This window comes from Myotis daubentonii, chromosome 7 (assembly GCF_963259705.1).
Source record: "Myotis daubentonii chromosome 7, mMyoDau2.1, whole genome shotgun sequence".
In the NCBI taxonomy this organism is placed as follows: domain Eukaryota; kingdom Metazoa; phylum Chordata; class Mammalia; order Chiroptera; family Vespertilionidae; genus Myotis; species Myotis daubentonii.
Window position 1 is genome coordinate 52,398,209 of NC_081846.1, and position 72,089 is coordinate 52,470,297.

Sequence of the window (72,089 nt, forward strand, 5' to 3'; positions counted from 1 at the left end):
AAAGGAGTCAGCCTACCCACGTTGGTGGGGGGGGCGGGGAGCACACACCCGAAAGGATGCTTAACCAAATACCTGGTGTCTTAGTTTGGGCTGTTGTAACAGAATACCATAGACTATGAAAGTCAAGCAACAACATTTATTTCTCAGAGTTCAGAAGACAGGAAGTCTGATATAAGTGCACCAGCATAGTTAGGTTCTTTTCTTTTTTTATTATTGAGAGAGAGAGAGAGAGAGAGAGAGAGAGAGAGAGAGAGAGATAAGAGAGAAACAGCAATCAGTTGCCTCTCATACTTGCCCTGACCAGGAATCCAACCCACGACCCTTTGGTGCATGGGACAATGCTCCAACCAACTGAGCCACACCATCCAGGACCATGTTCGGTTCTTGAAAGGCCCACTTTCTGTTTTTGTCCTCACATGGCCTTTCTTGGTGGGTACATGCAAATAGAGATACAGACGCTGCATCTCCTGGTCTTTTTATAATTGCATCATGGTGAGGACCCTACCCTCATGATGTAATCTATCCCTAATTACCGCCAAAGGCTCTGACTCTATAATATCATTACATTGGTGGTGGTAGGGGTGGTGGTGGTTAGGGTTTCAACATAATGTTTTGGGGGGAAACACCATATTCAGTATCTGGGCACCCTGTGGTCCCATCAAATTGACACATAGTATTAATTATTATAGGAACCATCACAAGAAAATGACCATATTCTCACCACTGTCATTTCTATGAGTAATAATCATTCTTGTCCAACCCAGGACTCTTGTGTCTATTGGGTATTATCCATGAAACTGTGGCAAGCTATTGCTTTAGCTTGTAGGTTAAAGTAAAATCTCAAAATCTTTATAAATCTGACAGGCTATAGCTAGGAACCTGGGCCATTGTCCATGTTGACAGAGGGATAGGTAGAGTTTATGGGAATGGATACAGATGGGTGACAGTGATGGATTCAGTATTCTCAATGAAATTGGAAGCAAAGTCATTAGAACATAGGATGGAAGAGAAAGTGATGATGTTTGAAAAGATAAAAAGTTGTGAAACAATTGTTTAGCAGAGTAAGAGTGTGAACAGACCAGGGAAATAGAATCTTGAGGGTATTAAGGGCTATTTGCTCATAAATTTAAACTGAGATTAGATAAAATGGCTGTGACTAGTTTAGCTGAAGTTATGTTTCAATTCAGTTGTAGGTTTAGATGTAGAGGGTGGAAGTCCAGTCAAGAAAGCCAAGGAGAGGCAAGAGAGCTAAGGATCTATGCAAGAGAATGGTTGTAATGAGGGCATCAGTGGTTGGAGGGCTGTCAGTGAAGGTAGTGTAGGATTCATGGGATGTAGATCTCATTCTAAGAACACTCAAAAGAATTTAGACCTGTGGAAGGAGAGGAAGTGCTGGAAAAATTATCCTGGTAATCAGTTATTTTAGCTATTCCCCCTAGTGTGTGTCATCTAAATTCTATTATTTTATTCACATCCTGATTTTTTTCTAAGTGCTTAGCTCAAATCAAGATAGAAGTATTTACTCCATTCTCCTAATGTCAGAGTGACATTATTATAAAGATTAATTAAGTCAGTTGTGTAGTTATTTTTATAAAAGTCATCTTGCTTTCTAGTGATTATTACATGCTTTTCATTATATTTGTATTTCTTTTCAAATGTTCAAAAAATATATCTCCCAGAATGTTTCTGATTATAGATATTAGCCTCACAGATCTATTATTTATAGAATTTACTAGAGGCCTGGTGCATGAAAATCATGCACTTGGGGACGGGGGAATCCCTCAGCCCAGTCTGCGCCCTCTCACAGTGCAGAAGCCCTCAGGGGATGTCTGACTGCTGGCTTAGGCCGTCAGTTAGACATCTGTAGCACTGCCATGGAGGTGGGAGAGGCTCCTGCCACCACCACTGTGCTTGCCAGCCATGTGCCCGGCTCAGGGCTTCTGGATGAGCGGTGCTCCTCCTATGGGAGTGCACTGGCCACCAGGGGGTAGCTCCTGCATTGAGCGTCTGCTCCCTGGTGGTCAGTGTGCATTATAGCAACCAGTCATTCTGCCATTCAGAACGATTTGCATATTAGCCTTTTATTATATAGGCTGTCCTCCACTTCAATGATTTCCAAATGTTTTTGATAGTGTGCCCCTTACAGTGAAATATTTTTATGAATTTGAATCCCAATATGTTTAAGTATAAATTATGTTCTTTATTGAAATATAAATGTAATCAAATACAAATATGATGAATATATCATAAAACTTGTCCAATTATAGGAATTGAAAAAGAATGACATTGAATGAAACATCATTTACTTACTAGCGGCCCAGTGCACAAATTCGTGCACATTGAAAGGGAATTAATTAGAAGAAATATTTTAATATTGCTATTCACCCTTTCTCTATAATAGAAGTGTCAGAGATTAAAAAAATAGTAAGATGTATAAGAAAATGATATATAAATTTATTAATAAATAAACAATAAAAACATGATATAACAACAACAAAGATATGATAAAAAAACAACAAAAACATCATATAAAAATGACAAAAACATGATATAAAAAAAACAAAAATATGCTGTCATGGTCCGGGGTGCGGGTGAACGGGATTTGGGGCTGTCAAGTGCGGACAGGAAGCTGACCAATGGCCAATTCCATGAGGAATGGGACTCCTGCCTCCCTGCTGTCAGAGTCCATGGTGCAGGTGAATGGGAATCTGGGCTGTCAGGGCGCAGATAGCAAGGTCTGGGTCAGTGCTCGTCATAGCTACAGGCTGTCATCTGGTCGTTGGTCGTTCTGGTCGTTACACCATAGTGGTCACTGGGCTTTTATTATATAGGATTTTTTAGTGTGAAACTTTTTTCTCATTAAAGTTTAATAGCTATATTATAGTTGATATTAATACTATTAATAATTTTAATATTTCAGTGATAGTTAATGATTCTATGAAATCTGATGAGATTATCATTAATTTTTAACTCATTGATAGCTGATAAGAAATTTGCCTGAGGGGGAAGGGAGACTTTGCACTGCCATTTTTAATTGTTCAGTTGTTCTTTTGTTACTAGAATTACCTTTGATCTATGGTTCCTTTACAGGAGTCTTCTGGAATTTTTTGTTCGTTTTTTTCAGGGTGAATTTTATTAAAACTGCAGAATATAATCTGAAAATCTGCTTAATTGGTCTACATTAATTGCTATAGTTCAAATATGAATAAAGGCCACCTGTGTGTTTTTTATTCTTTATTGATTGAGGTATTACATATATCTCTTTTTACCCTCCTTTAGTCTCCCCCCAGCACATGCCCTCACTCTCCCCCTCCTCCCTCATCCAGTATCTGTGTCCATTGGTTATGCTTATATGCATGCATACAAGCCCTTTGGTTGATCTCTACCCACCCTCCCCACTCCACCCCCAGCCTCTCCTGCCTACTCTCTGAGGTCTGATGGTCTGTTCGATGCTTCTCTATCTCTGGATCTATTTTTGTTCATCTGTTTACGTTGCTCATTATATTCCACAAATGAGTGAGATCACGTGAGATTTATCTTTCTCTGACTGAATTGTCTTATTTTCTCCCTACCATGAGATTACTGTATTATTCTGTCAAATCCTAGAGAGAATAAAATGCTTCACTTTCACTGTTCAACTTGCCACATCTATCATAGGAACTAATATATATTATATGCTCAATAACTATTTGGTGAATGAATAAACCCATGAACTCACTGTAGTTTAAAAATTAAACTTTTTTCAATGCTTCATTTTTTCAAGTATTTGCTACATCTTTGCATTTTATAATTTCTTATATATTTTTCCACAGTGCTTATAAAATGCTTAGCCTTATCTTGAAATACAGTATAGTTAAATCTCAATCTATACAGGATTTATTTGAAAATGTATGGTTATTCCCCCCGCCCCTTATTTTTTTAATTAATCCTTACCCAAGGATATTTTTTCCATTGATTTTCCGAAAGAGTGTAAGGGAAGGAGAGAGGGAGGAAGAGAGAGGGAGAGAGAGAGAAGAGAGACATTCGTATTGGTTGCCTTCTGCATGCACCTGGGCCAGGATTGAACCTGGAACCCAGGTACATGCCCTTGACTAGAATGGAACCTGCAACCCTTCAGTACATAGGCTGATGTTCTAACCAATGAGAAACACTGGCCAGGGCTCAAACCCTAATTTTAAATGGTATCCTACTATGCTCAGTAGCTGGTTACCCATCTATAATTTTTCTTTTCCCCATATTATTCTAACAACTATTTCTTGTAATGTTTTTAAATGTTTTAATTTAACATAACATGTTATAACAATCAAGTTCCATAGCTATATGTCCGTGTCAGTTTGCCCATAATGATGTCCAGGAACAAGGTTAGGTACCTTCTTTTTTTTTTTTTTTTTGCTGACACCCAATCCCAACCCCAACTCTGAGAAACTAGAGTGATCTGAAAAATGGGCAGCCTCAAGCTGACATCCTTCTCACTGGCACTATTTTTCCATCAAAGGAAAGAATTTCACATAAAGAATATGAGGTGAGTACTTATTCAGTGAATGGTATATGGATGTTGAATTTCCTCTTGACTCTGAAACTCCGTTCTTTAGAATAGTCCCTCACTTTATTCATATTTACGATAGAGGTGAGGATTCTCTTGCTACACCTTCCTTACTGGCTTTACTGTGGTTCTCACCTCCGCTCCTTCAATGTGTACAGACATCTTTGGAGTCTTTTTTTATTTTTTTTATTTTTAACTGAATGTGTTTCTTGACTTAGACAACTGTGATACCTGTTCCTTGATTTTTAAAGTTTCAATATAGAAGAAAGGAAATAAAACTGATGATACTGTTAGGTGATACCAGCTTTTTCTTTTTCATCATACTCTTGTGTTTTTCTCCCTGACTTTTTCTTCTGTTAAGAAAATGACGTCGCAACTCCCTCCTTCTTCCTTCGCAATCACTGTTCAGACACTTTCAAAGCACTTTCTCTGTCATATAATGTCCCATGTTGCCCATTGATGACAGCTTGAGACTTGTCTGTCAGCACACACAGGGCAAATGCAGTAGTATCTTTCTCTTGCACTTTCATTATGTTTAGAGAAAAAATAAATTGCTCATTAATTGGTCAGAAACTTGGGAGCTATTTTAATCGAGAAAAATACAACTTAGATTTCAGAGGGGGTTTGTATTTCAACACTGCATATCATCTGACATTTCTTCTTTGCATTCAATAGTTAAGTGATGAGGGAGAACTTTGAGGGGAATTTTTTGAACAGATTCATTTGAGAATTCCTGAAGATCGTGGCCACATATGATCACTCAGCCACTGGAAGTTTGGTTCATTTACAATGTCCATAGCTAGTTCTCTACTACCAAGAACGTATAATTAACAGATTGTGACATATAAACACTGAGAATATTCAAAAAAAGAATGCTAGGGACGATTTTATAAAATGTGTGTTTTCATTTTGATTTATTATGGTGTCAGGATCGCCAAGGCCAAATCCAACAGAATTAGTAGTAGGACAGAATGTTGGTCTGGTTTCTTTTAAAAATAAAATTTAGCATTTTGTTTCTGATTACAAAAATAATGTATATTGCCCCCTCGCTGTGGTTGAGCTTTGACCCATGAACCAGGAGGTCACATTTTCATTAGAGCCAGGGCACATGCCTGGGTTTTGGACTCGATCCCCAGTGTGGGCATGCAGGAGACAGCTGATAGAAGATTTTCTCTCATCATTGATATTTGTATCTTACTCTCCCTCCACCTTCCTCTCTCTGAAATCAATAAAAACATATTTAAAGAAATAATGTATGCTGACTGTATTTGGGAAATATATACAAGAAGAGGAAAATCATCACTGATTATAAGATAGCCCTGATGAAATTTTTCTATGTTCTTGGAAATTTTTTATAGCATGAGAAAGTTGAGAGTTTAATTTTTGACACCTTTTTCCTAATTTTTTTAGGGGTTAATAGTTTATTCAGGTTTTCTGTTTTGGATAGATTTTAGTAGTTTTAAAAATCTTTTTAAGAACACATCTTTTGTATTGAAAATTTCATATTTTCATTTAATGTTAAAACTGTAGTTAATTTTCTGATTTTTATTTGAAATTTAAAAATATTTTCATAAACCTAGCCATTTTGGTTCAGTGGATAGAGTGTAAGCCTTTGGACTGAAGGGTCCTGGGTTCAATTCCCTTCAAGAGCATGTACCTTGGTTGCAAACTTGATCCCCGGATCAGGACACGTGCGGGAGGCAACCAGTAGATGTGTCTCGCTCACATCTATGTTTCTCTCTCGCTGTCTCTCCCCCTCCCTTCCACTCTCTAAAAATCAGTGTAAAAAATATCCTTAGGTGAGGATTATCAACAACAAAAATAATTTGCATATTTATTTGTGCGTGCAAGATCTTTGATGTCAAGTTTTCATTTTCAAATGAATTTACTTCTCTTTATTTTATTACTTTCACTCATTTATTGTTAAATGAAGTTTATTTTATTACTCAATCTCCCACCCCAACTTATGAAATGCTGAGTTAATTGAATTTTATTCTTTTTTATTAAATAACTAGAGGCCTGGTGCACAAAATTTTGTGCACTCGGGTAGGGGGGGGTCCCTCAGCCCGGCCTGTGCCCTCTCACATTCTGGGACCCCTCAGGAGATGATCACCTGCTGGCTTAGGCCTGCTCCCCGGGGGATTGGGCCTAAGCTTGCAATCAGACATCCCTCAGGCAGCCCGGCAGCCCTCGGGGGATGTCCACTTGCCAGCGGGGAGCAGACCTAAGCTGCAGTCAGACATCCTTAGCCCTGCTGAGGAGGCAGGAGAGGCTCCCACCACCACCGCTGTACTGGCAGCCATCAGCCTGGCTTGTGGCTGAGCAGAGCTCCCCCATGTGGGAGCACACTGACCACCAGAGGGCAGCTCCTACATTGAGCGTCTGCCCCCTGGTGGTCAGTGTGTGTCATAGTGACCAGTCATTCCCAGTCTTTCTGCTGTTAGGGTCAGTTTGCATATTACCCTTTTACTATATAGGATAGAGGCCTGGTGCACGAGTAGAGGCTGGCTAGTTTGCCCTGAAGGGTGTTCCAGATCCGGGTGGGGGTCCCGCTTGGGTGCCTGGCCAGCCTGGGTGAGGGGCTGATGGCTGTTTGCAGCTGGCCACACCCCCTTTAGGGTGGGGGTCCCCACTGGGGTGCCTGGCCAGTCTGGGTGAGGGGCTGAGGACCGTTTTCAGGCTGGCCTGTGACTGAAGCTCCCAGCCTCTCCCTTTTTTCTTTTTAATTCTGGGATTTATTTACCTTCTATTATTGAAACTCTGTTGCCTTCACTGGTGCTCCCAGCTCTGAGGCCATGGCTGGCTGAAAGCAGGATCTGGGATTTGTTTAGCTTCTATAATTGAAACTTTGTTGCTTTTGGAGCTGTTGTTTTCGGAGCTCAGAGCTGGGCCGCGGCAGGCGGAGAACCTTGGCTTCCTCCATCACTGGAGCAAGCAAACCTCCTGCTCGCTTCAGCTGCGTGGCTGCCAGCCGCCATCTTTGTTGGCAGTTAATGTGCATATCTCACTGATTAACCAATGGGAAGCGTAGCGGAGGTACGGTTAATTAGCCTTTTTGTCTTTTATTAGATAGGATGAGAACATTTTAGGGGTATTAATTCCCTCTAACCACACATTTGACTGAATTCTTTGAGTTTTGTAATGTAGCTTTTTTCCTATTATTATGTATTTCCTTCTGTTAATAAGGAGGCTGGCGTGGGCAGCACTCCCCAATCACTAAGGTGCCTATTCTCTGAATCTATTATACTGTTGAATGAAGTAGTCAGAATTGCTGGACTATCTCTTTATAAGACAGTTATTCTCATGTTTCCTCACATCATGGCACAAACAGGCAATAATAATATGTGTATTTACTCAATCAGGTAAACCGTTGAGGCTACTTCCAGCGGGAATGCCTACTTTAGAAGTTTTGGGGCCCAGGACCTACTCTGTTGCCCTCAGAACTAAGAGACCATTATCCTTGGTATCACTATAATCTATTCTTGACGTACCAGCTGGGACTTTCTACTTTGAGAGACTTTCAGGATCAGTCATGATGCTTCATGTAGTTGCTCACCTCAGTCAATGTCAGAGGTCCAAGCCTCCATAGTTAACTGCTACCAACTAATTTCTAAAAAATATTATTGAAGTTTAATTTACATACAATAACATTCTTCCTTTTGTGTATACAATATTAGGCCAAGACCTACACAATCAAGATATAGAATTATTGTATGACTCCAATAAATTTCCTGTGCCCTTTTTAGTCTACTTCTCTCTCACCCCTAGACCTTAAGCAATTAGTAGTCTGTTTTCTGTACCCTACAGTTTTGCGTTTCTGAAATATCATATAAATGGAGTCAGACATTAAGCATGCTTCTTTCACTTAGCAAAATGCACTTGAGATTCATCCATGTTGCCACATTACTAGTATCAGTATGTACTTTGCTCCTTTCTCTTGAGTAGTATTCCATGGTATGGATGTATCTCATTGAATGACTAGCAGAAGAATATTCATGTTGTTCCCAAGTTTTATTAATTAGGTATAAAGCTACTATAATGATTTGTGTACATCTTTTTGAGGGATCATATTTTTCATTTCTTTTGGATAAATGTAGAGAAGCTAGTGCTGCTACCTAATTAACAGATGGTGTAGAGCCATGAATAGTGTATGGATACAAATTCATTCTTAAATGGACTTTCATTATAGCACTGGAACACTACTATGATGTTCTAGCTGCTTACTTACCAATTCTCTGAGCCTCTTAACTTTCTAAGACTAAATCTCAGATGAAGAACTTCTTCATTCTTCATTGAAAAAATAACACTCTACAGATGTAAAAATCTCTCATCTTCCCACCACAATCTAAAACCCTTTGTACATCTGAACCCATTTCCTCCTCTTCCCGCCTGTAAAAGAGAAATAGTTTCCTTTGTCTGTATTCCCAAAAGAGTTTATTATAAGGCTGTTTTTATTTTTCAAATACTTATTTACACCCCGCCCCTACTGAAATTTGGTTTCTACTCTCACTATCCAATTGAAATTACTTTCAGCCAAACCACCAATGTCCTTCATGTTGCTAAATTCAATAAATTTTTATTCTGTCTTCATCTGACTCTAACCTCTTGTGTATCATTATTGATTACCATCTTCTTTTGTTCTATTTTAGCCTTTTTGTTACTAAAGCTGGAATATTTAATAGATTGATTTAAATTTAATTATTTTGAGACATTTGAAGCAGTCCTAAAATATAAGGCTGTGTTTTTCTATTCTCAGTTTCCATTAGACTCTATTATCTTCTTCCCCAAACTTTTTATTTTTTAACTTTTAAACATCCATAAAATGTTAAGAATAGTGAAAAAAAATCCATATAACCTTCACTTTGATTCTTCAATGGTTAACATTTTGCTAAATTTGATTTATTTACCTCTCAATCTATACCAGTCTATATTTCTATATACACTTAAACATAATACTTTTTCTGCATTATTCTATATTTTATTAATTTAAGCTTGTATGGTTAGGTCTATGACCAACTATAAGTTAATTATTGTTTGAGGTGTGAAGCAAGCATTAAGATTCTTTTTTTTTTTTTTAAATCTCACTAAGGTTTTTCTTTATTTTTTAAAAAAATAGACTTTTTAAAGAGCAATTTTAAGCTCAGAGCAAAATTTTAAGGAAGGTGCAGAGATTTCTCATATACCCTCAGCCCCCACACATGCACACCCTCCCTTATTATCAATAACCCACAACAGAGTGGTGCATTTGTTATAATTGATCAAACTACACTGACATATTATCACCCCAAGACCATAGTTTACATTGGATTCATTTTGGGTATTATACCTTTTATAGATTTGGACAAATGTATAATACAAATATCTGCAATTATAATATCATACAGAGTATTTTCACTGCCTTAAATATCCTCTGTCCATTTCCTATTCACCTCCCTCCCCTCTAACCTCTGGCAATCACTGATCTTTTTTCTGTCTTCATTTTGCCTATCCCAAAACATCAAATATTTTAAATCATAGGGTATGTGGTCTTTTCAGTTTTTTCCCCTTTAGTAATATGCATTTAAATTTTCTCCATGTCTTTTCATGGCTTGATAGCTCATTTCTTTTTAGTGCTGAATTATATTCAATTGTCTGAATGACCCAGGTGTGGGTCCAGGACCAATGTTCTTCAGGGGGGACTGCTGTAGCCAACACTTTCCTCCCAGTGTTTTAACTGCCTCATGTGGGTGAGGAGCTGACTCCTTCCCTATCACTATGGATGTGGCTTCTCCTTATATCATTGGTTATTAAACTTCTATTCAGCTACACTTCAGGTGATTATCAATGATGGTTGTTCTGTAGTTTAGTTGTAATTTTGATGTGGTCATGGGAATAGACAACTAGAGTGTTTGCCTGCTTTGACATCTTGACAGGAATCAAGCCATGATTGTCTGTAGAAACTTTAAAATCAGTTTGTTGTAGCGTTTCTCATACATATCATATATATATATATATATATATATATATATATATATATATATATATAGTTAGATTTATACCTAAATACTTCTTATTTGTTAGTAAAAATATTATTGTACTGTAATACAAAAATAGTATTGTGATTGTAATTTTAAATTTTACTTGCTCATTGCTGTTATATAAGAAAGTGACTGACTTTTGTATGTTATGTGATATTCTGCACACTTGTTAAAATAACTTTCAGTTCCAGGGTTTTCTTTGTCAGTTCTTCTGGATTTTCCACATAGATGATCATGTCACCTGTGAACAAAGACAGTTTTATTTTTATTCTTTACAATCTATATATTTTTAAATTTTATTTTGTTGTTATTGCATTAGCTAGAACTTTTAGTACATTGTTGAAAAGGAGTGATGAGAAGAGACATTCTTGCCTGATCCTGATCCTAGTGGGAAAGCTTTGAGTTTCTCACCAATAAGTATGATGTGCCTGTAGGTTTCTTGAAGATAGTCTTTATTAAGTTGAGAATGTTCCCCTCTATTTCTAGATTCCTGGGAGTTCTTATCATGAATTGGTGTTGGATTTTGTCCATTGCATGTTTTTTTTTATTTTTTTTATTTTTCTCCATTGATTTCCTATTTTCAACATTTTAGATTTTTTATTTTATTTTTATTATGTCTTTCCTTCTGTTTAATTTGGATTTACTTTGTTCTTTTATTTTCAGATTCCTAAGATGAAAGTTTAACTTATTGATTATTGATATTTCTGTGTTTCTAATGTATGCATTCAGTGTGATAAAACTGCCTCTAAGCACTGCTTTCATTGCAGTCCACAAATTTTGATGAGTTATGTTATTTTCATTTAGTTAAAACTATGTTAAAATGTATTTGATTTCTTCTTTGACACATATTTGATATCCATATTTGTGCATGTGGATACACAGTTTTTCCATTATCATTTGTTTGAAAGACTATCTTTTCTCATTGAATCACCTTATCACCTTTGTAGAAAATTTCTTAATCATGTTATTGTGAGTATATTTCTGGACTCTCTATTTTGTTCCATTTTTCTATGTGTCTGTTTTTTTGTTTTTTAAATATATTTTATTGATTTTTTACAGAGAGGAAGGGAGAGAGATAGAGAGTTAGAAACATCGATGAGAGAGAAACATTGATCAGCTGCCTCCTGCACATCTCCTACTGAGGATATGCCCGCAACCCAGGTACATGCCCTTGACCGGAATCGAACCTGGGACCTTTCAGTCCACAGGCCGACGCTCTATCCACTGAGCCAAACCGGTTTCGGCTCTATGTGTCTGTTTTAATGCCAATGTTAATATAGTTTTATAGTCTACATTAACCTCAATATGTGTATTGAGATTTTATCCAACATTGCTCTTTTTCTGAAATAAACCTTTTACTTCAAAACAGTTTTACATTTACAGAGAAGATAGTAGAGAGAGTCTCTATATATTTCATACTGTTTCTTTCATTATCAACATCTGGTATTAGTATGGCATTTTGCAACAATTAATGAGATAATATTGATACATATTGTTTATACTTTATTCAGACACTTTTTGTTTTCCCTGATGACTTCCTTCCTGTTTTATGATCTTATCCAAGATATCACATTATATTTAGCAGTCCTGTCTCCTTAGGCTTTTCTTAGCTGTAACAGTTTCTCAGTTTCCCTTTTCTGATGACCTTAACAGTTTTGAAGATTTCTAGTCATGTTTTTTGTAGGGTATGCTTTGATTGGGAATTTTCTGATTTTTTATCATGATTATATTCAGCTAATGTGTTTTTAGGAGAAACGCACAATGGCAAAGTGCCACTTTAATCACATAAAGGGCATGTGATGCGTACATGCTATACATACCATACACATGTCAGGGGTGTGCACTATCAATATGACTTCTCATTGCTGATGTGAGGTTTGATCATCTGGCTTGAATTATGTTCCCCATTCTTCAGAGCAGAGTATTTACATACATATTTGAAACTTTTCTACACAGGAGATTCTCATTTATTTATTTATGAAATCATTTATTTATATCAGTATGGACTCATGAATATTTATTTTTTACTTTGGATAATAATCAAATATTAACCCATCTTTACTGTTGCTCAAATTGTTCCAGCTTCAGGCATTTTGAACTCTTTCAGTTGGCTCTATACCCTTTGACATATCCCATATTGTAGAACTTTTTTGGAGCATGTCCTTACCTTTTTATTATTTCTTTTTAAAATGAATGTCTTATTAAAGTATTGTGGCAGAGTACATTATACTAGTTTCAGGTGTGCCACGTAGTGATTTCACATTTATATACCTTATGAGGTGATCACCAACAAAACCTAGTAACCACCTGTCATTGTGTGAAGTTATCACGATAGTTCTTACACTGCAAGGTGCTCCAGGCTCATCTTCTTTATTTTCTGCCCTATCCTAAAATCAGCTATTTCTCTAAGGAGCCCAGTTCCTTTTTATTGGTGAATGGTATTAGAAATCAAGATCTGAGTGCTTAGTGTGTTCACTGTCATGGTGACAGGGCAAGAAGATACTGTGTATTTACACATATCTATAAATATTTCTGTATGAATATCCTATGTATTTTAATAAGATAAACATAAGTTATATAATAATATCTTCAACTCTAAACCATTGCCACAGAGTTGTTTCTAGTCTCCTCCTCTTGCTATCTCTAATCTCTTACACCAACAGTGAGAAACCTGATGACCGTTGTCTGCTGTTCATTTGTTTAATTTAATGCATAGTAGTTTTAGAATTGTAACCTGTACCCCTAGGGAAACAACTTTTCCAGCTATAGGACAGTGCTTATATACAGTTGCTTTTGCATTTAGTCTTACAGACTCCACTCATTTCTAAAGTTACTGAGGTCAGCACCTTTCTCTCTCATCCTGTTCAATGAGGTTGTTTCACACACGTGTCACAGTCTGCATTCCATCCTGGAGTCCTTAAACTTCCGACATTATTTTTTAAATTTGCATATGTTAAGCTTCACTCTTTGTGTTATAAAGCTCTATTGATTGTGATAATTGCATTGTGTGATGTATTCATCATTATGGTATGGTACAGAATAGGTTCATTATCCTTAAAAAAGAATCCCCAGGTTTCAACTCTCCCTCATCATTCTCTGGTAAACTGATTATTTTTTTTTTTGTCTCTATAGTTTTATCATATATTTGTTCTCATATAGTAGATAGCTTTTTCAGTCTTGCAACTTGTATTTAGCAATATATGCTTAAGATTCATCCATGTCTTTGTGTGGCTTGGGAGATCATTCTTTTTATTACTGGATAGTATTCCATTGTATGAATGTATCATACTCATTTAAGCATTTACCTGTTGAAGGCCATCTTGGTTGTTTCCAGCTTGGGGTTATTATAATAAATCTGGTATAAATGTTTACATGTATGCTTTTGTGTGGACACCAGTTTTCATATCAGTCAGGTAAATATCTAGGAGTGTGCTTGCTAGATCCTATGGTAAGACTATGTTTAGCATTGTAAGAAACTGCCAAACTCTTTTCAATAGAGCTGTACTATTTTGCATTCCCATCAGCAATAAATAAGAGTTTGTATTTGCTGCATCTTAACCAGCAAATAGTATTTTCAGATTTTTTATTTTTAGCCATTGTAATAGGCATGTTGTGGTATTTACATTTTCTTAAAGATAAATCATGTTGAGCATATTTTCATATGCATACTTGCCCCTTGTATATCTTTTTTGGTAAGGTATCTGTGCATATTTCTTGTTCATTACTTAATTGGGTTGCTTGTTTTCTTATTGTTGAATTTTAAGAGTTCTTTAAGTATTTAAGATACAATTTTCTTATCAGATATATGTTTTGCAAATGTTTTCTTCTAGTCTGCAGCAGTGTCTTTATCAGAAGTTTTAACTGTATTGAAGTCTAATTTACCACCTTTTAATTTTATGGCTCATAATTTTAGTGTTGTGTTTACGAACTCACAATAAAACCCAGGGTACACAAATTGTCCTTTATGTTTTCTTACAATAGTTTGTGTTATTGCTGGTGTGTTGTTTTTAGGCTTTATTTTACACTTAAGTCTATAATCTATTTTGATTTAATTTTAGTGTAAGCTATAAGATCTGTGTTCACATTATTCTTTAATTTATTTTTTGTTAATCCTCACCTGAGGACATTTTTCTATTTCTAGAGAGAGTGGAAGGGAGGGGGAGAGATAGAGAGAGAGAAACATCCATGTGAGAGAGACACCTCAATTCGTTGCCTCCCACATGCATCTGAATGGGGCCAGGATTGAGCCTGCAACTGAGATACATGCCCTTGATTGGAATTGAAGTCAGGACCCTTCGGTTTTCAGGCTGATGTTCTATCCACTGAGGCAAACAGGCTAGGGCCACATTAATTTTATTTGCATATAGCAGTCTAATTCTTTTAGTGCTATTTGTTAAAACTGTCTATAATTTCTTCATTCAATTGCCTTTGAGCTAGTGTCTATATATATATAAAAGCCTAATGTGCAAATTGTCCCCTCGGGAGCTCGACCAGGAGTTTGATCGCTCGCTATGATGTGCACTGACCACAAGGGGGTGGTGTGGAATGAAGGAAGGACCCTGCTGGCAGCCAGCAGCTGGGGGAGGGAGGCCCTGGATGGCAGCTGGAAGGCCCCAATTGCCCCTGATTGCCAGCCAGGCCTAGGGACCCTACTCATGCACAAATTTTATGCACCAGGCCTCTAGTAAAATATAAATTAACTATATTTATGAGCATCTATTTCTAGGTCTTATATCCTAATATTATTGTATAAATTAATTATTTTGCCAATACCGTGCTATGTTAATTGCTTTATCTTTATAGTAAATCTTTAAAAAGATTTCTGTTATTATTTTTCTTCTTTAGTATTATATTGCCTATTCTAGGTTTTTTCCTTCCCATGTCACATTTAAAATCAGTTAATTGATAATTAAAGCTTCTTGGGACTTTGATGAGGATTTCATTGAACTTATAGACCAAGTTAGGAAGAATTGACATCTTAACAATATTGAGTCTTTTAATATTTAATTTCTTTTATTAATGTTTTGTAGTTCTTCACATATAAACTCTATACATACTTTTTAATTTGTATCTAAGTATGATATTATTTGATACTATTATAAATGGATTGTTTTATAACTTCTAATTTTAATTGTTCATTGTTGATATACAGGTATCCTATCTAATAAAAGAGAAACATGGTAATTAGCCATACATCCACTATCCTTCCCATTGGCTAATCAGGGCAATATGCAAATTAACTGCCAGCCAAGATGGCGGCCGGCAGCAGGCAGCTTGAAGCTAACATGAAGCTTGCTTGCTTCAGTGACGGAGGACTCCAACGTTCCCCACCTGCCTTGCCGGCCTCTGAGCTTGCAGTTTGAAACATTGTTACAAATATAGAAGCTAAACAAAACCCCAGAAACCTCCTTTCAGCCAGCCAAGATCTCAGTGCTGGAGTTGATACAGTGTTTTGATTATAGAACTCAAACAAACCAGATACCTGCTTTCAGCAACAGAGGCCTCAGAGCGGGAGCCAGAGCTAAAGCTGGCCCAGAATAAAAAAAGAAAAAGAAAAAAAGGAGCAGTTGGGAGCTTCAGTCACCCGCCAGCCTGAAAACAGCCCTCAGCCCCTCACCCAGACTGGCCAGGCACCCCAGTGGGGACCCCCACCCTGAAGGGTGTGTGACCAGCTGCAAACAGCCATCATCCCCTCACCCAGGCTGGCCAGGCACCCCAGTGTTGACCCCCACCCTGATCCAGGACACACTTCAGGGAAAACCAGCCGGCCCCCACCCATGCACCAGGCCTCTATCCTATATAGTAAAAGGGTAATATGCCTCCCAGCATTGGGATCAGTGGAGCCGCGAGGCCTCCCGGCACCGGGATCAGCATGACAGGGGGCAGCGCCCAAACCCCGTGATCGCCCTGCAGCTCTGTGTGTGACAGGGGGTGGGGCCACAACCTCCCTATCCACCCTGCTCTGTTTGTGACAGGGGAAGGCGCCCCAACCTCCTGATCAGCCCTGCTCTGTGCCTGATAGGGGTGAGCTCCCCAACCCCCTGATCGCCCTGCGGCTCTGTGTGTGACAGGGTGCGGCGCCCCAACCCTCCCACCCCCCATGGGCCCTGCTCTGTGTGTGACGGGGTAGAGCCATAACCTCCCCATCGGCCCTGCCCTGAGTGTGACAGGGTGCAGCGCCCCAACCCCCTGATCCCCCCTGCTCTGTGTGTGACAGGGGGCAGGGCCCCAACTCCCCTATAGGTCCTACTCTGTGAGTGACAGGGGGGAGCTCCTCACCCCCCTGATTGGCTCTGCTCTGTGCATGACAGGGAGCAGTGCCCCAACCCCCTGATTGACCCTGCTCTGTGCATGACAGGGGATGGCACCGCAACGACCCTGCCTTGAGTATGACAGGGTGCGGTGCCCCAACCCCCCAATCGGCCCTATTCTGAGCGTGACTGAGGGTGGCATCGCAACCTCCCGATCTGCCCTGCTCTGTGCATGACAGGGGGCGGTGCCCCAACTTCCCAATCAGCCCTGCTCTGAGCCCGACCTGGGGCTGCACCTAGGGATTGGGCCTGCCCTCTGCCACCCAGGTGCAGGCCTAAGCCAGCAGTTTGTTATCTCCCGAGGGGTCCCAGACTGCGAGAGGGCACAGGCCGGGCTGAGGGATGCCCTCTCCCCCTCAAGTGCAGAAATTTTTGTGCACTGGGCCTCTAGTAATAATATAATTGCTTTATATATTGATCTTATATTCTATGAACTTGCTGTATTTGCTTATTAGTTCCAATATTTTTTGAAGGTTCTTAGGGATTTTTCACAAAAATTATGTGTTTATTTCTTCCTTCCCAGCCTATATGCCTTTTATTTATTTTTCTTGTCTTATTGCACTAGTAAAAATTTTCAGTATAATATAAAGTATAAGTGGTAAGATAGGACATTGTTGCTTTGTTTCCAATCTTAGGGAGAAAATGTCTTTTGCCATTAAGTGTGATGCTGTTTTGTAAATATTCTTTATTGAGTTAAAAAAATTTACTGAGTTGAAATAGGTATAGCTCACTTTGCTCAATTATATCAGTTAAAGAAATAATATAACTCACTTTTTTTAAAGAGAAGAATGAATGGCTAACGTTATTAGAAGAATTTCAAAAAATATGCAGCCATCTTTAATTCAGCATAGTCTACCCTGAATCACAAATTGTTTCTTACAAGTTGAAATAAACTTACTTCTTATAAATTCCACGAATTCTTCTCCTATTTCAATATTATCTCAAAGTCCAAGATCCTATTTTTGTAAATCAAGTTCAGGTTTATATTAGGCTCCTTGTGTTCAGTTTTTTATGTACTGTTTCTCTTCATCTTACCCTATGGATGAGATATGAGTTATGTGTTTCTAACATCCAACATACAATGATGAGAGAAGTATAGGATAATAACAATAGACATTCTTGTTTAAAAAAGTGGGAAAACAGAGTCATATGGCAATCTCTGATCCATAGCAATTCTGAAATCCAGTCAGGCATGTGTTACCATTATAAAAAAAAAAATTAAAGTACAATACTGCTTCATAGAAATGATTTTTTGTGCCTATTAACTTCTTCCTCTCTTGGTTTGACATTGATTTCACCTTCTTTCTATAAGAAATAGTTTATGTTTATAGTTGAGTAGTTTTCTTAGCCTTTTTTTTTTTCCTTTTTCTTTTTTTTGCCTGTAGGAAGTTCGAGGTCTGAATTTTTTTCATTTTGTAGTATGGCTATCTTTTTCAGATCAAGTGGTATAATTCGTTTAAAATCTTTCTAGACTTCATGTGTATCAATTTACAGTCTACCCCAACAAACAACATACCATCTCATAAATGTTTTCAAAATAGGCTCTTCTATACCTTGGGCACTCTGTGAGGCTGAGACCATGTCCTCAAGATCCTCAGAAGCCCAATATTTAAAACGGAAGGGTCTATAGGGCTTGCCTAAGAAGGCTTTTTGTCCTTAGAAGTCATTTTGTCTGGCTTAGAGGGTCTATGAAACACCATTTTAAGTCTCTCTAAGGTTTTTAAAAAGGTTTTACACTTTAACCCTTGACTTCCTTTTTACTTTCAGACCATGCTTTACTTAACAGGGACTTGAATTTGATCTTTTCTCTGAGGCTATTTCTTTCTTTTAACAGTTTTATTTAGGCTTGGAAAGACTGTCCTGAACTCTTAGTATTTCTTCCAATTATGCTAGAAAACTTAAGGATTTCTTTTTTAGTTTATCTCTCTTATCTTTCATTTTGTCATAGGTGACTAGAAGAATTTGTGCCTGTAAATCTCCTTAGCAAAACTTCTGAGATCATTAGGTTGTTTTTGTATTTACCATATTGCCACGGGCAACAGTTTTACTAAATGTTCTGTCTGTGTATAAATCAGCTGCCCTTTTCACTGGCCTCCAATAGCAGCATTGTCCTTATTGTCCTTAAAGCACTAATAGTTTCCCTAAGGCCATTCAAGGTTTCATCCAACAGTTCCTTCCAGCTTCCAGCCAATGCTACATACTTCATTATTTTTGTGTGTTGCCTTTTGTTACCACAACATTTCATATTGGGGTACCAAATTCTGTCCCAGTTATCTATTGCTTCCTAACAAATTATCTTAAAACTTGGAAGTTTAAAGCAAGAAATTATTTTATCTCATGAGTGAGTCAGTAATTTGGGCGGGCTCAGCTGGCTCATACTTCTATAAAATGTTCAATAATGCCATTTGGTATTGTTCAACCTGTGGGTGAGAGGATCAGAGGGTAGAATGCTTCACACCGATTTCTGGTGCCTAATCAGGGGTGGCTTGATATCTCAACTTATCTGGGTATTTTGAACACAGAGCCTATCTCTGGCCTCTTTAGCATGGAGGTCTTAGGGTAGCTAGACTGTTTGCATAGCAGCAACTCAAGGCTCACAGAGATAGAATGTTTCAAAAGACAAAAAGTTTAAGGCACAGTATTTTAAGGCTGTGGAAACTGACTTGGGTGTTTTTCCACTATATGCTTTTAGTCAAAGAAGTCACAGAGCTCCTTAGGTTCTAAGTCAGTGATCATGGAGTCAATTCTCTATGGGAATAGTCTCAAAGAATTTTTGGTCATCTCTAAACTGCCTCACCACCTGTTTCTCTTTTCAATGAACTGTCACAAACTGAGATTCTTGAGGTTTGGACAAATTATTATTGTAACAAATGTTTGGAAAATTTGGTCTTAAAACTTGAATATCAATTAGTAGTCATTTTTAGGAAATTTACAAGCTATGCAACAATATTTGGGGGGAAAAACACCTCTTTTTAAGAATTAAACTATATCTTAAAAAATGATCCAGCTCTGTTTAGATTATGCCTTTATCATGCCTTTAAAATCCAAGGTTTCCAGTGAAATATCAGTTTTATTATTTATTTTATAATCCCAGTGAGCATCTTGATTGTAAAATGGTGTGTGTGTGTGTGTGTGTGTGTGTTATACCCATATAAAATGATCTAAACTGGGGCAATTTTGGAAATGCTATAAATGAAGTGGCCCTATGTTCTTAATAAAAAGCTAAAACTGAGGCTATTTTGGGTAAATGATGACCCATTTGCCTTTCTAGGTTTTTGTGATGATCAAACAAAACTATAACAATGAACATCCAAACGGCCCAAGTGCCCATCAGTAGATGAGTGGTTAAATGGTACATTTATACCATGGAATACTAGGCAGTATTAAAAAAGAAGGATCTCTTGCCTTTTGAGACAGCATGGAGGGACCTGGAGAGTATTACGCTAAGCCAAATAAGCCAGTCAGAGAAAGACAAGTATCACATGACCTCAGTCATATGTGGAATCTAATGAACAAAATAAACTGATGAACAAAATAGATCCAGAGACATAGAAGCATTGGATAGACTATGGAATCTCAGAGGGGAGGCAGGGGTAGTTGGGTGGGAAGAGATCGATCAAAGAACTTGTATGCATACATGCATAACCCATGGTCATGGACAATAGGGTGGAGAAGGCCTGGAGTGGGGGGAAGGGCAGGCTAAAAGGGGTTAAAGGGGGGAAAAAGGGGACATATATAATACTTTCAACAATGAAGATTTAAAAAACCATAAAAAACCCACAAAATTATAAAATTTGAAGTAGAGGCAAGCTTGTGGTATTACTTCAATTACTTTTGGTACTATTTGCATCCTATATTTAGATAGAAATTTCTAAAACTGGTTCTAAGTCTATTTGAATCACCTTTAGTATTTAATAATACTAAACATATGATGCTCTTCCTTAATTGTAGAACTGGCTTGATATATTTTAAGATAACATTTCTATTCCCAGAAACTTCTGAAGAGAGCTGATCATTGCCCATCTTTGCACAGTAACTTTCTCCACCTATTACAGCTGCTCTTGTGTCTTTTAGTTGGACTTTTTCACACTAGGCAATATAAGGTTCTCTATAGCCAATGTTTCATATTGTTAATACTAGGTGTACCGGTTAATAATGGCGGATTTTGTAATCAAAGAAAATATGATAATTTCAAGAGGAACATCAAAAGTGCTTTATTCAAAGTAATGTCCATCGCTAGCTACATATTTCTCCCATCTTTCAGGTAATTTGTGGATACCGTCCCAATAGAACTTTTCTTGTTTTGAAGCAAACCATTCAGAGACCCAATTTTCCACTTCTTCGTACATTTTGAAGTGCTGCTCAGAAAGTGCATGTGCCATCGATCAGAACAAGTGGCACTCTGAAGGAGCAAGGTCTGGTGAGTACAGTGGGTGGGTTAATACTTCCCAGGCAAGATCTTTTAACGTGTCTCTGCTTTTGAAGTGTGTGATGGTGTGTCATCATGAAGCAAAATTACTTTGCCATGTCTTCTGACCTATTCTGGTTGTCTTATGATCAAAGTGTGGTTCAAATTGATTATTTGTTGTTGGTAGCGATCAGTATTAACAGTTTCACCTGGTTTTAGAAGCTCATAATACACCACACCTTCCTGATCCCACCAAACACAGAGCATTGTCTTCTTTCCGAAGCAGTTTGGCCTTGCAGTTGATGTTGATAGTTGACCTGGATCAACCCATGATTTTGTGCATTTGGGATTCTCAAAATAAATCCACTTTTCATTGCCAGTCACAATTCGATGCAAAAAAGACTCTTTCATGCCATTGAAGCAACATTTTACTGATGACTTTTCGGTTTTCCATTTATCTTTTGTTCAGTTGATGTGACAACCATTTCCCTTCCTTTGAAATCTTTTCCATTGCTTGCAAACAATCAGACATTGTTTGCTGAGCAACGTTTAATATTTCTGCAAGTTGTTTTTGAGTTTGACATGCATCTTCATCCAATAATGCTTGTAATCGTTGATCTTCAAACTTTTTCAGTTGACCTGGATGTTCTTTGTCTTTCACATCAAAATCATCACTTTTAAAGTGTTTAAACCAGTGTTCACAAGTATCTTGAGATGGAGCATGTTCACTTGAAATACTAGTATATGATAACTTTTAGCAGCACTTTTCGTCAAAATAAAGTAATGAATTAAAACTTCCCGCAAATGCTCTTTTTTTGGCACGATATTTGAGATTTTTAAGCATAACAATATCTATGATGTTAACACTTTCAGCAAATTTGACATAAGAAGTTTTGAAGCTTGCTGTCAATACAACAAAATAGTGTGCATATCAAATCGCATATATATCAACATACTAGTATATGTAACTCCATCTATTAAAAAAAATCCACATTATTAACTGGTACACCTAGTACAGTTTGATATTCATAATAGTTAACTCCTCAATGTTTTAAAATTATAAATCCCAGGACAGTTTTCAATTTAATCAGCCATTAAATAAAACTATTCTTTTATTTGAATACTAGTGGCCTAGTACACAAATTCGTGCACATTGAAAGGAAATTAATTAGAAGAAATATTTTAATATCACTATTCTCCCTTTCTCTATAATAGAAGTGTCAACCAAATTCACAATTGAAAATGACAGATGGAAACACACATGTGCGATTGGCGCCACCAAGAGCTTTATGTATACAGATAAGCTCGCTTAATTAGACCTGCTTTCTGGTTTAGCTAAACTTTTTCCAGCCCAGTGAAGCACCCCAACTTCTCTTTCAGGTAATTGTCAGCAACACAGCAATAAATATCAACAGAAAGCAGATTATTATTGTAGATCACGCAGGGAACAAAGGGTAAAATATTTAACTGCAGCAGTATTTGACTATATTCTGCACAGTGAGAAAACCTGAAGTCATTTTTAAGGCCCACCATTTCTTACTTCTTTTCAGTCGGGTCAAGTTTCTAAACTTTCTAAATCTGTTTTCTGGCTAATGAAAAAACAATGGGATTCCACCAAGTCTCCTATCTACCTACTCTAGGACTTCTGTGAGGATCAAATGAGATGAGGCATGGGAAAATGCTTCACAGATATTTGGTTAAAGTGTGAAATGTTTGCACCTGGTTATAAGCAAGTTATTTTCCTGGGCTGAAGAAACTGCAAGGAGGCTAATCTTCACTAGGGAGAGGAAGCTGGGCGTTGCTATGTGATGTCATTACCCAGCACCCACAACAGCCATTTGAGGTTGGGCTGGGTTGTGGGCCACATTTTGCACCATGGGGTCTTGGTAACATCGGCTGAAATTTGTTGGGGTGTCACTCTGGGATGGTGGTGGGGCCTGTGTCCCACCTGGGGGAAGCCGAGAGTTGCTTTGTGTGTGCCAGGTCCGGGGTGCAGTTTCTCTGTGGGCATCATGGCAGTGTCTGTGTTGAGCGTCTGTCCCTGATGGTCAGTGCGATCATAGTGACCAGTCGGACATTTAGCATATTAGCCTTTTATATACTATACTAGAGGCCCAGTGCATGAAATTCGTGCCCGGGGGAATGTGTCCCTCAGTCCAACCTGTACCCTCTCCAATTTGGGACCCCTCGAGGGATGTCCGACTGCCCGTTTAGGCCTGATCCTCCTGGATCAGGCCTAAACGGGCAGTTGGATATCCCTCTCACAATCCAGGATGGCTGGCTCCCAACCGCTCGCCTGCCTGCCTGCCTAATTGCCCCTAACCACTTCCCTGCCAGCCTGATCAATGCCTAACTGCTCCCCTGGCGGCCTGATTGCCCCTAACTGCCCTCCCCTGCTGGCCTGGTCACCCCTAACTGCCCTCCCTTGCCATCCTGATCACCCCTAACTGTCCTCCCCTCTAGCCTGGTCATCCCCAACTGCCCTTTTTTTCAGGCCTGGTCCCTCCCAACTGCCCTCCCCTGCTGGCCTGATTGCCCACAACTGCCCTCCCCTGCCAGCCATCTTGTGTCCACATGGGGGCAGCCATCTTGTGTGTTGGAGTGATGGTCAATTTCCATATTACTCTTTTATTAGATAGGACTAGAGGCCCAATGCATGAAATTTGTGCAAGAGTAGGCCTTCCTTCCCCCAGATACTGGTACTGGTTTCCCTCTGGCACCTGGGACCTGGGCTGGCTTCCCTCCAACCACCTTCAGGTACCTGAGATCCAGGCTGGCTTCCCTCTAGCCACCCACAGGCAGCTGGGACCTGGGCTGGCTTCCCTCTGGCCGCCTGCAGACTCTGGACCCAGTCTGGCTTCCCTCAGACCTCCTGCAGGCATCTGAGACCTGGCCTTCCCTCCAGCCCTGGCTTCATCCAGGACATCTGGAATGACATCCAGACTGCCATCTTTTCTAATTAGCATATTACTCTTTTATTATTATCCTAATAATAGACAAATACGGTAATTAACCATACCTCTGCTACGCTTCCCATTGGCTTATCAGGGCGATATGCAAATTAACTGCCAACCAAGATGGCGGCTGGTAGCCAGGCAGCGGAAGCGAACATGAGGCTTGGTTGACCCGGCAATGGAGGAAGCCAAGGTTCCCCGCCTGCCATGGCCCAGCTCTGAGCTGCACTGTAAGCAACAATGTTGCAATTATAGAAGCTAAACAAACCCCAGGTACCTGCTTTCAGGCAGCCAACCTCCAAGCAAGAGTCACAACAAAGTTCCAATTACAGAAGGTAAATAAATCCCAGAATAAAAAAAAAAAAAAGAAAAAATGGAGAGACTGGGAGCTTCAGTTGCAGGCTTGGCCCACCTGAAAATGGCCCTCAGCCCCTCACCCAGACTGGCCAGGCACCCCAGTGAGGACCCCCACCATGAAGGGGGTGTGGGCAGCCTGAAAACAGCCCTCAGCCCCTCATCCAGGCTAGGAAGGCACCCCAGTGGGGACCCCCACCCTAAAGGGGGTGCGGGCAGCCTGAAAACAGCCATCAGCCCCTCATCCAGGCTGGCCAGGCACTCCAGTTGGGACCCCCACCCTAAGGAGGGTGCAGGCAGCCTGAAAACAGCCATAAGGCCCTCATCCAGGATGGCTAGGCACTCCAGCGGGGACTCCCACCCTAAAGGGGGTGTGGGCAGCCTGAAAACAGCCATTAGCCCCTCACCCAGGCTGGCAAGGCACCACAGCGGGACCCCCACCCTGATCCGGGACACCATTAAGGGCAAACCAACCAGCCCTCACCTGTGCACCAGGCCTCTGTCCTATATAGTAAAAGGGTAATATGAAAACTGACCCTAATAGCAGAAAGACTGGGAATGTCTGGTCACTATGACACACACTGACCACCAGGGGGCAGACGCTTAATGAAGGAGCTGCCCTCTGGTGATCAGTGAGCCCCCACATGAAGGAGCTCTGGTAGCCACAAGCCAGGCTGATGGCTGCCAGTACAGTAGTGGTGGTGGGAGCCTCTCCTGCCTCCTCAGCGGGGCTAAGAATGTCTGACTGCAGCTTAGGTCTGCTCCCTGCTGGCAAGTGGACATCCCCTGAGGGCTGCCGGGCTGCCAGAGGGATGTCTGATTGCCAGCTTAGACCTAATCCCCTGGGGAGCAGGCCTCAGCCAGCAGATGGTCATCCCCCGAGGGGTCCCAGACTGTGAGAGGGCACAGGCTGGGCTGAGGGACCTCCCTCTCCCCAAGTGCACACATTTTGGTGCACCGGGCCTCTAGTACATAATAAAAGCCTAACATGCAAATTAACCAAATGGCGGAACCACTGTAGGAACTTTCAAAAAAGGGCCTTGATTTGGATTTGTAGAGAGCTTTATCAGAAGAAAAAGGAAGTCAAGCCCTAGCTGGTTTGGCTCAGTGGATAGAGCATTGGCCTGTGGAAAGAAATATCCTCGGGTGAGGATTAAAAAAAGGAAGTCAAATCTGTGTGTACAAAAACTGTGAAATATACAAAGTATGATCAATTTTGCTAAATGAAGTGAGATGAGCACTTATGAAACAAGAGCATTGAGGAGAAAGGGTGAGTTAGCAGGTTGGAAAGAGTTCGGCACAATTCTAGAGCAGGGAACATGTCTATCAGCGTGCTTAGTTATGTTTGTACAGGGATGGAGGAGTCTCATTGAGGTGGTATTGATGGAAGCTCAGGAAATGCTAATATATTCAAGTTGAAAATATACACATGGGTAATACTAGAAAACTGCCTCAAGATAATATTTTTGAAATCATAACATAAACCCTGGCTTTCAGGGTTGGTGGACCCATATCAATTTAAATTGAATGCCATAGTAGTTGAATATCCTTTGGATTTTGGTTAGAAATATTATTTAATTTTGTGCATATTTCTTCTAATTCTATACTGGGTTTCTATCTTTTTATAGATTTCAAATATTTTCTTGCAAATTACTACCAAAATGTTGGTGATTCTTGATTAAGTGACATCTATTTGAGTAGAAGGGCCAGCCTTGCACAGTGTCAAGAATAGACTTAATTATGTTGTACATTGTTAGCTTTCACTATTGTATTATGAATGAGAATTATAAGCACTCTCCCTCTTTTTTTTTAAGTATAGCATTTCATTTTTTTCAAAAGAAACATAATTAAAGAAGCATTTCACAGCATATAGTTTCATGGCTATATTCAGTAGAAAGTCATTTGTTATGATAGATTCCTTATTAATAATTCTGATCATAGGAATCACTTATTTAACAGTGACTATAATAATCACTAGATGAGTTTATTGATCTCATTTTGTAGAGCTTGCAATGTAGGGAATAAGGTAGACCTTTCCCTGTCTGCATTTCCTCATCTTTATTTTATGACTGAAATAAAATTGTATACAATTACATTTTTTATTATGTAAGCCATTCAATGATGATGCAATAAAAATTCAGTCTTCAAAAGTTTAAAAAATAATATTTTAAAAACTTTAGTTGGTAATCTTTGACATTAATAACATAATCCAAAACAATAATCTTTGTTGAGTTGATAATATTTGATTAGGAATTAAATATATTTTATTCTTTAAATCTAATGCCATTTAACACTTAGGTATGAGATAATAAAGCAAATGTTATTGTGGTAGCAATCCTTCCCTCATTAAAATTATCTATAATAATAAAAGCATAATATGCTAATTAGACCAAATGTCCATCTGGAGGACTTTCCAGATGAAGCTGGGGCTGCGAGGCCCGAGGCAGCCACCATGGCTGCAGGGGCCCAACCCCTTGAATGAATTTCATGCTTCGGGCCTCTAGTACACAATAATTAAAGTATTGCCAGTTACAGAAGGCTTTGTGATTATTGCACATTTAAAATTATTAAAGGCAAAAATATTATTTTCTAACTAAATTTAGACTCATCAGCTTTAATTTGACCAATTTGTCTTCTAACCACCTTTCACATATGCTATCTTTCCTTAAAGACTTTCTTAAAATGCCCCAAAATAAGAAAGTCCTAACTTTTAGTTTTTAGATATTTATATCATGGGTTAAGAAACTTTATACTTCAATACTGAGTTATTAATTACATTAATTAAGCTAAATATATTATTTATCATACACATCAATAATATTTTAGATAAAATATTGGCTTTCTTATCCTAATTGTTGAATTTTATCTATTCTTTGCTTTTCCTTTAATGAACTTCATTGTCCATATTCTTACATAATATTTGTGTTTTTATTTAAGCTGTTTTAATTTACTTTTACCATTATTGTGACATATATATTTAGTACGTTTGGTAAAATGGCTTGTATTTGCTCAATTTTAATGTTGCCCATCACAACACTCACAATATAAAGGTAATGTTACTATTTTATAATTTTTAAAAAGATTATCTGTGAAAAACAACTTCCTAAACTAAAATAGCCATTGGGATAGAGTGGTCACAGTATTTTAAAAGGACACAGGAGACAACAGACCATTTAACTTCCCCATTACCTATAGCATCTGTGGGACTTTGGACATTATATTTACTATGTCTGAGATTCAGTGGAAACTAATATTTATCTGTTTGAAAACTAGAAACTCTCCTGAACTACATTCTTGTTCTGAGACCTCAGATTTTCTGAACTATGATTTCCCTCTTGGTTTGGAGCATTTGGATTTTCAATGTTTATTGATAGACTTAGGATCATTCTACTCTTTATCTTTAAAAGTTTGATCATCAGCCTCTATTGATTTCTACCCTACTTTATGTTTATTGAATGTTTATATAACACCTGAAATAAAATATATTTAGGATGTGGTCAAGAATCATTCCAATAAAGGAATCAAGTGTGAGCAAATGGTTAAACCAATACAAAGAGAAGAGCTATGAGACACAAAGTGAGTGAGGTGGTTTGAAAGTGCTAGCTCTATGACACTGTCAGAAAAGGAACTACCTTAAATTGGGATCAACCTACTCAACCCTTGCCCTGGTTGTTTGAGTTATTCCGTGAGGATGATGGGAGATGCAGGAGGTAATAATAACTGGCTTTCATGAAATTAAACTTACTGGCATTATTTCCACATTTCACACATTTTTACTTCGGAATTAACTGTTGACTTAATAAAGGTAATCATGTTAAGCAAATTTGCTGCTCAAATTTTTTCAAAGTACCCCAAAATATTAGATCTTTCACTCCCTCTGATAGTCCCAATATATATCAGTCAGCATGCAAACATTTCTTTCCTAGCAAAACAATTTTAAAAAAGCACATTCTAGTTCAATATTCATATTCTATTAATTGGTGTATCATAATTCTTTTAAATTAGTTGTTGCATCTTGAAGATAAATCTTTCTAAATAACTTCTAAAACTATGTAGATAAAGAAGATGATAAATAACATTTTCCATTGCTGATGGCGAATCATAACTAGAAGACATCGATGACTACAAACTATAATTCACACAGAGTGAGTGAATAAACATTTAAAATAAGCAGAATCAAACTCTGGACCTTTCAAGAAAGTTGTAATTCAACAAAAATAGAAAAAAAGAAAAAACAATGAGGGGAGATCTTATTGGGGACAAAATTCAGATCACATCAAGTAAGGTTTAATCTTGGTAGAAGAGAGTTCTACTCCCAATGTGGAAATATTGTAAAGAAGTCTGGTTACTGGTGGATTAATTAAAAGAAGGGTCTGAGAATGTGTATGAGACCTGAGGAGATGGCAATCTTGGAAAGACACTACATGTAAGAGTGAAGGCAGCAGTATAGAAGTAGGAGGTATCAGTAGGAGGCTTGGCTATGAAAGAAAACATTGGAAGATAAAGAGCTAATAGAAACAAGGAAATGCTAATAGAAACAATGAATTTGACTAATTTCAAGTATAAAAGGAAACCATGAAATTAAAAAAAGACAGGTATCAGAATGATGTAATATTTGTAACAGCTGATTGAACTAAGGAAATCAATGAAGAAGAAGACAATGTTGTACCAGTAATAAAGATTAATTATAAGATGCCCAAGCAAAATAGATGTGTTTGATAATAGTAAAAGATACAGAAAATAAGAATGAAAAATCCCCAAAGAATAAGTATAATAAAGATGGGAAAAGATCAGAGAGAAAAAAAATTGATATTATTGGAGTCCAAAAAGAACAAAAAAAAAGCCAAAGAGCAGAACTAATATTTAAAATGACAAATTAAGAACACTTTCCTGAAATACAATGAAATAGAAATTTTTTAGGGGTGAAATAGGCAGGTTTTGGGATTTTTTAGAATTGGGGGTCCATGAAAAAACACAGGGCTTCAAGGTTGCAAAAGGGTACATTTCCATAAAATAAGGGAGCAGGGAGCCAGCAGAAGTTACATTTCCTTAAGACAAGGAAGTTGGGATAGGCAACTGTTGTATTTCCATAAGACAAGGAAACCTGGAGTAGCAAAAGGTCTACATTTACAAAATAAAGGAGGAGGAAGAAAGCCCAGAGGGAATAGGAGAACAATGAGGGAGGAAGGCCTCATATTATCTGACCCCCCCTCCCCAAATTAAAATGCATACATTTTTTATCTAGAGATCTATAAAATTCTTTACAAAAAATTCTTATGTCAAAGAGAAAACAAAAACAAACATCCGAAAATAGCGATAAGTGGAAATGTCTTGGGCAGTTAGACAGACATGAGCAGAGCGACAGCGACGGGCCAAATACAGAAGGTCACGGGGTGGGAAGCCCCAGGTGCCTAGCAACACACAATCAATTACAGGGTGGGACCTGGCCCAGGTTGGCTTTTCCTCCCTTAGCATATCGCTGGTCTTGCGGTTTGGACCCCCTGACCTTTCCTCCCTAGAGATAATTTCAAGGCCTCAGTAATATTTCAGCTCCAGCCCCAGATAAGCAACAAAATCAGCCATTGCTGAATCAGGAGCAACTGCGTTGAATAATGACCCCCTGCCCTGGTGCAGTTAATCAGTGGAGACCACACCCTGGAATGACACACCTGGGAAACTGTTGCATATTCTATTAAGATCTTCTCCTTGGACCTCCCCTAAAATCTCCATCCTTGAAACCTCAGGATGGAGGACCCAGTGCCTTTACCTTTCCCAACCCCCTCCCCCTCCCTGCCCCAGGCACATTACCATTAGCTTCCTCACTCCCAAGCTCCAAGGGCCCTTCCTTCACCGCTAGAACTTGTTTCCTAAGCTTATTTCTTTTAGGAATTGCTTTCTTCTCCCTCTGTGATTCACCAAAGAAATGCTCTCTTACAGTTTGGGTCTTGCTCTGAATTCTCTCCTCGCCAGAATTAAGTACTGAGGTTGCTGAATCTAGGTTTGGTCTAATCCCACTGGTCAGACACCTGGTGCAGTTCCCACCACCTACAACAGAAAGACTACAAAACAGATTCTCTGGGATATTCTTAAAGCAATGATTAAAGGAATTAAATAATTAGGCTAGTACAAATGAAAGTGAAGGACTTCCAGTTTCCTGTTAAGTATTCCAGGAGCTTGAGAGTCACCCCTCGGTCCTCACAACAAATACAAAGCTGAACAGAGTGAAAAATCTACTCGTCATGGATCTGTGAGAAGGTTGGACACTGGAAGGGCCATTGCCCCCAAGATTGGAGAGGAAGGTGAATGCAGGGAGTCTGAGACTTCTGAGCAGAAACTTCTTCAGAAACCAGGGGATATGAAACCTGAACTGTAACTGATGAATTGCTAGAGGGTCAACATGGACAATTTTGACAACTTTGAGAGTTAAAAGTTCCAGGGCTGCCCCATCTAAGGGTGGTTGTGGTGGGATGGGGTGGGAGATGAGGGTTCTACATTATTGTGTTATTTACCTTCAGGAGCTAGACTAAGTCCCAAAGTAAATATTGGAGAAAATCCCATCATGCTTCTGGCAGAGGGATAGGAAAAAAGAACTATGAAATATAACAGAGCACTCTGTTCTTCTTCACAAGACCTGCCCTCAGGGGAACTAGTTAACCAGAACCCACATTTATGGCCTGGGGAACGGGAACACCCAACGCCAGCTCACTCTAGCCATCCTGTACCATCTAAATTAGGGGGCCAGGGAGAGAGCTGAGCAACACTTGTGAATTTCACAGTCAACAGGTATAGGTTTACTAAAAGTCTGAGACCTAAATATAAGACTATGAAACATGTTATTTTTCTCCATACCTATGCCCATATTACAGTAGTTCCTTTACCTCATGCCCAGATATCAAGAAAAAAATTGAAAGGCATATCAAAAGGCAAAAAACATAATTTGAATAAACGGAACAAGCATCAGAACTAGAGATGGCAGAGATGTTGAAATTATCAAACCAGAAATGTAGAACAACTATGATCAATATGGTTAGGCCTTTAATTGATAAGTAGACAGCATGCAAGGACAGATGGGCAATGTAAACAAGGAGCAGAGATTTAATCTTAGCAAAGGACTGAAAAGAAATGCTAGAGATATGAAACACTGTAACAGAAATGAAAAATGACTTGGATGGGCCTGTTAATAGCTTGGACAAGGCTGAGGTTAGAATCTGAGCTAAAGGATATTGCAATCGATTCTTCAAAAACCTAAAAGTAAAGAGAACATTGACTGACAAAAACAGAACAGACTATTCCAGGTCTGTGGGATAACTGCAAATGGTGTAACATACATGTCATGGGACATTCAGAAAGAGAGGAAAGGGAGAAAGAAACAGAAGAAATATTTAAAACAAGAAGGACTAGGAATTTGTCCCAAATTAATGTCAGACACCAAACCACAGATCTAGAAAACTCAGAGAATATCAATCAAGATAAATGTGAAAATCTACCCCTGGGCATACATATCATTTTCAAATTATAGAAATGTGTGTGGGAGGCAACCAATGTGTCTTTCTCACATCAATGTTTCTCTCTCTCTCCCCCTCCTTCCTTCCACTCTCTCTAAAAATAAGTGGAAAAAATATCCTCGGGTGAGGATAAACAAAAAAACAAACAAAAAAGAAGGAATAAATGAAGCTAAAATAAATTATTTTCTTATTCTTAATTGATTTAACAGATAACAGTTTAAATAATAATAGCAATATATTTGATTATGTGTGCTTACATATACTTCATTTCTCTCTACATATGTAAATACATATATCTAAATCTATTTTTATCTATATGTATGGGACAAAGGGTTTCAGTTGGTTACTTGAATGGCTTAAGGATGACTCGAAGGTTGGTTGTACTTGGGACTATTGATCAGGGCATCTATATCTGGTCTCTTCATTTGATTTGGGCTTCTCAGAGCACAGTAGCTGGGTTGTAAGAGAGTGAGTCCTGAGAGAGAACATCTGGAGAGCTAGCTTCCAAAGAGATAGGAGATTCCTTTGGACCTAGCCTCACTAGTCACATCCTTTTGTTTCATCCTATTGGTGGCTTCAGTTGAATCACTAGGGCTGACCCAAATTCAAAGAGAGGGGCATTAAACTACATCTGTTGACAGGAGGTGTCAAAATCATCGTGTTAGAGCTTTGGGGATGGGCAATGATGTTGTGACCATTACTGAAAAATTCAATTGGTACAGTCTCCTATTTCATGAGGAGATACTAGAGGCATATGTGTTAAAGTCGAGGTAAGGTGCTCACCATCTTAACTACTATTTACTATATATATATATATATATATATATATATATATATATATATATATATATATTATATATATAATGTAATTAGATCAGAGCAACCAATTAAAGGCAGCATATGAATTGGAAAGAGCTATCATGTGTGTGTATGTGTGTGTAGAAGAGAGAGAGAGAAGGAGGGAGGAGGGAAGAAGAGTGAGAGTTGAAATAAATATAGCACAAAATTAAGACGGAAGGTATACAGATGTTCATAGACCTATTCTTATTTAATAGCCACTTAAGAGATGAAGAAACTGTATTAGGCTTTCTGAGTGTGTATTAAAAACAGGTTTGATCTTTGCCCTGTAGATACCTATGATCTAATAAAATACACAAACAGATCAAATATACAGCCAACAAAGCAATATAATCACAAAATCTAAAACCACCTCTTGCAAGAAGTTGAAGCTTGACTATGTTGGCCACGTAAGGATGAATGACCTAATATAAGCCCTTTCTGAGAGGAGGTGGAACATGGAGGAATTTGTGACCAGTTGGCAAGCAGGACCAGGGAGGAAGTTGAGGCATGAGGACCAGCTTGCGCCAAATGTGGCTAATGGTGTGAAGAGGCCTGGGTTGCAAAGTTGGTAGCGGGAACTCATGCACATGTGAAAAGACGTTTTAAATAAGCCCATGCACTTCAGCTTGGGGGAGAGACTGAGGAGGGGAAAGGGATGCGTGTGGAATATCAGTTCCCCCTTCTCAGCTGTGACACTCTTCAAAGGTCTACAGAGATTTGTAATTGAAAGTGTATAATAGAAGTCTAATACTAATAATAGCAATAATGATAGGGTTAACCTTTATTAAGCCCGGCTATATACTAAACATTGCACTAAGTAAGAACTGCTAGGCTCAGCACCTCTAGTGTCATTGTCCGCTGCACAGTTCCTTCTCTCAAAATTGATATGGGCTCTCCGCTGTCACAGAAGCCTGAGTGGAGAGCATTCAGGGGGCTGCGATCTGCCTCCCGGCCGGTGATAAGTGGGTGGGCAGCCTGTGGCCCACCTCCCATCTGTGTCCGAAGTCCAAAGAGAAACAGAGAGCTCAGGAGGTATTATTGTACATGCCCTTTTCATTAGCATTCAGTTTTGCTCTGTTGCTTATGATGAGATAGGACAAGCATTTTCAGGGTGCTCCATTAAATTTCTTCCTAACGCCTGAATCTCTTTATGATAGCGGCAAGATAAGATGTCCTTGTCCTCCATGTCCTTTTATTATTCACTCTAACCTGGTCCTCGAGTGTCTCCATTCACCCATTCGGAAGCCTTCTTTTCCTAATCTTTGTAGATTATTTCTCCATTTCTTGAAGACCGGGCAGTTGGCTCTTAAATGTTTCCTGCGGTCCTTTCATTTCACTGAATTTTAAATATTTCAGCCAATTTGAAGAGTTCATAATGATGAATAAGATTAAGCTTGGAGCTTAACCTTTTGAAACTGGGTGACGCGCTAACTCGGCTGGAACGCTGGTTAATTTAACAGCAGGAGTTGAATTAACTTGTCACAGCGCTGCCATTGTTAAATTCCCTGCTCCCGATCCTGGTCCCACTCTCTCAGACCGTGGTTGTCCTGGGACCAGGGGATGAGCTGGGGTGAAGAATAGAGTGGAAATTGGAAAGGAAAGATGGTACACATTGTTAGGATGACCAGGAATGACCAGAGGAGGAATCCATTGTTGTTGGGGAAGTCTAGAAAAAAACAGAAGAGAGGGGAGCTTAAAAAATAAAGGCAGTGCAAGGGAGTCCTGGGAGGGTGTGAAGTGAGCAATAGATTGAGGGTGAGGCATGAAAGAGAGGAGTATATTAGGAAGAGGCAATGAGCGATGGGACTTGAATTTCTTGAAAATACATTATGTTTGGCATGTTAGAAGCTCCTGAGTGGCAGCCTGGCACACAAAAAACAAAATCACCTGCTTAAAAATATCTCTCGCATTAGGTAGAAATGAAAATGTTGAACCATAGGAATAATTACACAGATGATCTCAACAAAGGGAGAGAAGTTCTTCTAAATTTGGCTCAGCAGAAATATGTAACGTGGCATATTTGCAGATTCCTGTCAAACATTTTGGCTTGGTGCAATTTAGTCAGGAAGAGAGGGGAGTGGGGAAGGAAGGTAATTCAGGGGACAGTGAGTCAGGCAGGGGCTAGAGCAGTGATGGCGAACCTATGACACGCGTGTCGGAGGTGACACGCGAACTCATTTTTTTGGTTGATTTTTTCTTTGTTAAATGGCATTTAACTATATAAAATAAATATCAAAAATATAAGTCTTTGTTTTACTGTGGTTGCAAATGTCAAAAAATTTCTATATGTGACACGGCACCAGAGTTAAGTTAGGGTTTTTCAAAATACTGACACGCCGAACTCAAAAGGTTCGCCATCACTGGGCTAGAGCATGGTGGTCTTTCTCCAGGGAGGAGTGGGGAGGGAGTTGGTGGAGGCTGGGGATAGAAAGTCCAAACAGAAGCAGCACGGTGGTAATGTTTGCATGGATACCTTGCCCTTCCAGTAGCAGGCATTGCTGGGCTGGAAGGCTCGGTGCATGCATTGCTTACCCCTGAGTAACTCTCAAATATGCATTTGCTCAGGTTAGCTGTTCCCACTCAGACAGGAAGCTTTGTGTAGCAGAGTAAGATGCTCAGCCTTCAGGGCAGAGGCCTAATGGCACCTGAAATGCAGGCAAAATAACCAGTCTGCTTCTAAACACCAGCCACTTTGAGGCCCATCAATAGAGATCACCTAGAGCCTGTCTTCCTTTCAATTGTTTCAGCAGTGCGTTAACACCAAAAGGACATTTTCTTTTCTATGAGTATGATTTTGTTTCAGGGCTCATGTTATTCCACGGACGCTCTAACAGGTTTTCAGTTTCTAAGGTAGTTGCCTGAAAAGACTGTTGGCTGTGCAGGAGCCTAACCAGGGCTCAGTAGCTGGATCTGAAGCAGATTACTAAGGATTCCAGGGCCTTTAGTTTCCATCCAAAATTACTCTCAAATGTAGCTATCTGATGGCTGGGCTGTGTCTGATGGATCAAGAGAACGAGGCAAGTGGAGAGAAGGTGAAAGAGATAAGTAGGATATAGAGGACAAAAGAAAGGCGAAAAGAAAGGTACAACAAGAGGAAAAGAGTGAAGACATTCTTGTGTAGTTTCAGGATAGAAATGAAACTCGCAAGGCATTTTAAATTTACCAATCGATGTCAAAGGCACTAAGAAAGTTTTGAGTCTGGGTAGCACGCAAGCAACGCATGGAAAAGTAACCATAATGCCAGAGATTTGATGAAGCAGTGGGTGAGATTTAACTCTCCTTTAAACCAGCCATTTGCAACCCTTTTAGTCTTATGGCACATTTTAGTAAACTAATTACTGAAATTATGTGGCACACCAAAAAATGTTACATTTTTTTGTCCGCCTGACCAAAAAAAAGTATAATTTTGATTCATTCACATTGGTTGGCTATGTTGTGTTGGCTGTTGTAATTGTAATGTTTTTATTTAACAATCTGAGGGGAAAGAGGTCAGTGCCCCTGATTGAATAGTCAGGTATTGCACGTTTTAGAAGTTCTTGCAGCACACGAGTGAAAAATCCATCCTGCTCTGTACCAAAAGCAGTTTGCCAGAATCATGCCTGTTTTACTTCAGATAATCCAAGCAGAGGTACTACTGTTGCTGGTGAACGTTGAGAGAATTTGGGGTATAAATTTGCACAGTAGCTTACACTGCAATGGTCTTAATGATGTTTCCACCTTTTTTTTTTTGATGGAGGTAAAATTAAAAAAAAAAATGTTTTCACTATCCAAAAGGTATGGAAGTTTTATAATAAAAATGACATCTAGTTCTGCAGCATAAGGATTTAGTTTTCCAGGTTCTGAGGGATCTTAAAATTATTTGGTATCTGGGACATGAACCCCAAAGGCAGCATTACATAGAAACTCTAACACCATCCTGGAACATAATGCTTCTCCATACTATTTGGCACAACCTGAGTTTGACTGAACTTCGAATTTCTCTTAGAAAATGAAAATAAAGTAAGGAAATTTTAAATGAAAAAAAAGAGAGGGACACAAGTATTTTTAGCATCTCAGGTCAATAAAACAATGATTTCCAAGCTATGTTTCATGGAATATGAGAAAGGTATTTTAAGACTTTATTACTATACATCTCCAGATGTGGTAAAACCTCCCAAATGTATTAACCAGGGGATCATTTTCTTCACAGACGACCAATCCTTATACTTTGAAACAGAGCTACTCTTCCAAAGAATATTACAGTCATTTAAAAAAATTTTATTTTAAAAATATGTTTTTATTTATTTAAGAGAGGAAAGGAGAGGGAGAGAGGGATAGAAATATCAATGATTAGAGAGAATCATTGATCCGCTGCCGCCTGCACACCCCCTACTGGGGATCGAACCATGTGCCTTGACTGGGAATTGAACCATGACCTCCTGGTTCATAAGTCAACATTCAACCTCTGAGCCACTGGCTTGGCTCCAGTCATTTTTTTTCACGGAGATTTCATGAACATGCTCAGAAATAACTGATCTACAGCCTATTCAGAGACAGATAGAATTAGATATTCCGGTGCCACCAGTGAGCTCCGATGCTCTCGGTCCTATCGATGTGCTGCTGGCTGGGGCAGCCACCTCAGCTTGTTGTGACTTCTACTGGCAGTGGACAGTCTCCCAGTAACTTTGTGTGCACAGTTAGAGAGGTGCTATGGAGTGGCTACAGGGAAAACCAGCTCTGAGGTTTTGAAGGTTTCAGCGTGCCGAGAGTACACACTTCATAGATACGGCGAGGGGGAGAGGTGAGCTGCGCTGTTGTGTGTGGACAGGACATCTGTACTCCTTGTCAAATGGCCAGCTGGGCACCTCCGCGCTACTTTATGTGCCTGTAATTTCCATTATGACTTTAGACTGTCATCTTTCAGCATATTTTCATTTATTGTTTTTAGCTATAATCAGGGCAGTAATAGGAGAACAATTCTAGGGAGTGAGTTTGCAGATAAAATATGTAGACCCTGGCAACAGGGAGGTCTACTTAGCCACACCTCATATTTCAGTTCCCAGAAATGTGTGTGGGGCTGACATAAGTGCTCCCTGTTGTGTGATTGCTTGTGGCTCAGTAGCCCTTTGAGAAGACCGGAGAATAAAGGACTGCGGAGAGCGGGTGTTGTCGAAATGGCAGTGCTGGGGAGGGTGCCTACAAGCACCCGAGAGAGTTTTATGTTTTTTAACACATGTTTTCTTGATGTTACCCTTAAATCCCACCTGCGTTTCCTTCTCTCACCATCCACATCAGTCGCCGCTCTGCCTTTCAGGCTGCCCTTTGAAGCATCAGTGAGCTAAAGGAAGCCGGCATGGTGGGAATTTCACCACCACTTGCAGCACGGTGCACTTCCTTGGCCAGCAATGTCGCTGAATGGCCTTCAGACGCTCACTGCAGGGCCACAGCTGATCAATAATTTCCAGGAGCCCCATCTGACTGTGTCAGAAGCAAAAACCGAGGAATGTCACGAAGCATGTGACTAGACCAGTTAGAAATAGCACCCTGACAGGAAAATTCCAGGGCAGTCAAAAGATAAATTGTAACATTTGGTTATATTACCATGTGCTAAGGCTCTTCCTTGACAGGAGACGTTTGGTTCGGTTTTAAGGCTGCAGAGGGCTTTAACTAAGCTTAGAGACGTGTGTCACACACCAGTGTTTCAAACAGCTGCATTAAGAAACTGAGGCTGTCAAATCTCCCCATATGATTTTAAGAAGGAGAAATGATCATTTGGGTATATATTAAAGGTTCCATTAGACAAGTATTTTAAATGATGTTACCCTGGTAAAGCCTCCCTTAACAAAATGGACACAATGTTAGGATTTCTAATTTTTTTTTTTTTTACCTGATTTTGCTATCAGGAAATTCTCCCATTTTGCGGTGTATTACAGTTATATTTTTCTTAATTTATTATTTTTCTTTAGTAGTAGGTCTAGTTATGTACATAGTTTCTGTATGATTAATTATGAATTCCAACAGTTTATTAACTTTTTAAAATATTAAATAATTCAATGCCATTCCAGACAGTGCTAAAAGTAAGAAAAATTGGTAAGTATTTTGGGGAAATGAAAAAGAACATAAATTCATTTTCTTCCTTTATATTGTGCATATAGGAATACTACTATAAACATCATGTCACCAAAGCCATTTATTGATGACTACATGTAGACTATAATATAACTGGGGTTAAGGAAAAGGTAACTAAATTCTTAGACTTCCTACCCTCCTGTTTTGTAAATTAGCATACTAAAGGTCAGACTCCTTGAGCAGTCCTGTAGGTCACATATGGTCGAGATAGAATTTGGAAGATCTCTCAGACTCTAAAGACCTTGTTCACTCTTTAATACAAGACTGTGTCCTAGTCAGTTGCAAAAGAAGGTTGATGTTAACAGGTTATTGATTATGTTTTCAGCTTCAGTCATTCCATCTGTAAATGGGAATAATATTACATTCATTCCATATATTTCAAACTGTTGTAAGGAAAATAGATACTTGATATACAGAAATTGACATGAAAGGCTTTTAGTTGATGGTATTCAATCCTCCTCTTCCTCCTCCTCCCCCTCTTCAACCAAGTTGCAAAATGACTTGTAAAGTTAGTTTTGATAAAAACATTTCTTAAAGAGATAAGGTTAATATTGATCAGCACTTTGAAAGGACCAGAGTTGACAAAGGGAAAGGTGTTCAAGTTTAGAGGAAATGTCTGTGCTATAAGTTGGACGCAAGATAAATTGAATTTTGTAGGGGATCTTTTAAGCAGGACTCATTGGATAGAGCTGAGAGGAAGAGTGGAATATGTGTAACATTGCAATTGTGGTGATGGTGATTAATAGATTCTTCATTTATTTATTCAACAAACAGTACCACTTTCTACCAAGAAAAATGCTAGGTGTTGGATTGATAAGATATATAAATCATGATTCCTGCTTTCGGGGAGATAACAGTTTAATGAAGCATCAAATAAAGAGCCAATACTCTTCAGAGTAAAAGGTGTTCTGAACAGAGATGTGCACAAGGTAGGGTGGTGTCAATGCGCAAGAAGAAACTGACTTTCTTGAGAAGACAGAAAATATTTTCTATAGGTTGCTGCTTAAAAAAAGCACTTTCCTTTGGAACTGCAGTTCAAATTTCAGAGGATGCATGACCCAAGAGCAGACCAGAAAAGTGAACTAACACAATCAAAATTCTGGAAAAATAAATTCCTTTACCTATAGGATGGAGGGGATAATGGGGAGGCAAAAATATCTGAAAAATGCTGTTTTACATCATATAGGTGACGGAGCAGGCCTGACCATGAACAGACTTGGAAGAATTAATGGATGATGGACTCTGCTTCAAAGGTTAAAAAAAAGAGAGAGAGAGAGACATGGAAAATATGATAGTATATTTATGAGTTTGAATGTTGTCAGGTATAATCGTGCCTTTGATATTATGCACAGAAAGATGAAGAGCAATACAAAATGTCAGTTTGAGTGGGAGTTAATTATTCCCTGCATGGGGAGAATTTCAAGAAGGCGTCAACCAATGGGACCACCTGGGAAAATTGAATAGCTTACAAGCATGTTCTGAATTAAGTTTATTTTGTTTTGTATATTGTCAAGAAATCACAAAGATGCAAGGAATAAATCTGAGAGGTGATCAAACCAATTGTTTTCCCTTTTTGAACTTGTCAAGAATAGAGAAATAAAAGCAAAAACAGTCCCATGCAGCATCCCTGTATCCAAAGGAAATATCCAAACACAATTTCAGAGCCCAAAGTGACTTTGGGATTATTTCCTTTTCTACTCTCCTTGATTAGCATCAATAAGTGGACTGAACCTGTCTGTAGATAACACTTTTAAAATAACATATTTCTTGTTTTCTTTAAGAATGTATGAAAATTGGGTGACTTTTTAAAAGGAAGTCTTTATTGTTAAGAGTATTACAGCTATGCTTCCTTTTCGCCTCGTTGCCCCCCTCCACCCAGTTCCTGCCTCATAGCAGGTCTTCACCACCCTATAGTCTGTGTCCATAGGTAATGGGTGGTGCATCTAAGTTCTTTGGTTGATCTCTTCCCACCACCTCCCCCCTTCCCTCTGAGATCGGTCAGTCCCTTCCACGTTTCCATGTCTCTGGTTCTATTTTATTCATCAGTTTTTGTTCATTAGATTCCTTGTTCGTTTATTTTGATTTTTAGATTCAGTTGTTGGTAGATATGTATTGATTGCCATTTGATTGTTCATATATTTGATCTTTTCAGCCCTCTTTTTTTTTTTTTTTTACACCACTAGAGAAGTACAGAAGCCTGAACGTTTTCTTTGGCAAACTCAAATCAGTGTTCTGCCCACTGTCTCCCAGACTCCGAATGACGACCTCTTTACAAGCTGGTGCTGACTGCTCCGATGGATGTCCCGCGCTGCTCCCTGGCGGCAGAGCTGCTCACAGGAATGACTTCCGGTTGCCGGGCTTTCCGGGGGTTGTTGGGCTCTCTCCCGCCTGAAGCTCTGCCCTGTTGCCCTTACATGGGAGGTTTTGTCTGCCCCTTTAGCCTTTAGTCCTTTTTAAATTTTCTTTTATTTTAGCTCCTTGGGAAATAGAGAGGAAGAGTGAACTCAGAGCTCCAATCCAACGGGGCCTGTCAATTTCTTATCTCCAGCGTACTCATTTTAGGGGCTGCACAAGATTCTTCTTCGTCTTAGGGCAGTTGCTAAACAAATTTCTCGCCCCACCTTAAAATTCTAACCATGCAGGAGCAGGGGAATTTCTTTGCCTCAGTACAAGCCTTAGATGCCAGCTTTACCTGGGGCTGCTTGGTCATGGTCAAATACCAATAGGCAACTTGTGTTGGAGCAACCGATACAGTGAGTACTCCTCTTACTACTCTTGAGAGCGTTAGGGTGTGTAACTACCGATCCCACTAACTCAGTCTCCCTGTCTGTTCTGTAGGGGCTCAGATGTGCTGCTGTAAAGTGGGGCCACTCTAGAGCCCAATCTACTCTGGACCCGGGGGACTCAGAATGTTCTAAATAAGGAACAGATTCCTTGCAGAGAAACTCCAAAAAAAGTAACAGATTGCCAAGACCTGATCGGAAAAGAATCACATTGTCAGAAGTCTAGAACCAGCTTTGAGCACTGTTTATTCAGGGATTTTCAGGGTCAGTTCAGAGTCTCTGAGTCATTTGCACCAGAAGAGTAGAAATAGCAGTCTTTCCCACTTGGAGTTTGTCATTGTGTCACCCGTGTTATTTCTAGTGCTAAAGAGAGCCAAACTCAAAAGTATTATCATGATGACAAAGCAAATCAATTATTTGTCTTAAAACTAGTGAGCCACTTAATGCTTTCTAAGAATTTGGCTCATTAACAAAGAAAAAACATTTTGAGTTTTGTAACAATTTTCTAGATTTTACACTTCTTTTCTCCTTTGAGGAATGGAAAGTGTAATACCGATATGGCAGTCATTTGAAATTAATTTCAAAAGCCTATCCAGTTTACTACTTAAGATCAAAGTTTACATTTCTCTGACATTCTTTTGAAACTAATTACCATTATAGCTTAATTGACTTCCATCTGAGGAAGGCTATACATACACACAAACACATACACACACACACACACACATGCAACCATGCAGTGGGGTTTTATACATGCACAGAAATACATGTTTACATATCCTATATAATAAAGAGCTAATATGCTAATTAGATTGAACAGCCAAATGACCTTCCAGACGTCCTTCCAGATGACCTTCCAGACGAAGCCTGGGCTAGGAGGGCTGTGCCTCTTGCATGAATTTCGTGCATCAGGCCTCTACTTCATTTATAATATACTAAAGAAGAGCAGTAAAATAACTGGGTTTTAAAATCCAGGATTAACTTATTAAGACACATTCAAGGTGTTTTTATAAAATAAAATACAATCGAAACCAAGCATGAAGGTAAGTGAAACATTTTTTTGTAAAAAAAAATTCTTTTCTAGCCATCTTGCAACTCTGTAAGACCTTTTGAAATGTGGAAGCAGAAGCTGTTCTTCCAGCTTTCTCTCTCTCTTTTTTTCTCTCTCTCTTTTTACCCTTTGCATTTTATAAAACTGCAGTTTTATTGCTAGATAATATGGTAAAAAAGATTCATTGTAAGGGTTACTTAACAACGTTGGTGGTGTTGATGAATAGTTGCAATTAATACATTTCCTTAATTAGTCTGATACCCAGAAGATGCACCTGGCAGGTCATTTTAATACTACAATTGATTTATAGCTGCTAGAAATGATTTCACCAGCTATCTTCAGAGAGTACAATTAGAGTGGATTTCATTTTTTTATGCATTTTCACTGAGGAATAAACATAAAAGGTCTATGTAATTCAGAACAAAGAAGCTATAATGCACTAATGGTTTATGGATTTTATTAATATTCAGCTAACATTAGAGGCAATTTTAGGGGAGAGCAACCTATTTTCTTTATGAAGTATTCAGTTTTTTGTTTTTTTTTAGTATCTGAGTGCTTTGTTTAAAAAAGAAACCTTGATATTTTGAAATGAGTTGTCTCTATTTCTTATAGAAAAAATGTTATGTTACAATATATAAAGAATAAAATAATTAAGTCCTCTATATTAATTGGATGCCGGTGTATTTATATACTGTATATTTGCTATACCTGTAAATTTAAAAATAAGTCATTAGACATTCATGTGATTTAAATAGTGCTTCCATTAATATAATTGAGCTAATGGATGAACTCTATTAGTAATGGAGGGAGTTGTACTTCGTGGTTGAACAGGTAACAGAATATTTTAAGAAGCTGATTACATATCTGGCTTTTAATTCCCTGTTTATCTGGGATATTAATTTTGCTAATCGGGAATCTTTGTCCTCCTTTCTCATCATCCATAACATGGGAGCAATTTGCTTTTATAGTTTACTATAGTAGGACAATGAGAAATCAGTTTCACAGATAAAGCCAATAGTCCTATGAAAAGTATTAATATTTAAATACACCATTCCTATGACTAAAATGAACACCTAAAAAATGTCTGTATCAAAGGGTCAATGAACCTCTGTTAGTTCAAAAAAAATTTAATGTAAAAATCCAACATTTATTTAAAATGTATCTTATGACTATTTAGCAAGACCTACTACTTATAAGGTACTAAGCTTATAAATGCTATGGATTCAAGAAGGAAAAAGCAATAGTTTTCTGTCAACATAGAATTATAGTCTAGTTGGGAAGAGCAGGAGAAATTACAAGTACAAAATTGCACGCTGGCCCGGCCAGCATGGCTCAGTGGTTGAGCTTCACCCTAAGAACCAGGAGGTCACGGTTCCATTCCCAGTCAGGTCAGGGCACATGCCCGGGTTGCAGGCTCAATCCTTGAGGTGGGGCATGCATGTTTCTATCTCTCTCTACCTCTCTAAAATCAATTAAAAAATAAAAATAAAGTGTAAGCTGTTTTCATGAAGGAAATGCCGAGGAGCCTGAGAGAGGACGTGACAGGGAGGCCTGTGGCTACTGCATTTTTGTATTACCAATTCTGAACTGGAAATTTACAGCCCGGTCTAAACAACATAGAAATGTTCCCCAGCACCCAACATGCCTCATGATAATATCTCTTCTCCATATTCAATGAAGACTCTTCGAATCCCACTAGTAGTTGAGTTTGGCTTTTTGTTTGGTTTTGTTCTTAGTGATAGGTAATAGATTTGCAAATTTATTCTGTCTCTTGTTCACATTACCTACCAATGCTACCCAGTACAACAGCAGCCAGTTAGCGTTAGCAGTAGAGTTCAGGACCAGGCATTCTAAGGCGTTGGAAGCTAATCATCCACATAAAGTACAAATTTTCAATTCTTGCAACTTATATTTTTAAAATAAAATTTTCTCAGCCAACACCATTCTGTATAACTGGGAATTACTCAAAATTAGTCTCAGACCTGGAGAACATTATGCTAAGTGAAATAAGCCAGTCAGAGAAAGACAAGTACACAAGATTTCGCTTATATGTGGAATCTAATGAACAAACTGAACTACCAAGCAAAATAAAGACAGACTCATAGAGAGCAGGCTGACAGCTCTGTTGGGGAGGGTGTTGGGGAGGGAGGGGGAGTGTGTGTGGAGGAGGGTGGGTGAAAGTGGAAGAGGCCATTGAGGGATAAATGGTAATGGAAAAAATAAAATAAAAAATTTTTAAATGGTGATCTCTGAAAACACATGAAGGCCTTTGATTCTGTACCTTTCCTGTACAAACCACGAGTTAAAAAAATCAAAATCTGTGCTTGTTTACGAAACCGTTCAGCCACCCACAGGGTTCTGAGACTTCCCTGAGAATGTCCTAATGCAAATAGAAAATTACAGGATGACTTCCACTGGGATTAGAGGGCCACAGGATTTGGTTGCTTCCAGACATCAGCAGGAAAGACATTTTCCCTGCTAACATTCTGGCACGGCAGAGAGAGGGTTAAAGCCCCATGCCTTTTGGCGACCAGAGCCCCCTAGCTCCTCTACCACCACTTCTGTCCTTACACTGGAGGAGTCGGGTACCATTTCCTAAATTACAGGACTGGGACTTCAGGAGGTCACTTTACCCATCCCCCTGCTTCTGGGCAGGGCAGCACTTAATTATCCCGGCTCACAGAAGCTCTCTCTGAAAGCAATTGATGCAGAGATGTGATCATTTGCCTCGGGGGAGCATGATGCTCTGTAGATAGATTGTTTTTGTTTATTTCTGTTTGGGGAGAATGGACATTTAAAAGTGAAATTCTCTCCCACTTTGTTTTGTTCCCAACAGTGGTCTAAATGATATTCTGCGCTGGCTCTCATGCTGCAGGAGGTTTTTAATGCGGCCCAGGATCACTGACAGCCATCTGTGCCTGGCCCCAGGCCGGGACTCTCCCAGGATATGTCTACACTCACCTGTGGGCACCACAGGTTTAGCCTGCTGATATCATTTGAACACTTTGCATTGAAAGAAATCGGAATAAAAAAGGTAGTTTTGTGTCCTGTGGGAGAGTCATTATTCTTACAACTTGCTGGGCAGCTCCTCCTTTCCAACTTCTTCACGGCTGGCTGTTGCAGCCACTCATGTGACATTACATCCCTTTTTCATTTTAAATATAATCAAACTTCTGATTTAAATGCTTAAGAGTTCATTGTCCCTGATGCCTTTTCTTATAATATCCACTAACAGGCTTATGAAAGCACAGGAAATAATGAAAATCAAAATACAAAATCAATCTGTGGCTTGTAAATAATTTTTAAGGAAGAAACTGACCAGTCTCAATCACTTACAAGAGAACGGGCATATTCTTTCTTTTTGCCAAGTGGGCGCCCTGACGCAGAAGCCTGGGTTCTGTATCTGGCGACGACCAGGAGTCATCTAACCCCTGCGTTGCTGGGTTGTGGGAGCTGGACATGGCTTCTGGACCAGCAGCATCTCCATCCCCTGGGAGCTTGTGAGAAAAGAGGGATCTCCCATCTTATCCCACCTATTCAATCAGAATCTGCATTTAAACAGGACCCACAGGTGATTCGTGTACTCATCAGTTTTTGGGGGAAATTGTTTAAAACTTTGAGATCATATTCCAATATGCAGCATTAAGAAATAAACATATTAGGAGAGAAGATTATAGATGTCAAGGATGAAGATTTTAACCAAACTTGATGGAATTCTGTTTCAGTTCATGCTAAGAATTTTTAAGTTAGGAGACCTAGTAAAGACTTCTCCCCCCCCCCCCCCCCCCATTTATCCACAGCAGAATTACATAGAACAACAATATGGCCTTTTTAACTTTTTCATATTTCCACGATTCTTCAGTAATTAGTTCTAAGGTATCTTAAACCTATTGAATGATCTGAGACATAGTGTTTTGTTTTAATTTGACAGACTATCCACTGGCAGTTGTCATTTACTGCTTCCATCCTAACTTCCTTTCCATCCATGCTATCTGAATGATGCTGTGCTTAGTACACAGAAAAATCAGAACATACAAAATGATCTCAACTATTTCAAACAACTCATGAGACATTATATTAAGAAAATACAATAACTGCTAATGATAATTTTCATTGTTATGAATTCTGTGTGAATTTTGTGAATTTTTTTCTTCATTTCAATTTTCTGCATATCCTAATATTGGTGTAATAAGTATGTATTACTCTTTTAGCCAGAAAATCATATTACTTAAGCTTAATTCATGCAGTTTTGTTCATGCAATAGGTGAAACTATATAAAAACTGTAGAAAGTCTGGAAGTAGATCAAAATATTCTCTATACATTTCTGTATTTTTAGTTTTCTATATAAAATATGTATTTCTTTTATAGTGGTTGCTACATGAGTTTCAATAAATGTCTAATAAGTATTTTTGAAAGTGTGAATAAATGCGAGGGTGTAGAATTACTTCTTCATAACTAGTCTTAACTGCAAGGTTATAAATTTTGAGATGGTATCAGTCATAAAGATTGACTATTAGTGACCACAAGTCAGACCAGTGATAGAAAAGTAGAGTCTTCCCAAAGATCATTTTGAAATTAAATGATTTAATTAAACTTTCTCGAAACTTAGAAACATACAGTTTTTATATACTTTCTTAAAAGTGATTTACATTTAAATTAATTAGCATTGCCAAATTTTATTAGCATGTGATCTAAGTGGCAATGATAGAATAATTAAATTTTGGCTGGAAGGTACATCTCTGAATTCAGAGTTTGAAAATATTTTTGCTCTGTTTTCAATGTACTCTTAGTGGGAGTATGAAAATTAAGCACAAATAAGAAGTTCTGGTTGTTTGGGGTTGAGTGAGTTCAGGTTCCTGTTTGACTCTTCATGAGGGTCCAGGGGCCTGGATTTGGGAAGAACAATCTGAAAACCATGAAATCACAAAGCATTTGGGTCACTGGGTTCGGGTAGAATTTTTCCCCCCAGAGTACACCATGACCTACTGAAATATCATGATTATTAAGTATATTATATGCACGATATTTTGTCAACTCTGCAGCACTGAAAGTCGGTTCCTCATATTACTAGTGAAGAAGAAAGAGCTATTCAATGAGCTGCCCATGTTGACATTATGACATGTTGGCATCATTGCAGGACAAAGCCAGGCTTTGACCCCCAAGTTAAAAGAATGCAAGCCTGAAGTACTTGCAGTGTAAGACACTGCTGTACACGTTAACATAAATAACTGACAAATTAATAGTTCTTGTTAACGAGAGATGGATTTTAGTGTGGTGTCCAAGAGTTCATGCTCTTGAGGCAGACCATGTAGGTTTCAAATCGTGCCTCTGCCACTCTCTAAGTCAATGATCTTAGGAAAGTTACCAAATTTATCTGGGCCCTTATTTCCTCATCAAAAAATGTGGTCAGCATCTTGTAGCTTAGTTTGGAATTTAAATGAGTTCATGTAAGAAAAGTACTCAGTTCGAGGACTGACAATAGTAAGTACTCCGTAAAAGTTAGCTATTTAGAACACTTAGAGTAAGCCAAGAGTGGCAGCAGGCATGTTTTTTAATGTAGTATTTATATTTAATCCATACCACAAAGCAATGATATATAGTTTTTAAATGTCAATTTTGTAAAAGAAGAAAACAATAACTAAATAAGCATAAGGACTCTGTAAATAAGGATAAGCCATGGGTCTGGAATTGTAGCCCAAGTCTCTCTAACATCAAACCAATGCTCCTATTATTATTAGTTAAAAAATCATAATGACTCTTTTATAAATATGACAAAGTTTCATTGAATTATTTTCTCAAATAATAGTGAGTACCAATAATTTTTGGATATATTTAATCTTAGTTTTTTGATGATTTGAAAATACATGCTTTCATTTATTTTTATAATAGTCCCATAAGATATGGAGTAGGCAGATATTGATTCCCAATAACCCAAAATTATTTAAATCATATTTATACAGAGAATACCAGTAGTAATACTCATTTTAATATAGATCATAATATGTGAAAATGTAAACCTCAATGTAGAATGTGTTCTATCTCCCTGGCAATCGATTCTGCTACTTTGTATTTGATAGTCCTTATAGATTTTCATGTTTTCAGTTACTTCTTTCCTCCTAATGCATTACACAAAATGCCTAGCAGAGTTTAGAATATCCATCTCACATAATTGGTGTTATAAATATCATTGAAATTGATCATTATTTCCTTGTGATGGTAAGGGTACCAGAATATCCTCCACAGAGTTCACTTCTGCAAAGTGTTAATTTCCCATTACTTTTAATTTTAATTTATTAATTACTAATTATTTATTTTATTTAAACAAGGATGGAAAAAAGTTCAGAAGGTAGTATGTATTCTTATGAACAGCAATTAGGAAATTGAAATAAAAATTTAAAAGCTTAATGTTGGAAATGGCAAAATGTGCCCTACTAAATTAGCAATTTGTCAACTTTGAAATTAATTCAGTGGAACCATGAATCTCGCCTGAGTGACTGCTAGATGATCTATTCTGAAATAAGTCAATGAAGTGAGTCTAATCACAGACCTAACAAAACCTAGATATTATTTCCACCTTCTCCTGAAACTTGCTACTACTTAGCAAAGTTGACCAAACTTTAATGGAGAAAACAACCAGTCTACTCTTTCCCCAAAGAAGTTGTCCTTTTCGTTTGGGATTGAGGCATGTTTCCTTTATTGCAAAGGGCAGTTCATATTGAGGCTGTCATTTATATTGATGTTCTTTTTTCAAAATGACACCTCCATGTAATTTTTTTCTGCAGAAAAATTGGACTTCAGTGTTCAGGGTCATTGGTAAGAGATCTTTCACTGATTCAAAATTCATTTAAAATTTTTAGAAAGAAGAGGGGAAAAAACAGAATAACAACTCTCCAACAGAGGTAATCTCTACTTTCTGTGAGAAAACCTAGTGCATTTTACATGGCTCACCAAATAGAAAACAAGTTTTTGTGTTTTTTCCTTTGCGAATTTAATAACACACGAGGATTTCTTTCTCTAGGATTTTGTGAAAACTTACAATTATCATAGGACTGAGTGTAGTTTGTTTGCTCCCCACAAAAGCAGAGATGATTTTTATTGACCAATCTTTGATCCGAGAGATTAAAGAAAGTACTGCATGAGCAGCAAGAAGGATAACACCACGGGGGTCAATAGGCTTTACTGCTATTGGAAATGAAAGTGAACCATTCCATTGGGAGATGGGGTCATTTAGCATTCTTATGGGGGAATTCAAGACTCTTTTTTCCCATTTTTTGGAAAAAAATATTCAACTTATGAATAGGTTTTTCCATGACTTAATATCATGACCACACATGAGGTTATTTGGAGGGCACTAAATTCACCAACATAATTCTGTACAATGCTTTTTTAGCCCAAATGGCCTGGCTGTCACATTCACACACCCTTGATTGAAATGTCTCTAGTAGACTTTTGGAATGCAGTCTGAAGGCTTAGTGACTCAATATTTTCACAGTGAATACATTTCCAATCTCATAGAAAGTTGCCACTGACTACTGCAGAGGTTATGTCTCTTTCAGTTTTCTTCTGAAATAGTGTGAATTGAGCAAAATTCAAGCTGAATTTTGAGAAAACAGGACATTGTAACTACACACTGTCAGTATTTGCCACTATAATATGGTCTGTTTAAGGTAAAACTATCCAGCCTTCCATCTTTGAACTGATAGTCTATAAAATAGTTACCTTTTTTCTTATTGTCATAAATAGAAGGATAATTTTTTCCCCCCTCTCTTCTCGTTATGAGCCAGGGAATAACAATTGGAATTATAACATCTGGTATGATTGTGACCAGGGATAATGCTGAAATATCACTGTTTATAGAATATTCACCAGCACTACTGAGGCCTGACAAAAATGTTCACATTATGCTTTTTAATTTCCTTGAAATGTTGCCAAAGAATATCATTGAATCATCCAGTTGTATTTCTCTTTCAATTTGCTAAAGACATATTTAAGGCTCAGGGCAATTTATCTTAGTTATTGACTGATTATTTTTAACAGAGTTATTGTTTGCAAATTTAAAATGTCATTATTCTTCTTTCTATAAAGTCTTTGTCTAGGAGACAGGTCTCTCATAGTGATTTAAATAATTTATTACCTAGAGCCATCCCTGTTCTAGTTCCATTGGTTTCTAAAGCTGATTTAGCATTGGGATTATATTAACAAACTTAAAAGTTTTGGTTAAAACTATGCTTTCCTCTCATCTCAAGGCAACTGTCCATGTTGCTTTCCTTGGCAAGAGTATACAACTAGATTCTAAACATCATGCTTAACCCTTATTGAACTATTCCATTTCAATTTAAAGTTGTGATTAATACTAAGCATAATTCTCTTCTTCTTGGGGGAAAAATCACATTTGTTAATATTCACAGAAATATACTGTTGTAAGTTTACATGGAGGGATGTGATTTTTCCCTACTTTTTCTAGCATATAATTATCTAGATTCTCCTGACACCATTCAGTAAATTGCTCTTGGCCATACCAAATGGTGTCCAAGTGCTTAGAAATAGCGTATACTTCATTTTAAAGTGTTCACTTTGATTATTAGTAAGAATCCATTCAATGATGAACTCTGCTTCATTAAGTGTTATTAATATATTAAACTTGACCAATGAAATAATTAAAATTAATAAAAATAATAAATGATCTAGGAGACTGAGTTTTTTTCCTAAACCAAGCGTTGATTTATCTTTGACCTGAGACAAATCAACCCATTTGAATCGGGTATATGTAACTTAGGAAGAACCTTTTGTTTTGATGAGAGACCCGAGTAATATTTTGCTAAAAGTTGCAAAAGATTTCTCTTTCTTAAACTGAGCAACTTCTGATTACTCTGTACCATTGGGCTAAAGTATCTAGTACCTCTATCTAGCTATGTGATCTGGGCTCAAATCAATTATTGCTGTATGCTTGATCTGAATGCCAAAGAGCAATAAGGAGTTAATTTTAGTATTATAGATTCTGTTGAATTCCTTATGCTAAAGTACAATACTTATAATAATTAAAATTATAACAATAATGATAACTAATATTTATTGTCTTTACTATATGTCAGAAATTGTAATTTACCTGCACCATGTCATTTTATCCTTAAGATAAACGTGAACTAATTCATGTATTGTCTTCTCCCAAAATTCATACATTGAAATCTAACCCCTAATCATTAGGGCCTAATGTGATGGTATTGGGAGGCAATTAGGTAATGGGGGTAGAATCCTTCTGAATGGAATTAGTCCTCTTATATTAAGAGGCAAGAAACCAGCTTACCCTCTAACCACATTTGAGGATACAAGGAAGAGTCAGCAGTCTGCAGCCCGGAAGAAGACCCTCACCAGGACCTGGTCATGCTGGCACCTTGAACATAGATTTCTAGCCTCCAGAATGGTGAGAAATAGAAATTTGTTGTTTAAGGCACACAGACAATGGTTATTTGTTATAGTAGCCTGCACTGATTAAGACAAGTGTTAATACCATACTCATTTATGGTTGAGGAAATCATAAAATACTAAGCACACCTAGAATTGGGATTCATATGCTGGTTTATTTGCCTCTACATTCCACCCTAAAAACCATTCTGCCATACGTTTTCCTTGGACTTGCACATAGTCCAGGCTCATATATAATCTACACTGATTTCTCAAAAAAGCATTTTGGTCAACTAATTTCTTTGTGTTGCTATTTGGCAGCCAACTATTCTTTTTTGGAGTCTTGCCACTTTGGGCAAGTGTTTGGGCAACTAGTGACAATTTATTGTATTTCGCCATTAACCTATAAAAGTGAGTATAAAATAGAAAAAGATTATTCTTATAAAGTGTAGACTATTAAACTTAGAAAAACAATTGTGAAAAAGATGAAAATACGTCCTGAAAATAATGAGTCTTAAGCCTCATTTGGAAGCTCGTTGGACTTAAGCTGGCTGTCCATGAGTTTGAGTGATAAGAAAATACATATAATCATAGAATATATATGAAATGTTGGAAATATAGCACGAAAGACAGCTTCTAAAATCGTGTTTATTTATAGTTCTTATATTTTTAAAATTTTGTTATGTTGCAGAAGTCATTTGATAATAGACACTATATGTTTCACATTTTCAGATATTAATTATGTATATAAAAAAGAGACTGGGTACAGTTTAAATTAATTTCACCTAAGAATAACTTATATTCCAAAAAGGGGAAAAATAACAACAACAATAAAACACATACCAAAAAAAAAAAATGGAGCCCGCTTTGCAGACACGCAGCCCTGGAGCCGCCCGTGACCAGCCCTGGTGAACCCCACTGTGTTCTTCGACATCGCCATCAACGGCGAGCACTTGAGCCGCGTCTCCTTGGAGCTGTTTTCAAAGTTCCAAAGACAGCAGAAAACTTCCGTGCTCTGAGCACTGGGAAGAAAAGATTTGGTTTTAAAGGTTCCTGCTTTCACAGAATTATTCCGGGATTTATGTGCCAGGCTGGTGACTTCACACGCCATAATGGCACAGGGGGCAGGTCCATCTATGGGGAGATGTTTGAGGATGAGAACTTCATCCTAAAATATACAGGTCCTGGCATCTTGTCCATGGCAAATGCTGGACCGAACACAAATGGCGCCCGGTGTTTCATCTGCACTGCCAAGACGGAGTGGTTGGCTGGCAAGCATGTGGTCTTTGGCCGGTGAAGGAGGGCCTGGATATTGTGACAGCCATGGAGCGCTTTGGGTCCAGGAATGGCAAGACCAGCAGGAAGATCACCATTGCTGACTGTGGGCAACGCTAATAAATTTGACTTGTGTTTTATCTTAACCGCCAGACCATTCCTTCTGTAGCTCAGGAGAGCACCCCTTCACCCCGATGTGCTTGGAATGTTCTATAATCTTTGTGCTCTTGCCATAGTTCATTGGGTTCCATAATTTCCTTACCCCTTCCCAGTCTAGCTGGATTGCAGAGTTAAGTTTATGATTAGGAAATAAAAACTAACAGTTGTCTGTCAAAAACAAAACAAACCAAAAACACAAATGGACTACAAAGCAACACCTGATTGTTTAATCAGACTTTGCCAAGGAACTAAAGGCTTAATAGAAAACCTTCTAAATAAAGATTGCTGAAATTCCGCCATAGCCGGCTTGGCTCAGTGGATAGAGCATCGGCCTGTGGACTGAAGGGTCCCGGGTTCGGTTCCGGACAGGGGCACATGCCTGGGTTGTGGGCTTGATCCCCAGTGTGGGGTGTGCAGGAGGCAGCCAATCAATGATTCTCTCTCATCGTTGATGTTTCTATCTCTCTCTCCTTCTCCCTTCCTCTCTGAAAGAAATAAATTTAAAAAAAAAAGATTGCTGAAATTCCACTAGTTTCCTCTTATAGGGCCATTCTTTCCAGTGTCCTGTAATGGATAAGAGTTGGCCTTTAGAACACACAGATCTTGGTCAAATCCTTACTTATTAGCTGTTAAGCTATCAACACTAAGCAATCTTGAACAAGTAACTTAATCTCTTTCCTCAATTCCCTTGGTTTGAAATAAGACTAATGTCACTTGCCAAACTGAGCTATCATTAAGATTAAATGAAATAATGTATAAATATGCTTTCATACAGTTTTCTTGTACTTAATAAATATCAATTGTTTTCATCATTGTTGACATGAAATATAGAAATAGGACAAGGTCTTTGTCATAATAATTGAGATCATGGGGTCAGTGGGCATGGTTTGCACTTCTAAAGACTCACAGAAATCGTTAAGTGAAAGAAGCAATAATTCTTCCCTGGCTACTGAGACTGCCAGAGGAGAGGGCCTGGTTCTGTATCCATTTCATAGTACAGAGCCAGCCTTGCATCTCGGCTGTTAATGAGAATGGTGTTACCTACTTCAGAGGACCATAGCTCAATTCCAATTGTTTGGTTTCTTTTGCATCCCCATAGTTAAATGTTATGACAATTTATAGAGGATTGAGGGTGGTTTGAAGATTGACTCATTCCCTACCTATGGTTGCTCTATTCAAAATGAACATTCTACATCATTAGATGAAAAATGGCAATTATATTATTTGAATTATTTCCCTAGTGGTTCTTCTAAGGATCAAAAACTTCAGCCTTGATCTTAGTATGCACACCTCTGTCATGTTATGGTTTAACTCCATAATTATATTTTGAGCTAGATAGTTCTTAACTGGTATTTTACAAAGTAAAAGGAAAAATAAATTGAGTTTTTTTTTAAAGGTGCAATTGTGACATTTTCAAGAGAAGCAGGAACATTCTGATATAAACATGAAAACGTTCCTTCTTCAGAGGATTCAGGCCAATTCCTGAATTTTACCACATCAAGGAACTCTTTGCAGTGGCTTCCTTGAAATAAACAATACGAAGAGTAAAAAACAGTTTCATAGTCATTGATGTCTTTTTAAAGCTTTTCTTCTTTTCTTCGTCTCTCTACTCCAAACTATTTGCTCTTACAATTATTATTTGAGTAATGAAGATACACATATAGACTTAATTCCTTGCATTAAAAATACAAAAACCCCAATAGCATGCAGCATAGAGCTTCATATTTTTTCTAAATTTCTCTGTAGTTCAGTACAAGTAAGAATCATGTAGGTGATAGTATTCCTCAACTTCTACAACTACTGCGAAAAAAACGACTTTTCAGGGAGAATGTCTGCTTTTATAAAATAGGACTCTGGGACTTGCAGAGCCTCTGCAGAGTGAGAACTATTGTTGAATTTCATTTGGAAGATCTCAGGGGTATATTATACTTATTTTTCTCTGCTTCTGAGTGATGAAAGACTAAGTTAAATCTGCTTGTGATTAAACTTCAGGTTGTGGATATAATATTATCTTTTAATAATGAAACTGTTTGGTTTAAGTTTATCCTGATTAACATCTGAAATAGGGGGAGCATTATTACGTGAAATTCTTAAAGCATATGTGGTAAGAAAAAGTAAGAAATGTTCATGGATTTGCATCTCTCAGATGATTAGTGACTTTGAGCATGTTTTCATATGTCTCTTGGCTTTCTGAATGTCCTCTTTTGAAAAGTGTCTATTTAGGTCCTTTGCCCATTTTTTTTTATTGGATTGTTTATCTTCCTTTTGTTAAGTTGTATGAGTTCCCTATAAATTTTGGAGATTAGGCCCTTATCAGATATGACATTGGCAAATATGTTTTCCCACACAGTGGGTTTTCTCATTGTTTTGTTGATGGTTTCTTTTGCTGTGCAGAAGCTTTTTATTTTGATGTAGTCCCATTTGTTCATTTTCTCTTTAGTTTCAAGTGCCCTAGGAGCTGTATCTGTGAAGAAATTGCTTTGGCATATGTCTGAGATTTTGTTGCCTTTGTATTCTTCTAGAATTTTTATGGTTTCCTGTCGTACATTTAAGTCCTTTATCCATTTTGAGTTTATTTTAGTGTATGGTGTAAGTTGTTGGTCTAGTTTCATTTTCTTGCATATATCTGAACAACAATGAGGTACCATCTTACACCTGTCAGACTGGCTATCATCAACAAATCAACAAACGACAAGTGCTGGAGAGGATGTGGAGAAAAAGGAACACTCGTGCACTGCTGGTGGGAATGCAGACTGGTGTAGCCACTATGGAAGACAGTATGGAGTTTCCTCAAAAAACTGAAAATGGAACTCCTATTTGACCCTGTGATCCCACTTCTAGGAATATATCCCAAGAAACCAGAAATACCAATCAGAAAGGATATATGCACCCCTATGTTCATAGCAGCACAATTCACCATAGCTATGATCTGGAAACAGCCTAAGTGCCCATCAGTAGATGAATGGATTAGAAAACTGTGGTACATCTACACGATGAAATACCATGCTGCTCTAAAAAGGAAGGAACTCTTACCATTTGCAACGGCATGGATGGAACTGGAGAGCATTATGCTAAGTGAAATAAGCCAGTCAATGAAGGAAAAATACCACACGATCTCACTCATTCATGGATAACAGAGACCATTATAAACTTTGAACAATAATAGATACAGAGGCAGAGCTGCCTCAAACAGATTGTCAAACTGCAGCAGGAAGGCCAGGGAGGGTTGGGGGGCAGGAGGGAGTGGGGTAAGAGATCAACCGAAGGACTTGTATGCATGCATATAAGCATAACCAATGGACATAAGACACTGGGGGGTAGGGGAGGCTAGGGGACTGTCAAGGGCGGGGGGGGGGGGGGAAAAAGGACACGTATGTAATACCCTTTGTAAGACTTTAAGCAATAAAAAAAATTATAGCCATCCTAAAAATAAATAAATAAATAAATAAATAAATAGAAATGTTCATGGAGAATTGAGTTTTTCTATGTTGAATGCAATGCAGTTCTCACACTACCTATCTAGACTTAGCATAGACTTCAAAGGTTGAGGGCACTGTCTTCCACAAGACTTTAGATACCAGCCCCAACCTCTGGGTTGTTCAGAACTCCTGTGCGTCTAACTGGCTACAAATTCAGGGGGTTCCACTATCCTTCAGGGTCAATAATTCACTAGAACAACTCACAAAATTCATGAAAGTTCTATACTATAATTACATTTTATTATGAAGCATGAATATGAAGACCATCAAACAAAAGACTCATAACGTAATGTCTGGGAGAGTAATTTTTTCATGTCAATACAAATTGTTCTCTAACATGATATTAATTGGAGCAAAAGATTCCTTTATTTGGATGACATATTTATTCAAACAACTATTTGTGAAAATTTATTTTAAACATTTTTTTTTTGCTTCAGTAATTATTCTTGTATTTAAAACATTGTACACATTTCTGGTTATCCCTTCCAGTTAAATTCTTGAAATAGAATTACCAGGTGAAATAGTATAAACACTTTTAGGGCTTTGGGTGCATACATTTCCTTCCAGTAGTACACCAATTTTCCCTTTCAGTCAGGTGTTTAAGCTTCTGGCTCAATGCACCCTCATTTAAAAAAGCACTACAACTTTAAAAGGTAAAAATCATATACTGTAGTTTTACACTTACTGTCTTTAAAGAGTTTAGTATATTTTTCACTACTTCTGTTTTGTGTTAATTGAATAGGTATATTTTTCACAAAGCTTTTCTTGATTCACCAGGTAAAAGCTTTTCAACCTCTTCTGAAGTTGCAGGACATTTTATCTTTGCTTCATGGAGCTATTTTCACCTTTATGTTGCAGCATTGCATGCAAATGTCCTAGCTCCTCATGCATGTGAGGTTGAAGTCTGTCTCTTTTCCTGGATCCTAGCACAGTGTAACATAAAACAAGTGCTTAAGGTATTGTTGCAGCAATAACTGAAACTCAGATTTATTTTAGCAGATACTAGGGTAAATCAACTGATCTTGATGTAGGTGTTATTTTTATTCATGGTTTTAAGGATATTTTCAAATAAAGTATCAGTTTTTGACACGGTCCTGTGTTGATGAGTTTAATTTGCTAAAATCCAGGTTAAAGCATCATGGATTATTACTCTATTATCATATTTCTTCCTCGTTTCCTCTTATTATTGTGCACTTACTTGATTCTACTCCAATTACACACTTTCATCCAATGCAATAGCATATGAACTGGTGGTTCCAGTGGCTCTCAACCTGTGGGTCTTGAACAATGAAAATACATCCTGCATATCAGATATTTACATTACAATTCGTAACAGTAGCAAAATTACAGTTATGAAGCAGCAACGAAAATAATTTTATGATTGGGGGTCACCACAACATGAGGAACTGTGTTAAAGAGTTGTGGCATTAGGAAGGTTGAGAACCACTGGTTAGACAGTACAAACTTTACTATGTGTCGGAATCACCAGGAGGGCTTGTTAAAACAGATTAATGGTCTCTACTGTCAGAGTTTCTGATTTCGTAGGCCTGAGGTAGGGACCAAGAATTTGCATTTCTGACGCAGTCCCAGGTGGTGCTGTTGCTGCCAGTCTTCAGACTACATTTTGAGAACAACTAGTCTAAATGATATTCAGCACGTTCAGGATCCCCTTGGAAAGGAGCAGCCGCTGCTTCTTTGCATAATTTTTCTTATGAAGTGTGTCCTAGCAAGGGATGAAGAAATGGACTTCTTTGAGAAGAGAATTTTGCCTATAGCTTTCGTAAGAGGACTGCCTTAATGCCTTGCATTTACCTCTTGCTGGGAAACCCTCCTGTAGAGAGGGCCACCACAGTTAGCATTTTAAAACTTTTTCTACTTTAAAGAACCGCGTGACTTCAGAAGAGCGAAGAGAGCGAACAATGAGAAAGGACAACTGTGATGGTTGCGGGAGTGGCGTGCAGATGTGATCAAACGAGTTGCATCAAATCACCAATTCTCGTGACCCCCAAATATAGAAGTTGGCATGTTGGCTCTACCTGAGGCTGTCTCCGAAGGGAAATGTCATGAAAGTAGAAACTGCTGCTTAGGGCAGCACAAGTCCCATGCGGGCTGAAACTTCAACAATTTATTTTTAAAAATGTGTGCCAGCTTCAAGTTGGCAATTTGGAGTTCACTTCACTGTAGTCAATGACGCACCTTCACACAGTAAGCTCACTAGAGACAAAGAGGTGCCTTGCAACTGCCAGAGAGAGAAAAGAGTCCTCTGAGATGAAATGCTAACATAAGAAGTGGAAATGGTTTGTCATCGTCGCAAGCTGGCTCTTTGGGGTTCACTTTCCTATAGTGAGCGGACTGTAGTGTGGTACCCTAGCAAAAGAGTCTCAATGAAATTAGAACGATCGTTTGAAAAGGGCAGAGAGAGAGGTGTAGAGAGAGAAGGAGAAGAGAGTTCTTTCTTTTGTGTGTGGGTGATAAGAAGCTTAACAAACGTGGAAAAATGCTTTGTATGGCTGTGAGTTTTCATGGCAGTCTCAAGCTGACACTCAGTTGCCTTTATTATAGACTAAGCTATGTTAGCAAGCAAAGGATAATGGAAAGACAGAGTGCTGGAAACAACAGTCAGATGGAGAGAGGGGGGACACCTTTTGACAAGAGATGTCCTGTCACTAAAGCAACAATATGCATTTTCTTTGTGTTTTTCACACACTGTACTCTTTATACGAAAGGAAAAAAAAAAGTGAGTTTCTCCAGGAGCTGAATCCTTGACATTGTTTTGAAATGTGATTTAATAGAAATATTAATTTTCACTCATAAAATAATGCCATCTTTCATGTTTAGAGCCATGAAAAGTCTGTGACTATAAGAGAAAGGGCTTGAGTGTGTTGAAATATGAATCATTTTTAAAAGTTTATTTCCCATATATTACAGTGGGAAAAATTAAAGGGACTTGTTTATTGGAAAATGAGTCCAAAAGCCAGACTCCTTGCTCTTTTACTTTCTGAAATATTCATATTGGTTAAGCTAGTCCAGAATTGGGGGGAGAAATTGAGGGATTATATTAAATAATTTGCCACTTTATTTCAATTGTTAGCTTGAACTTAACTCAAACTTTTAGGTTTGTTTTGTTTTTCTCCTACTTACATGAGACTCCATGGAATCATAGAAAGTGATGTCTGGAAGAGACATTCAATATGACTCATTGACAGATGCTTGAATTCACTGGACGGTATCTCCAACATACTGTACTCCAACCATTTCTTGAATGATAGTGTCCTCATCAAGACAGCCAGCCAGCAGCCAGTTCAATGTTTGAATCTCTGATTGTTAGCTTGACCCAAAATGCTGTCTTCTTATAATTATTATACCTTGTTCTTCCCTTTAAGTCTATATTAAGCCAGTCATTTTCTTTCTCCCTGATACAGTACTGCTAATATTTGTAAACAACTCTCACATCTTTAAATCTACAGGTTAAAAATTCCCAGGGCCTTTGTCACTGATGGTGGTATTTCAGGTGGTCTGATCATTACTGAGTAGAAATATCCATAATTTATACTGAAGCAATTTCAGGTCAATCTGACATTTGTGGTCACTCTACAGTATTGACTTCTGTTAAAATTCCCAGTTACAAATCACCCAAATACTGTTTGTTTTCACACATGTTATCCTAAGAAGTCACATCTTTTTTATATTTTATGCTGACAGTTCATTGGATTCAAATATATGCCATGCCATTTATTTCTATTCAACCTTTTTTTTTTAAAAGCTCATTTCTGTTTGTGAAAATTTCTTAAAAAAAACAAACTCTATTATTTAACACTAGAGGCTCGATGCATGAATTCGTGCACCAGTGGGGTCCCTTGGCCTGGCCTGCGGGATCCGGCCAAAACTGGCTCTCTAACATCCCCCAAGGGGTCCTGGATTGCAAGCGGGCACAGGCCAGGCTGAGGGACCCCATTGGTGCACGTTCAGGGCTGGGGAGGGACACTGGAGGTTGGCTAGCTGAGGAGGGACCACCAGAGGGCTCCAGGGCATGTCCGGCCTATCTCTCTCAGTCCTGATCAGCCAGATCCCAGCAGCAAGCTAACCTATCAGTCGGAGCATCTGCCCCCTGGTGGTCAGTGCACATATCATAGGGAGTGGTTGAGTGGCCTTAGCATATCATTAGCATATTATGCTTTGATTGGTTGAACGGATGACCAACCAGACACTTAGCATATTAGGCTTTTATCATACAGGATATTTTTTATCACTCTAAACATTGTATAACACACAAGTCAGCATGCTATTCATGTATATTTGCATGTGTGTGAACATGTATATATATATGTGGTTGTGCGTACATGTGTGTAGTTCTTCAGAATGTGGCAGTGATTGAGAGCTTATTCTCTAAAATCAAACAAATCTGATTCAAATTCTGGTTCTATCACTTACCAGCTGGTGACTTTGCCAAATGAGTTAACTTTACAAAATCTCTGTTTTTGCTTGAGTGAATGGGTTCTTATGAGAATAGAATGTGATAATGTGTATAGAGTGCTTAGATTAGCATTGTTCCTGAAACATGAAATTTACAAGTGAGTGTAAATTTCTTAAGCTCACTAATTCTCAGTTTCCTGAGTTGTAAAATAGAGATAATAATAGTACTGTTCTCATTAGGTTGTTAGGGGAAATTAAATGAGTTTATATATATGGGTTAGAACTGTTTCTGACATATAGAAGTTACTTCTTTAAGTTAGCTATAATCTTCATTTTGAGTGATATCCTTGTGGTCACATTTTTTTTTTTTTTTAGATTTAAAAGAAATCAATTAAATTTTTGAGTAGTCTTAGAACACTATAAAGTTGAGGAAGTGTGGTCTATTTCCCCTTTTCTAAGCAAAACTATTTGTTAGAAAATTATCTTCACCCTGCTACAGAACATAGAGTGTTGGCTAAAATATACAATATTCTTCAAGTCTTTAATATAGGTACCTTATGTCACTTTTTTTTTTTATATTCCACCTGTTCTCTTATGTGCTTTTCTAGTATAAAATGAATACCCTATTCATTGACTTCCTTACTTTAGATTCTGGTCACTCATTTACACTTGCGATTATCTTTACTTCTAAAATACATACTTCTAACATATCCTTTAAAACTGTTAATCACTCTTCATGGACGAGGTCATATTTGAGCTGAGATTTAAAGAATGAGTGAATGAATAAATGATTGAATAGTGACCACCATTACCTTTATTAGAATGAAGGGCACCTTCATTTCATGGTATGTTGTCATGGTTTCAGGGGAATCGAGAATCTTAACTGTTAAAATAAACCCAGTTTTCTGTCTGCAAAGGTTAAACATTCATTTCTTGCCAAGCTATTAAACTGGCAATTATGTTATTTGAAGTGTTTCTGCATCATGTTATGTTCCAGCCTTCATATGATGTCCAACCTGAATTAACATGACTGCAACAGATGCTAAATGACTGTACTCAAGTCACTTGTGTCCTATTTTACACTTCACTTCCCGAACTGTGTTAGACCAAGAGAACATTCGCTCTCCAGCTCCAAGTCACACCATATGTCTTCAAATTCATTGGATATTGGCTTGTGATCAGTTTACTACCCACCTGATCTCACTGTGGCTTTTTTAAAAATTTAAATGGAAGGTAACAAACATAGCAATAAGAATTTAACTTATAAGATTAGGTGCTTTTACTTGTAAGTTTTTAATAGAATTAATTTTTTATTAGTGTAGGTCAGAATAAGTAGTAGTTTTTACTGGCTGAGGCATAAAACTGCAGAACATTTGTTAGTTGGTTTTGTGCAATGAGCTAAAATGGAAGGTGTTCATTGATAAGTTTATGAAATTCAGACAGGGCCTTAATTTATTTTCATTATAAACAAAGGTATTATTTTGAAATTATAACATGCCAGACTACTGGGATAACAGGAGGAACTATACTAAGATTAAAAGGAAACCCTGTGTGCAAGCTACTCTCTGAGTGGTGATGGGTTGGGAGCAAGTCCTCCAAAGCTTGTTCTACTCAATAGTGATCAATAAGTCTTATGCTTACTTCAATTTGCATTGGTCTTCTGACGGTATTTCTATTTGCCTTCCTGAACCAGATTTCCTTTGGAAAAGTGAAACATCTACGATGACAGGTCTAGCAGGCTCCTGATTATGTACATATGTAATCTGAGACTTAGACTTGAAACAAAGCAGCAAATTAAACTTCAGGCCACATCCCTAGTTTCAGGACACTCCATTCAGCCCACCGTCTGCATAGTGAGGCATGGTTTCAGGGTACATGTTCCTCCCGTTGGGTTCAGCATGAAAAGAGAAACCTGCACAGTGCTTTTCACAAAGATTGTTTTAAATGAAATATTTTGCCTCTATCATCTAGAAATAGTAGTCATGCTCCAGATACAAGAAAACAAAACAAAACAAGACAAACCCATAACAATGATCGTGAAATAATTAGAAACTGGTAATTTTCAGAGTATTAAAGAAAGGATTGGGGCCACCCATTCATTTAATCTGGAAATGTGTTTCTGGGATCTGTACTGTACTAGCCACTGCGGAAAATGAGTTGATGTATCAGGCTTCTGGTACTGACAACTTTTTCTCGGTGATCTTCTTTTATGCGTTAGAGGTACTAGTAGGAACCCTCAAATCATACAGATTCAAATAAGAGACTTCAGGTTAAGTAAATGAAAGGCGAGATGCAGATGTGTGATTTGGTGGTGATAGGATTTTCAAAGTCGACTCTGGTGAGAGAGAAGCCTGGTGGGGAAGAGGTAGCAGCTGTATATTCTCATAAAGAAACACTCTTTTCTCATCTTGCTTCGAGGGGGAGAGTAACGAAAAAGAGACAAATAATACAACTATTCAGCTCATTTCTTTTATTAGCAGGTAAGTAGAATTGGTTCCAGATAAGAGAGCAAAATTGACTAGAATTTCCCAACTTCCAGAAGCAACATTCTATCTTCAAACATTTTAGATGGCTAAAATGTGCTTTTATTTTCCAATAAAGCAAAAAATAATTCCTCACATCTTTATTTTATTAGTGCCCAAGTATTAAAATTATTTTCTTTTAAAAGGAAAGGGGTGACATATTATTAGGTAAAACTCATTTATTCCTTGGTGCTTGTACCCTACACAACACACATTATTATTTGACGTTTGTTTTTAAATATTCTGGGAAAAGTTAAACCAACTATTTGTACTGAATTTGCCTTACTTTCTCTTGTATTCTGCTGGAATCTTCTTTTTCATTTAATTGCCTTATTTTTAATTTTACCTTCTTGCTCTAGGCTTTATATTGACTTTCAGTTTTCAATGTTTACACACGTTAGGTATTTGTAGACAGTTCTCATGTTCTCCTTAGTTAGCCAACTGTGTGTGCATTATTTATACTTTTAATATTTCCTCCAGAGTAAATACCTCTGGTTCCCTAATTATTTCTGTTGATTTCTTTTTTTCTGAACTTCCTGCAGTATGTCTCTCTTTTTCTCCTAATGAGATCCCCAAACTGAATGCATAGCCCTGCTTTATTCTCTCCTGGGTCAGAAAGAGGGGACTCTTCCTGTGTCCCATAACATATTTTTCTTTTGCACGTGCAGTCCAGAATAACAATGGCCTTCTCACTTACCAAGTTTCAGTACAAACCTGCACACAATTACCTTCTGATATTATTTAAAATATTTTGGCAATATGAACTCACTCCCTATCTTGTGACTGCAGGTGTTGGTAGCTTTGGGAAATTGTGATAGCTAGCTCTCTGAGGCCAGGGATTTCAAATGACTTTGTGGTTCTGTTTCATGGGGGTCCCGCACACCATAACCAGGGACAGCAGTAAGACCACTTCTGCTGCTACTCCAGGCCTCCACTGCTGCATAATTGATGAAATGTTGGGAAAGGAGGAGGAGGACTGGCAAAATGCATGCTTTCAGAACAGGGATGGGATTTCACATATGTGACAGGAAAGTGTCTTTTGCTTCATCCTCTAAAGAAATGTAATATGTTATTTCCACGTTCTCCTTCCTTTAGTCATTTATAATGCTGCCTTAATTTTCCTGAAATATCACTTCAGAATGCTGTTCTAAAATGTTCCTACATCTTTCCATTGCTTATGTGACCAAATCCAAACTCCTTAGCATAGCATTTAAAGGTCTCTCCTGAGTTCAGCCCTGTGCCCACTTTTCCCTTTTTAAAGAATCCTGATTTTGTGCTCCAAGTGTATGTGCCTTTGTGTGTATACAATTCACTAGTTTCACATTTTCGTGTATAAAATTATGCTCAGCATACAACTTTTTGTCTTTCTTTTTAAAAAAATCCTTATCTAAGGAGATGGTTACTGATTTTAGAGAGGAAGGGAGAGAAAGAGAGACAGGAACATCAATGTGAGAAACATCCACTGCTTGATCATCCTTGTAAAAGCCTTTTAGGACTCAATTATTTCTTGTTCTTAGATATAGTCATTTGACCATATTTTTCACTGTCTTAAGTTGCCAGACACCTCTTCATATATCTATAGTGTATCTCCACTAGATCCTTGACTAAAATAACCGAGTTTTAATTTTATTTATGTTGTCTTGCACAGAGTCAAATCCCTCAAAAACAACCGATGAAGAATGATTTCCCACACTGACCAGAGTGCTAAAAGGTAAAGAAAATGCCAAGTACCACAAGTGTTAAAAGTTCAATTGTGTCTCTTCCAAATTCATATGCTGAGCATATGTGCCTCACAATGTGACCTTATTTGGAAACAGAGTCATTGCTGACATAATTAGTTAATATGAGGTCACCATGGAGTAGGTTGGCCCCTAAACCAATATGACTGGTGTTTTATGCAAAAGAGAGAAATTGGACACAGGATAACACACAGATGCGAAGAAGAGAGGCCTGAAACAGGTGATATCCTTAGCATCTTCAGAGGGAGCAGGGCCCAATGGCACCCTGATCTTAGACCTCTGCTCTCCAGAACTGTAAAATAGTAAACTTGTGCTCTTTAAGCTGCTTAGTTTGTGGTACTCTATTATAGCAGCCTTAGCATCTATAATAATAAAAGCGTAGTATGCTAATTAGACTGGATGACCTTCTGGACATCCTTCCTGATGTCCTTCCTTATGGACAAAGCCGCAGTGGGTGGGGGCTGTGGCAGAGAAGGCAGACCCCCTCCCACCCCCCGGCCATGCCTGCAGTGGGCAGGGGCCCAGGCCAAGGCCCTTGCACGAATTTCGTGCACCGGGCCTCTAGTACTAACATAATAAGGAACTAATAACACTTTATGGAAATGAGGCCCAATTAGTAGGACAATTATATAATGTCATATTTTTCCCCTTCCTTTAAAAAGTTGATTTATATTGACTGAGAGACACTATATGAAATTAATAAAATGGTCTGTAACATCTCTTTGGATATAGGATGTTGTGAACCGTATCCTGAAAGCTAAGCCCTCTCATTATGGCTACAACAGACAATTTCCTAAGTGTATCTCCTGCTTTCATGGCCTTGAGGTGTACATTTTTTCCCCTCTGAGATTTGCCACTCATGTTGACATAGATTTGTTGTGTGCAATGAAGTGACAAAATCAATGAAAAAGACATGTGACTCTACTGCTTGCAAAAAGACTGTACTTTTTGTTGCTTATTATGTTAACTTAAGGCCACCAAACTGTTTCTATGGAGATGCAGTTATTTCTTTGATTCATTTTATTCATCTTACAGCTTAGAGACTACTCTTGAAAATAACACATGTTGTATTTCCAAAAATTTCACTTTCATAAAAATAAACTATGTGAGTATATATCCTAAAATGATAAACACACACACACACACACACACACACACACACACACACACACACCAATAATCCTGACCAATAAGGAACTTAAATCAGCAATGCAATTTGAAGGACATATACCATTTTTTTTCCATTTCTTCTTTTGATAAAAAAAACCCACCCTATTTCTATTCATAGTACCAAGGGATGTCCATTTTATCCCCCACAGTCCTCACACATATAAAATAAATCATATGATTCAAAGCTGAAACTTCTGGTTCAGGACATAGAGTGTTGGCTAAATAGAGAGAAACTGGCAGTCATAGTAAGGATGGTTACAATTTATGTGCACATGTGCATGCGAGAGAGAGAGAGAGAGAGAGAGAGAGAGAGAGAGAGAGAGAGAGGAGAGGAGAAGGACAGGGGAGAAGAGAGAAGAAAAGGAGAGAAAGAAGGAGGAGGAGGAAGGAAAGGGAATGGAGAATCTGTACTATGCATGTGTACTGGTATTTATGTATATGTGTATATGATGTACATGTACACTATTTCCAGTTAAAAATAAGTGTCACATCTATAGATTCGGATGGGTGAACATTACAGAACTTAGCCTAATGCTTGACACATAGGTGGCATTAAATAAATAAATGTCTTTGAGATGAGTTGCAGTGGTAAGAAATAATCAAGTTGTGAATTTTGTTATCAAAGCTGGAATGTATAGGAGAAATGATTGACCAAAAACAAACCTGAACAAAACTAACATAACTTTCAGAACTAGTAGCTCAGAACCATAAAACAGCACATCGGTGTAATTTTTTTTTCCCTTTTCAGGAAAGTGAGCTAAAGAAGTGAGCAAAGCCCTAACCGGTTTGGCTCAGTGGATAGAGTGTCAGCCTGCGGACTGAAGGGTCCCAGGTTCGATTCCGGTCAAGGGCATGTACCTTGGTTGTGGGCATATCCCCAGTGGGGGGTGTGCAGGAGGCAGCTGATCGATATTTCTCTCTCATTGATGTTTCTAACTCTCTATCCCTCTCCCTTCCTTTCTGAAAAAAATCAATAAAATATATATTTTTTTTAAAAAAAGAAGTGAGCAAAGCTATTTTTAAAGTGTTTTTTAAACACTTTACCTAATGTTGTTTCCCCTCATTGCCCCCTTTCACATTTCTTCATTTGCTTATATACAGGGTTCTTCTTTTTTGTAAGAGCAGAGCAAAAAGTATCCTATAATTGATCAGAATCATAATTTCAACCTTTGTAAGATTTGTTGTCTTTAATTAGTTAAAAGAATGAGAGGACCCTAATATGACGTTAGTTGGAGGTACCTGTGTGTTTGAGGACAAGATTTGGCCCCAAGATTTTTTCAACAAGTATTGCTATATTTTAAAAATGTCACATATTCTATATATGGTGACTGGGTTTTAATTTAATGCTCTTTTACCTTTGAAGCATATAGATATAATTAGTCGAAGGAGCAAGTCTTGGATGAGTCTGCAGGTGTTGGCAAGTGTTAGGCATGAAATCGGCCATCTGTGTTCATGAAAAGTTCCCTGTCCACCACCTGTCAGGTGTCCCTATTTGGTAAGAGGCAGGACTTAGGACATTATGAAACAGTCTGATTCTGTGAGAAGTTTCAGCTAATATAGAGAGCTGACAGGAGAAAGACAGTGAATTTTCTGTGTTCCTAATTTTCAGACCTTGCAACTACTAAAATGTACTCACAAAACATTATTTTAAAATAGAAAAGATTGCCCTGACCGGTTTGGCTCATTGGATAAAGCGTCGGGCTCGGGACTGAAGGGTCCCAGGTTCGATTCTGGTCAAGGGCATGTACCTTGGTTGCAGGCACATCCCCAGTAGGGGGTGTGCAGGAGGCAGCTGATTGATGCTTCTCTCTCATCGATGTTTCTAACTCTCTATTCCTCTCTATTCCTTTCTGTAAAAAATTAATAAAATATATTTTTTTAAAAAATAGAAAAGATTAAATGCTTATTCATTTTGACGTATAAAAGTGATTAGATGACTTTGCTTATCAGAGGTTTTCAAACTGTAATTAGCATCAGAATACTCTGGGATAACTGTTGAAATGCAGATTCTTACATAGCATGTCCATGATTCGGGCCCTGGAATAGGGCCTGGAAATCAGTGATACAATTGTAATAGCCTGGTTATTAGTTGACAAGAAAGGAGCAAAGAGAAGGCCAGGTAATATGGACATGCCATTTGTACAGTTTGCGAAAAGCTACAGTTTAACACTCTTCAGGTCTTTTCCCTGCAGATCGCTGGAGGAAGGGACACATGCCCAGTAAGGTCTGGGCTCTGTGGGAATGTGCCTCACTGTCCTTCCCACCTGGAAGCTGGAGAAGATTTGATATTTAAAGCCCTGAACAAAGGAATTCCTCTCTCTTGCACACTTAGCTCTCTTGGGATTCTTGTTGCAGGGGGTGTGCGTTCACATGCTGTGCTCACCCTCATGGCCCACAGCCAGGTGGACCCCACACACAACAGCCTGATGCTAATTGTAATCCATTAGTTCCAGCTTCACCCAGCTACACTGGACCTAGCTTCACTGTGCAACAGAAACTCTGGCCACTGGCTTTGCTCCTAGCTCTACTGAATCCACGGGTGCCCATTTTGCATGACTGGTTTAAGGAAAACGGGACTTTTGAAAGCAGGGGATAGAAGTATGCAAATAAAAATCACTCATTTTCCTGTGTGGGTCTTAAATTTTATTCCCTTCAAGATATCATAAGAACCCCACTTCCTCTAGCAACGGAGAAATTCCACCCATGCAATTCTCCAATTCTCTGATAACATCAGTATTTTAACATACAGGTCATTTTAGAAAAACTTAGATGGTATGTTAGTTTGCTAGGGGATCTTACAACAAAATACCAAAGTCTGGGTGGCCCAAACAACAGGAATTTATTTGCTCACAGTTCAGGAGCCTCTAAGTAGGAGATTAAGGTGTTGGCAGCTTTGGTTTTATTTGAGGCCTCTCTCTTTGGCTTGCAGATGGCCATCTTCTTTCTGTGTTCTCACATTGTCTTTCCTCTGTGCATGTGCATCCCTGGGGCCTTTTTGTGTCTCCAAATTCCCTCTTCTCATAAGGGCACAAGTTATATGGGACCAAGGCCAACCCTAGTGACTTCATTTTGACTTAATCACCGCTTTAAAGGACCTATCTCCAAGACCAGTCACATTTTGAAATACAGGAAGTTAGGGCTTCAACATATAACATTTGGGACACAATTCTGTCCATAACAGGTGACATTTGTAAAAATACTCTAAGAAACCATCTCTTGATAATATTCTGCTTTAGCATCCAAGACAACCCACGAACTATATTGAGAATTCGTCTTCTCCCAGGATCTTCTCTGAAAAATATCTGGCCACTGATTAATCCTTTCAGCAAACTTGCCAAATAAATAGGAATTGGGCTGTCCACTACTACTTAAAATGTAAAGTTTTAGGCTCATATCTGAAGCATGGTACTACTGTCCAGCCTTCCCCTAAAAGAAGCCCTTCAAAGCTACCATGGAAGACCCTGGATAAGTCAAACTCAGTGAAACAAAAATTCCCTTGTGAACCCTGGAAATCCCACTGAAAAGAGGATCCCTGATGTAGACTATTGATACGAAGGTGAAACCTTTTCATCTCTTCGCAAACACCTTGGGAAGAAGCATACTTTGAACCTGTAAAGGCAAGTTTGCACCTAATTCAGCACCTCCATCAGGGAGCATTACTTAAAAAGAAAGGTTATAAGCTCTTCAATGTCAGGAATTTGTCTTGTACATCTTGCTACATATTAATTAGAAGTGACAATAATGGAAATCAGACATTAATGTTTTATTCTACGTTGGGAAAATAGAATTATTTTATTTGACAATGATTGAAATGGTCTTAATAGGATCTATGGATTTCTAGTCACCCTGGCCTTTTTCCAGTGCTTTGTGGGATTTTGTGTGTGGGGGGGAGGGGGGGAGGAGAGCGGGGGGGGGGTTTATTGGTGGTGACCTCTTTCATTCCTCCTTTCCCCCTCTATTACCATTTCTGTTTCTGTGCTTTAAAATCAAATCAAAGCAAATCAAATCAAAACAAAACAAAAACAAAATGCTTGTCATTCCTCTGGAATTACCAAGACATGGCCTCCGTGCCTGGAGTATAGTAGAGTCAGTCATTTTGGTTTCCTTTAGCTATCTTTTCTAAGGAAACAACATCAAAATATTTTGTTTGGCCCCCAAACTATGATGGGAATTTAATTTCATATATGCAGTGCTAGATCCTAAAACTTAGGAATCATAACAATCTTCAGTGGAAAAGTCTTCTCCCCAGTAGGCTTCTGTAATTGATTGGTTGGGCCTGTTTGCTACTAATTTTGTATTTTCTACTAATTCTACATTCTCTAGCCAGGGGAATTCATCAACTCTATTGTTTTAAAAACCAATAACTTCAACTGTCTATTCTATTTTGCTTGTTCTTGATAATTTAAAACTAGTATGTCTAAATGTCACCACTTGATCCCTGCTTCATTATCAACTACACACCTCTATTTATGCTCCCCTCACATTTTTTATTTCAAGAAATACCATCAAAATTCACCCTGTTGCTTAACGCAGAAATCTGGGAGTCATGCTTAACACCTCTTCTCTTCTATACCCTTCATATCCAAGCTATTGGAAAGTCATTTTTTGTTTATTGATTTATTTTTATGAAAGACTTTATATTTTGAAGCAGCTTTAGGTTTACAGCAAAATTAAGAGGAAAATACAGAAATTTCCCATACTCCCTGTGCTCCAAAATTTCCCATACTCTCTGTGCTCCAACATAAATGAGCGCTTTTTTTTGGGGGGGGGCATATGTTTTCAACTCCTTTGGGTAAATACCAATAAGTGCATTCACTAGATTGTTCGGTAAGAGTATGTTTACTTTTGTAAGAAAGGATCAAACGGTCTTCCAAAGTATCTGTACCATTTTGTATTCCCACCAGCAATGAATGAGAGTTCCTTTTGCTTCACCTTCTCATCAGCATTTGGTGGTATCAATGTTTCAAATAGATGTGTAGTGGTATCTCATTTTAATTTCCATTTATCTGATGAAAATTAATGTGGAGCATCTTTCATATGCTTACTTGCAATCTA

The 72,089-nt window shown here is 38.3% G+C and overlaps 1 pseudogene; it reads left to right on the forward strand.

The window, feature by feature from the left end:
* The first annotated feature begins 2,575 nt into the window (after window positions 1-2,575).
* LOC132238847 (peptidyl-prolyl cis-trans isomerase A-like) lies at window positions 2,576-53,863 on the forward strand (annotated as a pseudogene).
* The last annotated feature ends 18,226 nt before the right edge of the window (window positions 53,864-72,089 follow it).